This window comes from Arvicanthis niloticus, chromosome 14, assembly GCF_011762505.2.
Source record: "Arvicanthis niloticus isolate mArvNil1 chromosome 14, mArvNil1.pat.X, whole genome shotgun sequence".
In the NCBI taxonomy this organism is placed as follows: Eukaryota; Metazoa; Chordata; class Mammalia; order Rodentia; family Muridae; genus Arvicanthis; species Arvicanthis niloticus.
In genome coordinates, this window is record NC_047671.1 from 6599286 (window position 1) to 6671374 (window position 72089).

The 72089-nt window shown below is 43.1% G+C and overlaps 2 long non-coding RNA genes across 2 annotated transcripts in view; both read right to left on the minus strand.

The window, feature by feature from the left end:
- Positions 1-38481: 38481 nt before the first annotated feature.
- On the minus strand, positions 38482-50816 carry LOC143434384 (uncharacterized). Its single transcript, XR_013103855.1, has 4 exons — positions 50596-50816; positions 47994-48070; positions 42504-42692; positions 38482-39640 (listed from the first exon to the last, which is right to left on the minus strand). It is a non-coding gene; the product is annotated as an uncharacterized LOC143434384 (long non-coding RNA).
- Positions 50817-72072: 21256 nt separating this feature from the next.
- LOC143434385 (uncharacterized) overlaps positions 72073-72089 on the minus strand; it is a 21987-nt gene continuing 21970 nt past the window's right edge. The window contains exon 5 of the long non-coding RNA XR_013103856.1: positions 72073-72089. This exon is cut by the window's right edge and continues 265 nt beyond it. This is a non-coding gene — a long non-coding RNA (uncharacterized LOC143434385).

Sequence of the window (72089 nt, forward strand, 5' to 3'; positions counted from 1 at the left end):
ATGTAAAGAATTAAAGACTGCTGAGCTGCATATACTTCATACAGAAGCACAGCGGGGGCGGGGGGTGGTGTAAATCCAAAGGGCAAATCGAGTAAACACAGGTCTATTCCCTTTTCGTGGTTTTTATCGGAGAGAATGAGGAGGTTTGTGGTTAAAAATCTGAGGCTGGAGAGGTGAGGCTGGAGTGGGTGGGTAAGCTCCCTCTTAGAGGCAAAGGGGAAGAGGGAGGGGGTGGGGGAGTTTGTGGAGGGGAGACCAACCGGGAAGGGGAACAGAATTTGAAAGTTACATAAAGTAATTAATAAAATAATTAAAAACTAAATCTTAAAATTAAAAACAACAACAACAACAACAAAACCCACCTAAGACTGTTTTTTATGTCTCTGTGCTGGGAATGAAGACAGGGATGCGTAGGTAGTTTTAAAAAAAGAAAAAAGTATTTTCTTCAACAAGTTTCCAAGTTCAAAACTGCAGTGTGGGATTTTACTGTTTTACAAGGAGAAGCTATAAAAACGGATGAAAAGGCTGAAGGAGTTCTACAGTCGTAGTTAAAAAGGCAATAGGCTTTATTTCAAATGCAATACATTTGGAACTGATTAATTTTTGAGTTGAATTTCATGAATGCTTTCAAATAGCACATTTCTTCGGTAAATATAAAGTTGAGAGTTGTACCAGAATTCTGATACAAAGAGGCTAATGTACATTTTCTCTTTCTTTCTCTGTGTAATTGGATAAGGAGAAAGTTAGTTCAGAGTCCAGACTAATACATTATCAGAGAAGTTGGAGATCAATATAATTTTCATACTAAATAAGCCCTTGCTCCTGGTTTTATTTCTCTTGCCATTTACAAAACAAAGTGACTCCAGTGTTTTTGTTCACATCCGTAACACACAAACCCAAACAGGGTTGCTAACAGCACAGTGGCTACTTACATTTCTTCTGGGTGTTAGGATGCAAAAACAGCATTTCGTATTTATAATCTTAGCATCCTAAATAGGTATCTTGCCCCAGACAATTCAGAATTACTAGCATTATCAAAATTTACCAAATAGCTGAATATATGTGATATGCTAGAAACCATGTAAAATGGAAATTAAAACTAAATAAAACATAGTTCTTGTAATAGGGGAAGCCACAGGGTTTGGCTAAGGCTGAATTCAATTTATCTATGATTTCTGACAGAAGGAAACATTGGCCCGACTTCAAAACCTTTGTAATCCTGGGCTAGGGAAGACAAGGTTTTACTATTCCTAATTTTATTTTATTGTTTAATAGAATTCAGATTCCAAGTTTAACCTTGAGTCAGAGTTAAAACAAATTCAAAATTCTGAGGAATGAATGCTGTTAGGCAAAAGCCTTCTTCCCACAGCAGAAATGATCGCACAGCATTGAGAATAATCTTGCTTGTTGGATTTTTTTCCCCTTACAAAATTCTCCTCACAACTTGAAGATTGTATTTTCTCATCCTAGTGAGGAGAGCACGGGAGTGAGGAGTCCACCCCCCAGGGCTGTGTTTGACTTCTTCCCAGTTGAGTGACAGGAAGGAGATTGTTCCCCTGTGGGAAGAGACATTATTGTAAATGCTGAGTGTCCTGAGCAGGCTCTCCAATGACCAAAGGATGCAGACCTCGGAAGGCACTTGTTACATTCCAGGCTGTCACTCAGTAGCCATTGAAGACAGCTGAAATGCTGTCACTCAGCTTGGCTTTACAGGAACCAGAAGGCAACAGTGTTGAATAAGCTGTAGGAGTGGGTACCCCTTACACACCAGTGGATACTTTGTATTGCAAATGGGTTGTGTTTTCTCTTGACTTCATACTTCCCAGAGCTCACTGCTTACAGGTGACGTCACCCTTGGGTATCTCATCTCAGCGTAAACAGTTAAGGAGGCTGATGGCTTTCCGTTTTGAATTTCTTTCCAGTAAACTCCAGTAAACGGCAAAAGTTGGCTTTCAAGTTTGCCGAAAAAGAGTAACATGCATGCCTACCAGGAGGAGCTGGGGACTTGGGGATCTAGTCTTCCAGAGTTAACCCTTTGGATAAGGCAACCCTGTGGACACTAAGCATTCTCACTTAAAAACCTGTTATCTGTGAGGTCAGAAACATGACTCAGCAAAATCAGAGAGCTGGGGTAGATACATTGTATAATGCAATGGTTACAACGTCACAACATTGTTGTTGTTGACGTCCACAAGGTCAGTGAAGACCGTAGCATGGGGAACAAGTTATTTTCTAAATTTTAGAGCCTTGCTCTAAAAATCAGAGGCATTGATCTGTGAGTGTTTGGCTAGCTCTGTCAGCCAGAGATGGCTCAGTGGTTAAGAGCATTTGCTTTAAACGTATAAGAACCTGAGTTCAAGTCCCTAGTACTTGAATCAAAAAACAGGCATGGCCGTGCCTATAGCCCCAGCATCCGGGAGTAGAGATTAGCAGATACCTTAGAGCTCGCTGAATAGCCAGCCTAGCCTGCACCATGAGTTTCCAGTCAGTGAAAGAGCCTCTCTCAAGATAATGAAGTGGAAGACACAGAGGAAAAAACCTTGACTTCCTGCTTTGGTTTCTGCTTGTGTGCACACTTCCACACACACACACATACACACACACACACACACACACACACACACACACACATTCATATATACACATGCATACACACACACACACACGCATACACACACATATGCACACTACACCACACACACACAGAGAGAAAGAGCCAAAGAGAGAGAGAGGGAGAAAGAGAGAGAGAGAGAGAGAGAGAGAGAGAGAGAGAGAGAGAGAGAGAGAGAGAGAGAGAGATTTGAAATAAAACGTTCAATGTCTGTCAGCTTTGTAAAGGCATAAAACAGATGCAAACTCTGAGGAAGTTCAAGGCTGAAAATATGTATTTCAACACCCTTGCATATCCAGTAATTATAACCAGAAAGTTCCATCCAGGCAAGCTTTGGCCTTGTGAGCATCTGAGACCTGCTATTCTGATATAGGACATAGTCATAAGAAGCCACACTAAGTATTCAGTTCTTTGTTCGTAAGAAAAACAGGAGCTACTAAATTTGCAAAACAAAAATAAGCTGAGAAAGATGAAAAGTGACTTTGAGATTTACAATGTGATGCTGTAAAACACGCCCAACAAGAATGCTGTATCAATTAGTAAGGCACCATCCTGGGGTCAGGAATGAGAGGCAGGAAGCCACAACCACTGCCACTCCCTATTTAGTGGAAGTATTTTAAGCATAACTGGTACACGCACTGTCAACTTTCTCAAGCACATAAACACATAAAATAAAGCCCCGTGTTCATCAGTGCCTTTCTAACATAATAGAAGGCTTCTCTCCAAACATTTTTATACTTGAAATTATCTCTAATATTTCTAACTCTTGCAGATAAAGGTGTTTGAAGAACCTGAAGTAGATTGGATATAAACTGCTTAAAGAGACTGGAAGGTCTGTAAACCCTAAATCTTCTCTTATATTTCTGCCTCCCCCCTGCGTCACAATACACTGTCTTGTATAGAGTGCTCAGCTGGATCCATTTGCTGACTCATTATTTGAAAGCTGTTGAAACATTTGAGAATTGTTTAGCTAACCAGTCTCTTCGAATACAGACTCTCGGACCTTCCCACAGTGTGTCTCAACCAACATTCCTGCCTTTAATGGCTTCTGGTCTCTGAATTGTTCTAGAGTCATGTCTGATGTCTGATGGGACTTACTCCCTATGTTTCTGGTGTACCTGAATCTAGCTCCTAGGGGATGAGACACTGCACTGGAGATTTCTGATTGGCTGAGACTGACCTCCTGACCCTTTTTTTTCTCCCCAGACTTGATATCTGAGCATCCCCTTCAGTGAGGACAAGTACCCAAGTAACATGCTCTGTCCCCTGTCTAGTGTGTGTGTGGGGGGGGGGGGGAGTCAGTTGGGATATGTATTATTTTTGGACTCTCTGCAAAGACTCTAACCTCCCATCTCTCAAAATGCTGTCCATAGTGCTGCTGATACTGATGCTTTGTTTCTTGGCCATTATTCAGAAACATATCCCATTAAACCCTGTTTCCAAAATATCTACGCCTCCTTAGTTACTATAAAGCATTTTGGTAATTCTTAGCTTTTCAGTATCTTCTGCAATAAATGTGTGCTTTCCAAAGCATTGTGCTATTAAGTTATGAATTCCTATCAAGAAGAATCAGCCACCCAACTTTGGGCTACCGCAGTTCCCCAAAGAACCTGCTACACGGGGTAAAATTACAACTGAGTATCTGTTGAATGAATACATTAATATACAGGAGGGGCTGTATTCCTGTGGGTGTGTGTTGTGTTATGTACCTTCTTCTGCATAGAGCACTTAGCTCATGCCTATTTTAAGCCAAGGCTTGGCTTTTGTGTGAATTCTAGTAATATGTTGGTGCTCTTGCGGTCCAATGATGTAGTTTACAATTTCAATTAAGTTAATCACAGTTACAAGCTCTGCATAGTGAGTACTGTTTTATCTGCAAGCAAAACTAAGGCTGGAGGAGGCTGTGTGTTGGGATCTGTGGCCTTAGTGGACCCTGGGAAGGGCAGGCTTAGGACTAAAATGTGACTTCCATCCACCCTTTGTCTATTTTCCTTTGGTCATGGACCAAATTTTGAATGCCCCCTTTCTCATTTTGGTACGTGACCTTCCATGTTAAATTCCCACACCAGAAATTACACATAGGCTGAAGAAAAGAGAATGGCAGAATCCTAAGGTCGAGTGATTGCCATTCTCCGAAGAATAGCAATACAATACGAATACGCTGAATGTCTGAAGTGCAACCCAGAGAAGTAGCCAGGCGACTGCATTTCTTTTTCTCCCTGACTGGTTCTATCCCACCACAGTCACCCCCATTGAATCCAGTCCTGCTCACTAGTCTCATTCTCTTATAACAGACATCCATGGCAAAAGGATTTCAGCATGGCTTTCAAGCCTGTTTCCAGAAAGGCCACGGCCAGATAGGCAGGGATACTGCACTTCAGGCCTGGAGGCTTCCTCGCCTGCCACACACTCATTTGTTGTTACTAGTCTCTGCTGCAGACGACACTCGTCTGTCACAGTGTGGATGTAATAATGTGTTGCTTAGTGTTTCCTGCAGAATGAAGCTTCAGAATGACAATACTGGTCATCACTTTGTATAAAAACCCTGTGCTCATGTGGGGCGTCATGAATATTTAACTGCAGATATCTGTCTGTGGTGCGTGTCTATGAGCTGGTGTCTGCCTGACAACGAGGTCTGCAGTGAAATGACCCCTCACCAAAGCAAGCAAATAAACAACTATGCAAATTCCAGACACCGCAGGGTGTCGGTGTTGGCATTCTGGGATATGATTAGCTTCACACTTGTGAGACTGACTCTGTGAACCCAGAATCTGCCTCCGTGGAATTGAGCATGCCATGGGGGAAAAGCCAGAAATGGGGGAAAAAGAGTCAAAGAAAAAAAATAGTGAAAATAAATGTGAGACAGAATTTGCTAGTGTCAGTGACTTCTGACATTCCTCTCAGATGTGACCAAATATAAAAAATGAACTTGGGATTGAGTTTCTGAAAGACTTGACAGATAGAATCGGGTGATAGCAACACCCTGCTGGAAGGCCCCATTTGAGTTATTGGGACACACACTTTTCTGTTTCGGGTTTTCTATCACATCAAATTTGAGTAAGAGAATGAGGCAGACAGCAAGGCTGTCCCTACATGAGTCCTCTCTAGGCAGAAGTGTGAAGAACACAGCTCTTGTAAGGCCTGGAAAGGATCATGAAGAAAACAGCAGAGTCTCAAGGCCACCATTCAGGATGTGCACATTGCATTTGGCAGCCAGGAAAGGGGGTTGAAAGACCAGTGTGGATGCCCCAAAAGGCTGCCTTCACCTTCCACACTGTAGCACCCACAGCTAGAAGCCTCTGGGTCAAACTCCTTACTGTGTGATGCTGCGCAGACTGCTCACAGAGCCTCTGGGAGAATGTCAAAGATAAGAAGTCTAGCAAGTGAGTTGTTATTCAAACTATTTCTTTTAAAAGGGTATGGGGGGTGAGTGTGTGCGTCTCTGTGTGTGTTTGTGTATATGTGTGTATCTGGGTGAGTATATGTGTGTCTGTGTATATGTGTATATACATGTTTATGTATGTGCATATATGTCTGTGTGTGAGTGAGCATGTCTGTGTATATGTGTGTATGTGTGTGTAAATGTGTATGTATGTGTGTATGTAAGTGAGAGTGTGTGTATGTGTTTGTGTGAATGTGTGTGAATGTGTATGTATGTGTATATGTAGGTGAATGTGTATGGTATGGGTATATGTAGGTGAGTGTGTGTGTGTGTTTGTGTGTGTGTGTGCAGATATACTCTTGACAGAGCATGTATATGATGGTCAGAGACAGCCCTTAGATATTGGATTTCTTCTGCTACCTTGTGGACCAAGGACTTGAACTCAGAACCTCAGTTTCAGTGGACAACACCTCTACCTCCTGAGCCATTTCTCCAACGCTATTCCTACTTTTCACACTAGCAAAATGATTAGCTTGAAGCCAGTCATTCCAGTGTTGGTCTCCACAATCTTACCATGGCTGCTGGTTCAGCTTTGGTAGCATTTGAACCCAGTGACTTTTCCTCTAAAATTCCTTTTCTACCGTCTTTCCATCTGCAGCCTTTCCCAAGTGTCCACAGAGGTCCTGTCGCCTCCTCTCTCTAAATTCTCTCCCAGGGCACCCAGTCTAATGGACTATGGGCCTGTCCTGAAAGTAGTAGCCTAGGTTTCCTTCTGAAAACACACAAATAAACAATGAACCTTTATAATCGCACCTCTGTTCTTGAGCCTGAATTCACTCAGAGTTAGCTTTATGAAGTGGGGTTGAAGGATTCTCCTCACTATTGTAGTGGAAATCAACTGGCCTCTTTGTGTAGCAGATCAAGTCCATCCATCCCATCTGGGTGCTTCCCTTCCCCCTTCCTCCCTCCACACTGCTCTTCACCAGGCAGGGAGCCTTGGATGCAGCTCCTTGCCCTTCATTTTCAGTCTTGCTGACCATCCAAGCCATGTGGGTTCTGGGAATTGAACCCAGGTCATCTGGAAAAATAGTCAGTGCGCCAAACTGCCAAGCCATCTCTCCAGCCCCAAAAGTGATCTTTTAAAAACTTCTTTAATTTATAATATATAATAATAGCTTATTATATGTAAGTTATTATATTTTATAATATAATAATTTGATATATTATTATATTTATACTCTTTCCTTCCTCCCATTTCTTTACCCCCATCTCTGTGTATGGGGTGTGGTGTGTGTGTGTGTGTGTGTGTGTGTGTGTGTGCTATCACACATGTGAAGGTCAGAGAACAACTTGTAGGAGCCAATTTTCTCAGTTCTCTCCTTCCACGGTGTGGGTTCCAAGAACTGAATTCAGGTCAGTAAGACCTGGGAGAGTTGCTGGGTAAACATTTGTCAGTATGTCTTGCTGAAGTCTGGTGAGGGAGATGTCTAAAAGTTTCTGTTTTCCCATCCTTTAAATAGATATCGTAAACAAATATCATGGCTTGTTTGTTTTCGTAGGTGCCGAGAACTGGTTCTGAGTTACCGGCTTCTTCATATCCATCTGGGGCATTGGTAGGGCAAGCCCGGATATGTGCAGGCCATCCTCAGGCACCAAGGTCTACCACGGCCCTGCCTCGCTTGAGTTTTCAGAGTTCTCCCATTTGTTTCTCGCATGTGATTTCAGAAAGCTTTTGCTGTATTTAATGAGAGAAATAGAAAAGGTATGTCTATATATTTGGGGAAGAAGATCTAGGTGTCAATTTTGAAATATGTTTTTAGAGATTTAAAACATTCTCAAAATTATACCACCTTCTCTGGGGGTGAGACAATTTAAAACCTGATTTTAAAAGCTTTAACGATGGCCAAGTGTCTGGTTAACAAATAACGTCGACTCAGAAGCAACCAAATCACTTCAGGGTCTTTAAAATGAATGATAACGGAAAGTTTGTGCCAGGTTGTCAAAGGTGGAGTCAAAGGGAAATTTGTAGACATGGTACTTTAATTTTTAAACAAGAAAAGGTGAAAATAAATTATTTAAATGTTTAGCTCCATAGATTCTCAAGGGGAAGCCAGGAAGTCTAAAGAAAGAAAATGAAGATTAATCAGATTGATAAATCAAAAACTAAGGGGGGGGAAGATGCCTTTTTAAGGTATATTCAACTGTTAATTTTTAAAATCACAAAATGTGTAGACAAATTTTTGACAGTTATAATCAAGGTGTTAAGATAGTAGGCAATCAAAACCGTGACTTTAGAAAATGAATGTTGAAAGGAGTTCTCACTATAGAAAATATTTTGAATTATTAAAAATAAGTTTCATATTAACAATGAAGTTTTGCAAAGTGAATTATTTTCTAGCAGAAAAATTACCAAAGTTGACTGATAAATAATGAGATCATTTTTAAGAGTATAATTGAAATGATTACACCAGAAATAATCTCAAAACTGCTCATTCAGGCTTATTTTCTACTTGCCTTGGCATTGCTCTGTAGTATGTTGAAGCCGGTGAGGCTTCTAATCTAATTTCTTGTTTTTTTTTTCGGGAGAACCCAATGGGTGCCCCGCCCATACAAAACTAGCCTCCCAGAGGGAAGAGACCAGCCAGAGGCTAAGCAAAGGCAGATGCTGATCCAAAACCTACATCATGCCAATTCTGACTGTGTCTTTTCTTTTAGAAGCTTCTTTTCAAATCAAGACTGATAGACTTAACACTATCGATGAATGAACCCTCAGCAAATAAACAGTGTATGCTCTCAATGGACAAGCAGTCCATTTAAAACAGATGGAAGAATGCTTTGTTTTGGTTTAATGCAATGGAAAGGAGCTATAGGTTGTAGATTTTGAAACATAATTATTATAGTTTTAAAAATAAATATCAGTTTATTGAATGGCTGCTAGTGAATTTTTTTCAATAAATAAAACACATGATTTCAACCCTAAGGAACAGTTGAAAACTCTGAATGAGTCCAAAAAGGGTGACAAATTTTAAGACAATTAAAAAAAATTAAAAAAAACTTTATTTACAGCTATAAAATCACAGAAGAAAAAAAGTAACCAGAAAAACTTGTAACAGTTTCAGCCCACAATAAGCCATTAGAAAAAAAAATCAAAACTTTTAAAGATATTAAAAACCTTAAAATATATAAAATCTTTAATAAATGAAAATTCAAAGCTATATTTTCTATGGGATGAAGGAATATTTTTAAAGATGTCTTTATTCTTAAATTAAAATGTTAAGATGCTAAATGACCTAGAGAGGAATGAATATGTCACATGATAAAGACTAGTTTCAAAACAAGAGTAGATATGAAGCCAGCCCAGCCGAACAGACACAGCACTGGAGCAGAGAGAAAAGCCGTAAGCTGTCAAGTCCTCTGTATATTTGGCATTCAATAATCCACACATGTCTCATCATTAAAGAGACAACCAGTTAATTATAGAGAGAACAAAAGCACTCTGTTCCTTGTCCACCCATGCAGCACAGTGTCCAGAAATCTTAACCATCCCATCCTAAGTCATGAGAAGAAAGACATAAGAACTTAAAGGAGATTCCCGAGTCACTCTGGACTCTTTAGTTTAAGATCCAAGCATAAGATAATAACAGAGTGCAAACATTCGATTATGGGTTATTAAAATTAGCTCTCTAGTAAAAAGCAAACCCAAATCATGAACAAATGTAGAATGTAATGGCAAACAAAAAGTTTGCGGAACTTCTGACAAATTAATGATCTCTTTAGTGTATAAAAAGCAGAGGCCCCAGAAAATAACAATAGGTCCTAACTAACAGCTAATGATTACCAAACTGTGTTCTTCCAAAATGAATAATAAAAAAAAAACCCTGTGGTATTGAGAATTATCGTAATACATGAATTTTAACTCAAAATTAAATAAATGTACACATATGTATACATACATGCCATAGAAACTTGTGTATAAACATGTATCTATGTAATACAACACGTTTAAACTAACTGTAACAAAAGTTTACAGTTCACTAGTTCACAAGAGGGAGACATTACTGTAACTGGTAAAGAAAGTCCAGGAATGGTTAATCTCTGGGGAAAATACTGTATCTGTGTGGTGTTGTAATTGTTGGCTCCAAAGAACTACAGAACTGTGGGCTGGGTTTTCGGGTTTGATGAAGTCTGTCTCTGGTAGATTCACTTCCCAGGCATCTGGGAGAACAGCTACCCCAAGCTGCAAATGGCCATATACAGGCACTGGCAACAAAACGGGCAAGGATTGGCCAGGAAGTAAAATCTCTGGCACAGTGGGCCAGGCTGGGTTTTCGCCTGTTGCCCTCAACCCCTACCCTGGGTTCTCAGTTCATCTTTCTGGGCACTGGATGTCTAATGCAATCTCCAGAGTTTAGAAACATTCCCTTCAGTTATTTCCACCAATTCTGTTATTAAAAAACAATGTACTTTGACTATTTCCATTCTATAAATATGGACCAAAAAACAAAACAAAACAAACAAACAAAAAAAACCAACCAAACAAAAAGCCACCATCCTTGGTTCCCCAAAGCAAGGATTTTTTAATTTTAAAAAATTAATTAGAAGCTTAAGGGAAATAGAAAAACTAATTAACCTTCCTGTAGACACATAGGCATCTATGTTTTATTTTGCAACTGTGGACTAAAGCAAACAGCCTTACTAGTCCTGGTAATTGCCCCAACCAGACTGTCTCTGCTGATCTCCAGGCTTTGTTTCTACTGGGGCTCCCTCTTTGCACCTAGCCCGTCCCCCCTGCTCCTTGTTCCTTCCTCTCACCGTCCAGACCCTTCAGAGATGACATGGAGATGCCTGGCAGCCCAGCTCCTTGTGAGATGCCACGCAGGTGCCAGCTGAGCCTTCCGAGGAGCCTGCGAGCCGAGTAAACAGCAGCCGCAGAGTCTGCAGAGTAGTCTGTCTGTCAGTGCGCTCCTGACTACATGTCATCCTGGAGCCCTGGATCGGCTGTCTACCAGGCAGCCATTACCTGTAGTGGCTGGACTCAGCTCTCCAAGCTCACCCAGTCCTCCCTCTCTGCTGAGCTGCCTGGTCGCCCGTCAGCCCTGAGAGCTACAGGTGCGGGCTGGCATCCCAGGAGCCTTGGCGTGTGTCAGGAGAGGCGAAGTACATCCAGAGAGATCTGCCGGGGCTGTGGTGTTTCTGACACATGACACACAGACTCAGCCCCACCGGTCACAGTTGTAAAATGCTTCATTTTCCTCCTGGCTGTTCGTCCTCCCCTCTCTCTGCCAGGCTGGCCCAGCACTAACTTCACAAGCAGGAAGGGAGGGCACGACTCAGTTGTCAACCCAATGGTGCAGAAATTTGTGCACACCAGGAAAAAAAGAACGAAAGAATTGCAGTCTTGTGGCAGGGTGGCAAATGCTTGTTTCTTGGTGAACATCAGTGTCAGGACACATCAAAGTGGTTTCGTACAGTAAATTCACCCACAAAGTACCTTGCTCCCTGCCTCCCAACCCTTACCCCTGAATTATAACATACAAGAGAGACTGAGGCCAGTCCAGACTCTCCATTTAGGCCCTGTGCTCTTTTTAAGGAGTTCTTAGGCCCCTACAGGGGGCAACATTGGTAAAGTCAACCCAGAATATCTCCAGGTCCTCACATCTACGTTCCACACAACCTAGCCAGCAGCATAGAGTTGCAGAGAGGCCTGGGGCATTGTGGGAGTGCTTTTCCTTTTTTCCAACAGAGATACAGAGATGGAGAACAACTTGAAGAAGGAAGAAGAGGAGGAGGAGGAGGAAGAAGAGGATTAAGAGGAGGAGGAAGAAGAGAAGAAGGGAAAACCAGCAAAGAGGAGAGTCAAGTTACTGAAATGTAGCAGAGACAAGTGCCGATCAATTATCTTAGAAAGCGACTGTAAAATGAAGCCACACCAACATATAAGGTGTTCAAGTTGTATTAAAATAACACTGAAATTAAAGAGCTGTCATGCTCAGATCTGTGCCTCTCCCTTGGTGATGAGACCTGCACTTGTCCTGAGGGGATGCTAAGGTCGCTAATTCTCTGGTCCAAGTGGGACTTGGCTTCTCTTGAGCTCAGACATGGAGTGCCCAGAGAGGCACTTCCAGGGAATACCATGGTTACTTAAATACTTATATTGAATTAAGAACAAATTCAAGTAAGACCATAACTCAGTCATGAAGCATAAGAAAATTGGCTTTGTGGAGATTTCTGAAGAGGGGAAAGGAGCATTTGGGGAAGGCCAGAGGCTTTCCACAAACATACGAACATCAGGCCCTGGGGCGAAGGCTACACATAAAAGTCAAAGTTCGCCTCTTGACTGCACAAAGCAGGAGGGAGGAAAGTGCTCCAGATGTCCAGGGATGCCTCTCCTGTTTGCTTCATTCTTCATTCTTACTACCTTGGATGTGTTTGTGTGTGTGTGTGTGTGTGTGTGTGTGTGTGTGTGTGTGTGTATGGGTGTCTGTGTGTGTGTGTGCATGTGTGTCTCTCTGTGTCTGTGTGTGTGTGTGTGTGTGTGTGTGTATGTTTGTGTGTCTATATGTATGTCTAAACATCACCCTGTGGCAGTGCAGGTACCTGTATACTAAGGCATGCATGCAGAGGTCAAAGGATGGACAACTCTGAGTGTTGGCCCCCAGCCACCAGCTTGTTTGATACAGGTTCTCTGATTTACTGGTGATTGCCCCAAGACACCAGCACACAAGCATCCAGTGACCCTCCTGTCTTTATCCCCCGTCTAAACATAGGATCCCGGAGATTACAAAGACACTCAGACATGCCTGACTCTTTACAAGTATGTTGGAGATTCAAACTCGAGCTCTCATGCTTGCATGGCAAATCACTTCACAGACTAGCCATTTATTTCCCAAGTCTTAATCTTGTTAAAAAGAAATTATTAGCACATATTAATTACACATAATGGGTTTATTATGACATATATATGTCTGACATATATATGACATATATGTATATATTTAATTTCATATATGTGTATATATTTTATATGTGTATATTTAATATACATGTATAGATTTAATTTTGTCCTATTCACTTTCAATCTACTCTTGCTTGGTCTCTTTCTTTTCAACCAGTCTCCTTTCTACTTTTATAACTTCTTGGTTTTGTAAACAGCTCTGCTAGACCATTTTGAAGTGAATTATTTTATATCTCTTAATGTTTGAGAGGAAAATGTGAACAGTAGACTCTTTTAATATGTAAAATTTTTGCTGTCATTTTTGTTTTTAATTATTAAGACTAGAGAAATCCTTTCTCTCGCTAAGGAGTATCTTCTGTCCACGGCCAGCAGTGGCAGGGGCTCACTTGCCAGAGTGACATGCTAATTCCACAGCCTCAGAGCCCTGTCGCGGCTGACAGGTTCGCCCTGCTTTGTGCAGAGTGGGATGTCTCCAGGCCTGGTTGTGGCGTTATTGTTCAGCGCAGAGCTGGTTTGCAGATAAAGGCAGCCCTGTCAGGGATTCTGAATAGCTCCCAGCTAATTGCTGACCCGAAAAGGCCCAATTAGCTGTTCCATGCACAGCAAGGGGCCCCAGGGACCCACAGCTCCTTGCAGACACATTGTGCAGCTCACCATGTGCCTACCTGGACTGGGGGCTTTGTAGTACCTTTTGGCAGATCAAAGGCTTGCAGTCAGAATGATGCTGGAGCAACAGGCTGGTGCACTGGGAAGGATACACATCATAGACACCCAGAGGGCCACAGCTGAGACAGGGGCCCAGCATGGCTCTTCTGTGCAGGTTTCAACATGCCACCCTGGTGCTGTAATTTGATGAAATAATCTCAAGCATTTAGTTGTGATAAACTCCAGGATGATCAGCCACAGATACAGCCCGGAGGTTCCTCTGAGGCTCAGTCACAGTGAGAACCCCGAGATCAGGGATGTCCCCTCATTTCATGTGCTTTCTGAGAGGAGCACAGGCCCACACAGGTGCACCTGCAGGGTTCTTGCTCACCAATACAGTACCCCATTTCCTGAGTGTCCTCTGTTCTGTTTGTGTTGAAGGGAGAAAGCAGACAGTTCCATCCTACCCGACAGCAACACTTGGAATTCCATGGGTGAAACTTTCTACATGCCTCATGAGGACGGACAAGATCAGTCTATCATGCCCACAGGACTTTTCATTCATTAATGGTTCTGCACCCACCGAGAGTTCCCAATGTACTTTTCCACCAAGAGCCTGGTTACACACAAAGCTCTAGCACCACAGCTCCTGTGAGGAGGTCAGAGCACAGATTTCAGAGGCCAGTTCTCTCCCTCCATAATGTGTGTCCCAGGAATCGAAGTCAGGTTTGATCAGACTTTATCACCCACTGAGCTGTCACTTATCTATGCTTTCTGAGGTTTTCTAATTCATTGGATGATTTGTTTATACTAATAGATTTCTCTCTTTATGGTATTAAAGGTCCTGAGTTGTTTCACTGAATCCTGGGTTCTCTCAGGACATGGAGAACCCAGGGTTTTACACTATCAGCAAACGGAATTCACCCTTCCTCTTGCCCACATCAAAGCTCAGACACACATGGGACTGGACTTCCTCTCAGTGGCTCTTTAGCTTTATGGGGTTTTGTTTGTTTTTTGTTTTGACCTCTTACATGTAGCTAGATCAGACTGCTTTCCTTAGCTGCCTTGAGATTTTGCATGAACTGCCCTAACTCAGAATCTTGGTCTCTTACAACAGCTGTCATCTTACTCCACTACCACATCATTTTAATAATGGTTTCATAAATTTTAATATCAGATTAGCATGACTTCCTCATTACTCTTTTCAAGAAATTTTAAAAATATATTAATTTTAATTACTTAAGATGAATTTTTAGAATCATTTTGTCATATTTGAATAAAATTACTGTTTGGAATTTGACAAAATTAAACAAATGAATTGGTTGCAGGCAGGTGGCTCACACAGTGATGAATGACTTTCCTCACCATTTTCATACATCTCTTAAGAGGACTTTTTGCTATCCTCCTGCCCGGGGGTGGGGACTGCCTCGTCGGTCTGCCTCGTCGGTCTGCCTCGTCGGTCCTTGACTCTCAGCTTGCTTGTGACTTGAACTGACCCATTGCTTTGGGTGGATTGATGCTAGACCAGTCCGTAGCCTGGCCTTCTGCAAGTAGCCTTGAGAGTTACCACACAACTCTGTAGCTCTATCTAGACACCTCCAGTTGATACTTGAGCTAGACTGCTAGGAAGTGAGAGGCCCCAAACAGGCAATCTCTTCCATGGAAGTATCCTGGAGGATACTCGTGCTGGCCTGTGGTGGCAGGCATCACTCTCCCTGAGCCCAGCCCAAAAAGACAATGTGAAGGATTGTCAGTAAAAGAAATGGTTCTTTTAAAGCCACGTTGCAGTGGTTTCATTTTCAAAGCAATTGACACATATCTGAGTGTTCCATGTTTCTGTTCTGGATGAGGCCTCCCCCGGTTCATATGCTGATTTCCTAGTCCCCAGAGTAATCATATTTAGGACAGGGTCTTCAGAGAAGTGATTAAGGTTAAATAAGGATTTAAGGTGGAGTCATAACCCACCCTAACAACATCATTTCAACTTGACATATCTATAAAGACTTTGTTTATATACAGGGCCACATTCATGGACTCCAGAGGCTAGAGGGCCAGCTTGCCTTGCCTTGCCTTTTTCCTATCCCTTCATTCCCTTCCCTTCCCTTCCCTTCCCTTCCCTTCTCCTTCTCCTTCCTTCCTTCCTTCCTTCCTTCCTTCCTTCCTTCCTCCCTCCCTCCCTCCCTCCCTCCCTTCCCCTCCCCTCCCCTTCCTTTCCTTTCCTTTTCTGAATCCTGTTTGATCTTTGGCAGATGTTGAGGCTAACACCACTGTACATGCTAAGCTCATAGAAAGTATGTGTCCCTCTCAGGATGGGACTCTGCAGGGCAGGCTCTGAGCTTCTCCAGAGGGCTGGCAAGAGAGCAGCCTGAGTATGCATGCAAGCAAGCTGGTGCATAACAGAACTCCCAAGTGCTGAGACAGACTTTATGATGCCCTTGTCCAAGTGGGGTGACAGAAGAGACCTAGGAAGACACAGAAAACAGAGACATCTTTATGCTTCCCAAATCATTCCCATCTGAGAACCAGCCAATTACATATCCCTGTAGAATATCTGTGTGGCTACAGGAGTCAGTGCCAGAATAATTCACAGCAAGTCTCCTCAGCCCTCAAAGCAAGATGCAGCAAGGGGAACCAATGCCACCGAGTGTTGCAGCCGGCTCCGCTTTACCTGGCTTGAGACAAAAGACTTAAAAGCCTGGTTAGTTACTGGTTAGTTGCGGCCTGCTCTGCTCTGCCTGGCTTCAAACTGCCACTCTGGTCTTCGGGTCAGGGTCTAGAGGGAGAGAGAGTGAGGATGAGGAGAAAAGACGCAAGGAATGGCGACAAGACAGAGGTTCTGATCAAGTCTCTGGTCAAGTCTCTGATCAAATCTCTTTATTTTAAGGGAAATCTAGGGTATTTATACATTTTTGTCACGCCCCTTGTAGGCGCATAGATATGATGTAAGCCTTGGAGGCGTGGCTAGCATGTGGATAGCTGCTTTCTAGCCGCTTTCTGCTAAAGGTCGGCTCCCAACAACCAAGGTAAAGGCATGTAGGTAAAAATGGCTGGGGACACAGGGAGTTCCTCACTCCAGTCTGTGTGTAGTTGGCTGGGAACGTCCTGGGTTCCTCCAGCTGGCAGTTAGGCCCAGCTGGTGTCCATGGTTCCTCACGGTGTGGCCCTAACACACAAGAAAGTCCTTGGGTTTCCAAAACCAGTTTATTGACATGATAGATGGTGGATGGATCTGGATGTGTGCCCCCCAAAACTCAGGGCAGTCCTGAGTTAAATAGGGAGGGGAAGACAGGGGAGGGGCTGGGGAGGAATGCTTAATTGACTCCACCCTCTGGCCTTCAGGTACCTCATTAGTATGTAAATCCCTCCAGGGCCTGGGGCCTGTTCATGCCTTCTACCTGTGTACTGTGTACATGACTGAAGGGTGCAGGTTGAATGGAGATTAGATCTCAAGTCAGGCCTGACAAAGGCACACTATGTGTGCTGTAGATGAAGCACACTGAGAAATGCTTTGGCTAAGAAGCACCAGCTCCTCATGGGGACTTGGAGGCAAATAAGACCAAGGTGAAATCCTGGCATCTCTGCCTCCCTGTACATCTGTTCCCATTCTTTGTATGAAGGCACAAAGAGAGGGCATTGCTTGTAACCTTTCCTTTTGAGTCACTTTGGCTATCTGGAAGAACAAAAGCTCACAGGACAGACCACATCCAAAATGAAGGTAATTACCCATGATGCCAATTATGTACCCCTTGAGCAGAAGTGATGGGCCTCCTAGGATTCAGGTTGAACCCTTTACATCAGGGGATTTTGACCTGTGGATTGCCACCCCTTTGGGGGTCAAATGACCCTTTCTCAAGTGTCTCTTATCATATATCCCATACATCAGATGTGTACATTATAATTTATAACAATAGCAAAATTATAGTTATGAAGTAGCAATGAAATAATTTTATGGTTTGAGGGTGTCACCATAACATAAGGAACTGTACTAAAGGGTCTCACCACTGGGAAGGTTGAAAACCACTGCTTTATATGAAGACTGAACTCAGGACTTCTTTGAACCACTCTGTAGAACTGAGATGGTGACCATCCAGACTGCAGCTTGAACAGGAAGAACTGCTTAGTTGTGCATACCTCTTGCCCTTTACCCCTCGATCTTTGACTCTTGACCTTTACTCCAATTCCTTCTTCATTTAAACCTGAAGATAAAGGGTGGGATGGTGGACCGGGGATGGGAGGGCTCATGGCACTTTTTCCCACTGTGTTTACACACTATCAGTTTTCCGTCTGCTTGCACCATGGCTGAGCTCCGTAACTGGCATATCAGTGATGGGGGACTGAGCCTGGCCTCTTGGGATTCCCAGAAGCTGAATCTTTGCTCTGAAAACTCTGATCACATAGACACCAGCCCACTCATGGAGGCCTTTCCCGCCAAGGTACTTACATTCTTGAAGCTCTCGGAAGAAGAGCACTTACTCTGTGTGCTATAATGACTTAGCACACACTCAAGTTTGAGGTTTTCATCATTTGTGAAGTTTTTCTATCTGCTTATGTGAAGATCCTCAGTGTTACACATTTTTATTTTTCTAAGTAGTTTTCACTCAACAAGGCTCTCCACTTTTTTAAGTACTCATATCACCTTCTTGCAACATGCTTAAACCTACCACACAACGGATTTGTCTGTGTGAGCACACAGGCGAACATACTGATTTACAGCTCTCTTGCCACGTTTCATAACTTTATCATGCCTGCGTTGATGACGAGACTTGCCTCAGCTGGGCTTATCCATCCATCGATTGTCCTTCCCAAACCTCTTGGATGCTTCATTGTCATGGTCTTATTACTTTTATTCTCTTTTATTAGTTTCAGGTCATTTTTTTGGTAAATCTTTGAAATAAAATCATGGTTGATGTACAGTAATCTTTCTTTAAAAGAAAATGATAATGGGGCCATAGCTCAGTGGCAAACTGATTCTGTAGCAGGTAAGGGATGATGATGAGAGAAAGTGGGGACCAGAGAGATGCCTCAGAGCCTAAAAACTGCCTGCTTCTCCAGAGAGCCCAGGGCACAATTCCCAACACCTGCATGACTCTCGTGACCATCCGTAACTCCAGTCTGAAAGGTTCCTGTGACCTTTTCTGGCCTCTATAGGTACCAGGCATGCACCTGACACACAGACATGCAAGTAGGAAAAGCAATCATGGGCATAAAATAAAAATAAAATGTAATACAATCAAGGACAAACAGAGACCTTACTATCAGTATTATGTAAGTTGGTTTTTGGATCTGTGTGTGTGTGTGTGTGTGTGTGTGTGTGTGTGTGTGTGTGTTCGCATGTGTACACACATGCACATGTAACACCCCCACCCCCATATGAAAATTTATATGAGGGTGCCTTCATACCATGGTGTACTTGAGGAGGGCAGAGAACAACTCTTGGGTGTCCTCGGGATATCTTGTTCACTGCTGAATGCATATGTAGTCCAGGCTAGCTGGCCCAGGTTTCTGGGGTTTCTCCTTGTCTTCAACTCCCATCTCAGCACAGGATCACCTGAATGGCAGACATGTCTGCTGGACCCAGCAGTGCACCAGTTCTGGATAGTCAAATTCAGGTCCTCTGGCTTGAGCGTAGGCCCTGAGCCCACTGAGGCATCTCCCCAGCCTGTTAGTTGCTCTCTGGTTTTCTGGCTGCTCTGTTGTTGCTGTCATGCTGTCAGCCATCTGTGGCCTTCCTTGTCCCCTTTACTCTGTCTGTCACATCCTCATTCCTGCCACTTCTCTGAGATTGCAGACTTTCCTCGAAAACTTGCCAATTATTATAAGACTCCAGATTCTTGGTTGTAGACTCTCTTGGAACCATACTCCCAAGCAAGAATATATATTTCAAGTTTTTGTTAGGTGTTTTTTTTTTTTTTTGAATGTCATATTTTTATACAGCACAAGGTGACAACTTCACCTGTACTGCCTTCTACCAGGACCTGTTCCACGGACCTGGCTGCCTGTCCCTCATACTGAGGTTTTCAGCAGTGCAGCTGCCTTCAGGCACCAGTGTTCCTGTAAGCACCCTTTCACCTGACCTGTAAATCATTCAATAAACCACTGCTTCACTAGGCTAGACCTGGGCAGAATGACTCCAGCAGTCAGTTATAGATGCCTTATTTGTGGTGGCAGGACATTTGTCTCTGCCTTCTCATGGAAATTGGCACAGTAGCACCTGGTGTCTACCTTCCCACGTGATATTTTCCTCTGCAAAATTCTGTGCCTCAAGTTCCCCTTTTTAGAAGGACCCAAGTTTTATCAGATTAGAGTCAGTGATCCAGTCTGATTTCCCTTTAATGGAGCTGATTCTGAAAGGACCCTGTTTTCAAGAGTGCTGGGGGCAGGACTTTGACACACAGAGGCGTGTGCTCCAGCACAGATTCAAGTCATTTGTGGTGTGAATCTTTTGATCCTTTTGAGAGCTCCCAGCCCAAAGTATGAGGGCTGCATCTTTCTGAGGAAGATGGGCAGATGCTGAATTCATGATTGATTTGGGAAGCAGGCAACTGTTACTTCAGGCTAACTCATAAGGGTATTCTTCAAGTTCTTAAGAACACGACCCTTAAAGCCAACCCTTGACTAATTTACAGGAGTCGACAGTAGACAAACACTCCACCATGGAAAAGTCTTTTTGCTCATTTTAATGAAAGGACTTACGCACTTTTAATTATTTCTGTTCTTCTTTTGTTAATTTTTGCTGGGTTCTCAGTCTTATCTATCTTCTTTCACTCTTGCTTTAAAAAAATAAAATACGTAGAAATTCAATTAAAAAGATTGGCAGATGTAATAAATTTTAACCATACCCACAATAATTATTTTGACATTTAAACAGTATCTTGATTAATCCTTCTGTTAATTGAAATGTTGTTGAGATAATCATAGGTTCACATGCACGTTTTAAGAAATGCTACAGAGAAATTCTTTGTTGACTTTTCACAGTCTCTCCCATGGCAATGTGTTACAAAATCATAATGCAATATCATCTTCTGAGTAAGATAACAGATTAGAAGCCACTCGTGAGAAACATGATGAGACATGGGCAATAAAAAACGGTCATACTCCCGTGAGAGAGAAAGCTGAAGAAACAGAGGTGAGCACAAGAGGGCCATTCAGAAGCATCCAGGACAGCCCCAGGGCACAAAGCTGCTTGTGCCAAATCACAGTCCCCTCTTGGACATGGATGGGTTGAGGTAACCCCTCCCACTGCACCACACTGCACTTTACAAAACATATCACTAACCCATATACTTTCCTTCTCGTTTATAATTTCCTCTTTTCCCTTTACTATTCCCTCCTCCTCTTGCTACTTAATTACTGATAATTTTAGCTCTAAAAATCTATAAACTACCATATTACCAATACAAACTATGTTAGTGCCACTGTCTCCAAACCTTATGAGGGGCAAGAGAGAAATACACAAGTATTTTCTACACAGTTAACACTAGATCTGCTGTCAGGGCGCTGTGTCTGTCATGGTAGCTGGCCCCCACACAGTTAACACTAGATCTGCTGTTAGGGAGCTGTGTCTGTCATGGTAGCTGGCCCCCACACTCCATAGCAGTGGCCAAAGGAAGGCAAGCAGCTGGACAAAGCATGTACAATAAACAAACAGAAAGCAGGAAGCAGTGGAATAATTAAAACTGGAGGGTGCTCCCACACCCCCCCCAAATGTGCAAAACAAACCAAGAAACAAGACCAAGATGATAACATACCAAGATACTAACACACAAGATACCCTGACATGCTCCCAGCTCCTCAGGGTCAAAAAACCAAAGATAAAGAGGTATCTGAAATGCCAGAAAAATGTTGCACAATTTTTGAATTATCAATGACCACTCATGGGACTCAGAGGAAGAGAGAGGGAGGGAGTAAGGGTGCCATTCCAAGCACTGACAGGAAGGGTAGCAAAGAGGATGAGGCGATCTGTAACTTGGAAGAGAAATTTTTTTTAAAAAGTAGAGAGAATTTTTAGCAATTAAATTGTGACTCTAAAGAAAGAAGCAAAGAGACATGCTGGAAAAGTCAATTGATTACATTTAATCAAAAAGGAAACACTTCAAAGCATTGTCCACCCTGAGCAAATCAAAAATGGATCTTGATGCTGGGAAGCAAGGCAAAGACAGAACATCAGTGATGGAAGACAGAACAGAAAGAGCAACATTGAATGTAAGTAATGGGCATAGGGGTGAGCATGACCAAACCCCCCAGGAACTCGGAGATCCGTTCAAGAGACCAAACCTAAGAATACACAGGGCAGAAGAAGGAATGGAGATAGACCCTAAAGGCATAGACATGTGGTCAGTGACTTCAGGGCAGGAGAAAAATAAGAAATGGATATTCAAACACAAGAAGCACTCCAAACCCTAAACAGACAAGACGGGGCAGAGTGTCTAAATTAGCATTAGTTGTCAACTTGATACAGTCTGGAGCCATCTGAGAGGGAAACCTTGATCGAGTGGTTATGGAGATTCTGTTGGCCAGTGGGCTTGTCTGTGGGTAGTTGTCTTGATTACTGTTTGATGTAAGAGGACCCAGCCCACTATAGGTAGTAGTGTTTCTAGGTGGCAGGTGCTCTTGAGTTCTGTAAGAAAGTTTTGTAAGAAAGAGTGAGACTGTAAGCAGCAGTGGGTGAGCCAACAAGCAGTGTTCCTCCATGGTGCCTGTTGCAATTGCCCGGCTGTGAGTTCTCTGGGTTGAGGTCATGCTGTGTAGAACAGCAAGTGGTTCTTTCAAGTGTCTACCTTGAATTCCTGACCATCCTCAATGATTGGCTATGATGAGGAAGAATAAATAAAATAGAAGGTGATTTGGCCAGAGTGTTTGGCCATAGCACCAGAAAGGAAAATGAAACGATATTACTTGGAAATGCACCTAAAAATGGCAGCCAATGGATCATTTTGGCCTCTTTGTTTTTATTAGAGAAAGGGGGGAAAAGAACGACTCTGGTTACCTTCTTAGAAAATGATGACAGGAAAGCAGAGAGCAGCGGCTATGCCACCCGAGGTCCATCTCAGGGACCTGCATCCTACATCAAGACACAAGGAGAGAACTGACTCTGTTGTCCTCTGTAGGCACAGCATCACACACCACACACACACACACACACACACACACACACACACACACTGTGCACATGCATGCACACTGAATGAGATATGAAGTGATGAAAATGTTGAAGATCTATTAAATTTATTTTCAACTGCTTGGGAAGATGCTAGACCATTTACCCAACTGGGTAAAACCCAAAGAGCGGATAAGGCAAATGCTGTCAAAACATGGGCATGCTTGGTTCTTTCATTCTGTTTCTGGATTTGAGTTGCTTTGGATGGGATCCCTGTCTTCCAAGAGTTCCTTCCCTTCACACAGTCAAAAGAATCAGCATAACGTTCTTTTACTCCATTGACTTGAGAGGGGCTGCTTTATAGTTTTAACTTATTTACACATATACTTCTGAAGGAGTCCATTTATTTTGAGTTATATACAATTCATAAATGCATTTCCTATACAATTAAAACTCACTGCAGATGTTGCCCTTGATTATTCTAAAATTCTAAGTAACTGGTGACTGGAAAAGAAGCTTCCATGGACACCGCCTGAGACTCATAAAGAACTAAGCCGTAGTTCATAAGAGCCCACCCAAGTGATGCCCATTCATAATGCCTTCCATTCAGGCCAACTCAGCAGATGTTTATGGATGTCCACTGCTCCACATTCCTTCCAGACTTTCCTAGAGTCCTATCATGAAGTCATAACCATTCTCTTAGTCACTCTTGAAGCTTTGACAGGGCACTGCTGGGCCCATGCTCCCATCCACAGAGTTCACCTCCATCATACACCATCTGCTTGTCCTGGTGCTTTCTCAGGAGACAGTCATGGTCTCTACTTCCCATGATATCACTGCATCTGTAGATGCAGGAGCCCGTTAAGGAAATGCACCTCTACCTATAGAAAACAGATTTGAAACAAATGGTGCCTTTCACTTCTGTGAAAACAAGTCCTCATTTTCTAGACTAAAACAGTAGATAGCTCCCAGGATTCAAGACAATAGACAGCTCCCAGGATTCAAGACAATAGACAGCTCCCAAGATTCAAGACAAGTCTCTTTGCATTGCTGTCTTGTTTATGTGAGTCTCTCCGCACTGAACATCATATACATAATTGTAAACCACTTTCCTCCTCCTCCTCCTCTTCCTCCTCCTCCTCTCCTTCTTCCTCCTCCTTCTCCTCCTCTTCCTCCTCCTTCTCCTCCTCCTCCTTCTCCTCCTCTCCTCCTCCTCCTCCTCCTTCTTCTTCTTCCTCCTCCTCTTCTTCTTCCTCCTCCTCCTCTTCCTCCTCCTTCTCCTCCTCCTCCTTCTCCTCCTCTTCCTCCTTCTCCTCCTTCTCCTCCTCCTCCTTCTCCTCTTCCTCCTCCTCTTCCTCCTTCTTCTCCTTCTTCCTCCTCCTCCTCTTCTTCTTCCTCCTTTCCTCCTCCTCTTTTCTTTCCCCCTCCTCCTTGCCTTCTTGTCCTCCTCTTCCTTTTTTTCTTCTTCCTCCTCCTCCTCTTCTTCTTCCTCCTCCTCTTCCTCCTCTTTCTCCTCTCTCTCTCTCTCTCTCTCTCTCTCTCTCTCTCTCTCTCTTATAGTGTTTTAGGGAATGCTTTTTAGAGGCAGAGTCTTCCTATGTGATGCTGGCTAGCCTGAAACTCTCTATGTAGACTAAACTCCACGTGTAGACAGTTTGGCTTCAAGCTCTTGATGTTTCTCTTGCCTTGTCCTCCTGAGCGCTGGGATTCAGTCATGAGTCACCATAGTGACCCTTTTGTATCCCTGTGCCTGGACGTCTAAGAGAACAACAGCTTTCCTCCACTACAGGGATCAATTATGATATGGTATGAAATTATCTACAAGGCTATGGAGATGGTTCAGTAGGTAAAGTGCTTGCTGCCCAAGAGTGTAGGTCTGAGTTTTAACTCCAGCACCCATACTAAAATCATACAATCCCCTACTGCGGTGGTAAGAACAGGAGGATTCCTGGAACTTACTATAAGCCAGCTTAACTGAATCAGTGAGCTCCAGGTTCAGCGAGAGACAGTGACTGAGAAAGACACCTCATGTGGTGGTTTGAATGTGCCACCAGGGAGGTGTGGCATCATTGGACTAAAGGTGGCCTTGTTAGAGGAAGTGGGGTGAGCTTTGAGACCCTCCTAGCTGCCTGGAAGACAGCTTTCTCTGTTTGTCTTCAAATCAAGATATAGAACGCTTTGCTCTTCTAGCACTAAGCTGCAGCTCATAAGAGCCCACCCAAGTGATGCCCATTCATAATGCCTTCCATTCAGGTCAACTCAGCAGATGTTTATGGACGCCTGCATATTGTCATGCTCGCTGATCTGATGATAATGGACTAAACCTCCAAGACTGTAAGCCAGCCCCAATTAAATGTTTGCCTTTATAAGAGTTGCCTTGGTCATGGTGTCTCTTCACAGCAATGGAGACCCTGATTAAGACGGCCCACATCATTCTCACTTGTTTATACAAGTGAACGGATACACACACACACACACACACACACACACACAGAGAATATCTATAGCTATGAATCTAAAGTGCACCTCTTCATAAAATGGTAGTTTTAGGAAGAAGAACGTGGCTTAAGAAATCAAGCACATTAGATTCAAGTGCTGGCTCTGGAGCATCGGAGATAAACTCTTGACAAATAATTCACTTCAACCTGAGCCTTTCCCATTTGTACAATGGGAATGACTCACATTCTGCTCTAACCCCACCCCCATACACACACCCCACCTCCTCCAACCCCCTGAATCCCCTACCCCACCTACATTCCACTCCCACAGAAACACTACCAGAGGCCCCACCCCATCCCCAGATACATACACATGTATGTATCATCACACACACACCCCACACACCCACACAAACACATATCCCCCACACAAATAGCCAACAGCATACACATCCTACCTCCCCACCACATCCACACACCCTACAATACACACACACATGCACACATATCACACACACACACACACACACACACACACGTACCCCACAGCATCCACATAGCCCAGACCTTCACAGCTTCTTTGTTTCCAGACTCTATTAGAGAAGGAAGGGGAGAAGCAACTCTGGCATCATAGAAAATGGTGAAAGGGAACCAGAGAGATGGCTCAAAGAGTAAAGGCACTTGCTGCACAAACCTAAAGACCTGAGTTTCATCTCAAGTAGTCATATTAAGGTGGGGGAAAAACTGACCCAACCAAGCTGTTCTGGCCTTGACAGGAATACCATAGCGCACACACATCGTGCACACACATCGTGCACACACACACACACACACACACACACACACACACACACACATACACAGAGTAAACGGCTTTGAAGCAATGAAAACGCTGGAGTTCTATTAGATTTACCTTCAGCTGCTGGTAGATTTGATTATGTAAAGGGGAGATTGTTATATAAATCTCCCTATCAGTTGTTTTTTTCCCCCCAAATGCAAGAAGCTGCCCTGTGTGGGCTGACTTCCTGTTTCAAAATAGAAAGCTGAGTGTTGATGACTCTCATCTCAATCTCCTTTGAATTCTGTGGTTTCAAATGTGGAGCTCGGAACAAAAGCTAAACTGTTGACTGCGTTACACCGAGAAAATGAAGGAGTTCTTCAAATTTATAGGGACAAAATATATATTTATAAGGACAGAGTGTTTGTTACACCTAAAGCGTCCTTTCATTGGGCGAAAGCGTTTGCAAGGGAATGGCATTAGAGATAATTTTAAGACCAAAGGCATTTTTCAAAGACTGTGATTAAGCAGGGACAGAGAAGACGAGCCAACTTCAATAGTGCACAGGCAAACGCAAGCATGCGTATTCAACTAAAAACATTTTAACTGGATTTTCTTTTCTTCTTTTATTGAAAACAGATTGTTTTTTTTTTTTAATTTAATAGATCCTGGTTATGACTCCCCTCCTCTCTCCCATCCCCCAATGGCCCCTCTCATCCTGATCCACACTCTGTTCTGTCTCTCATTAGAAAACAAATGGGCTTTTAAGGGATAACAATAAAACACAATAGAATAAAATGAAAGCAAGCACATCAGAACAGGACAACAAACAAATTAAAGGGAACGAGCCAATGAGAAGCCACAAACAAACAAACAGGTATCCGTGCAGGGACCCACTCAGGAATCCCATAAAAATCACAAAGCCAGAAGCTGTATGCAAAGTACTCATAGGGTATAAAAAGAAGAGAAAGCAAATTTAAAAAATTAAATTAGAAAAAGTTAAAGGAAGGAAGGAAGGATGGAAGGAAGGGAAGCTCCTTATGAGATGGGGAACCTCCAAAGTTGCTGTTGAGGTTTTTTTCCTATTGGTCATCTATTGATACATTTGCAGCTTAGCCTTATGAATAATTTGTTTCCTGCACTGCCTGAAAAGCCAGGTACCAGAGGCAGCACAGCCCAAATACCCAATATAGAACCAAACACAACTGGAAAAAAAAAAAAGTCAGTGAAATGCTTCCTAATGATATTTTGCCATACTCAGAGGTGGCCCAACTGTCATCAGAGGGGCTTCATTTCCCAACTGCTGGGAGCAGACGCGGGAACACACAGCGGCAGAACACTAAGCAGGGGTCATGGAGGCTCACGGAGACTGAAATGCCAAACACAGGGTCTGTGTGGATTGGAGCTAGGCCCTTTGTATATATACCTAATGGTTGTGTAGCTTGGTGTTCTTGTGAGACTCCCAACAATGGAAGAAGAGGGGTCTCTGACTCTTTTGCCTGCACTTGAAACCCTTTTCCTGCTACTGGGTTGTCTCATCCAGCTACGATATGAGCGTTTGCACCCAATCTTATTGTATCTTGTTATGTCATGTTTAGTAGATATTCCTGGGAGATCTGCTTTCTCTCTCTCTCTTCGCTCTCTCTCTCTCTCTTCCCTTCTCTCTCTTTCTTTCTTTCTTTTTCTGTCTCTCTTTCTTCTTCTTTCCTCTCCTCCTTCTTCTAAAAAGAAACAGAGGACAAGTAGAAGTAGATCTGGGGAAGAAAAGAGGTGCAGAGAAATTGGGAGGAGTGAAGGGAGGGGAAATGTGGTCAGGATGTAATGTATGGAAGAAGAATAAAAGTTAAGACAGACAGACTGACAGACAGACAGAGTAGATCATTTCCCCAATGAGAATCCCATAGAGAGAACTAAACGTTCCTTTGAAAGATATTGGAGATGGCTTCTGGGTTAGAAATGGGGCATTTTTATTTCTCCTCTCAGCTCTAGGACCCCATCTGGTACAGACCCGTGCAAGCCCAGTGCACACTGCCTCAGTCCTAGTGAGATTATATGCGTATCAATCACATTGATTAGGAAGAGCCTTATTTTCTTTGCACTCTCCATCTGGTTCTTACACTTTTCTACCTCATCTTCTGAAAGGGTCCCTGAGTCCTAAGTGGGGGAGGGGGGATGTGGTGGAGACATCCTGTTTAGATCTGAGTGTCCCAAGGTCTCTCACTTTCTCCATTCTGTCTGGCTGTGTATCTTAGCATTTGTCTCCATGTGCTACAAGAGGAAGCTTCTCGGATGATGGTTGCACAGGAATCTGATCTGTGAGTATAGCAGAATGTCATTGGGAGTAGTTTTATTGGTACGTTCCTGTAGTAGAATGGTAATATTTGGCTTTAAGCTAGGTTCCTGGGATCCTGTATCTAGTCTGAGGTTCTTGGTCACCCAAGCAATATCTAGTACAGATTCCATCTCATGGAGTGAGCATTAAATCAAATCAGATATTGGTTGGTTGCACCCACAAGCTTTGTGCCACGACTGCACTAACGTATCTTGCAGGTAGGGCATCATTTGTGACTGGGTTGGTAGTGTACAAAGTACCTTCCAAAACAAGGAACACTAACCTTTAAGGGTGAAGGTTCTAGGTAGGCACCAGCTTAATGTCTACATGCTGATTGAATTATGTAGATGTTGTCTTTAGAATTTCTAAAGCCTTGCCATCTGTTTATGGGGAGCAACCTATATATTCTTGGCAACAGCCTGGGTTGTTTGGGGATTCCTATGGAAATCTGTAGCCAACAAGTCAATTAGATGTAACCCATTCCCGGGACTGGAAGCTTCAATTTGACAAGGGATATCTAGTTGTGGCTCTGTCTCCCCTTCTATTTGACAATTCCATTTATATAGATTTGTGTGTGTGTGTGTGTGTGTGTGTGTGTGTGTGTGTGTGTGTGTGTGTGTTAGACAGCTTCTACTGCATTGTGTTTCCATACTATCCTTAAATGGTCCTTTATTTAGCTGTTTTTCCTCCCTCATCCTTCTTCCTCTCTCTCTATCTGCTATATTCTCCTGTTTCAGGACACACACACACACACACACACACACACACACACACACACACACTACAGTCCCTTACTCTATACATAACCTCTGTGGTTCTATGGATGGTTTGTGTGTCAAGTTGACAGGGGGTCAATTGTACTGGCTAGTTTTGTGTGTCAAGTTGACACAAGCTGGAGTTATCACAGAGAAAGGAGCCTCCCTTGAGGAAATGCCTCCATGAGATCCAGCTGTAAGGCATTTTCTCAGTTAGTGATCGAGGGAGAGGGCCCAGTCCATTGTGGGTGGTGCCATCCCTGGGCTGATAGTCTTTGGTTCTATAAGAAAGCAAGCTGAGCAAGGCAGGGGAAGCAAGCCAGTAAACAGCACCCTCCATGGCCTCTGCATCAGCTCCTGCTTCCTGACCTGCTTGAGTTCCAGTCCTGACTTCCCTTGGTGATGAGCAGCAGTGTGGAAGTGTAAGCTGAATAAACCCTTTCCTCCCCAACTTGCTTCTTGGTCATGATGTTTGTGCAGGAATAGAAACCCTGACTAAGACACTCAGCATAATTTTGTCTAGACCATCCATTAACCCGTGAATTTCATTTTTTAATAGCTGAGTAATATTCCATTGTGTAAATGTACCACATTTTATTTATTCCATTCATCTCTTGTGGACAGCTAGGTTGCTTCAACTTTCTAGCTATCATGTATAGAGCAATAAACATAGTTAGTGTCTCTGTAGGAGGATGAAATGCCTACAAGTACTGTAACTGGATCATGAGGTAGATTGATTCTCATTTTCCTGAGAAAACACCACACCGATTTCGACAGTAGCTGTACAAGCTTGCACACCCCTCCCACCAGCAATGGATGAGTGTTCCCTTTATTCCACACCCTCACTAGCATGAGAGGTCATTTGTATTGATTTTAGCCATTCTGACAATTGTAAGATGGAACCTCAGAGTAGTTTTAATTTGCATTTCCCTGATTAACATTTCCCTGTTGAACATTTCTTTAAAATAGTTCTCAGCCATTTGAGTCTCCTCTTTTGAGAATTGTGTTTAGATCTGTACCCTATTTTTAATTAAGTTATTTGTTTTCTTGATATGTAGGGTTTTATTGAGTCTTTATATGTTTTGGATATTAGCCCTCTATCAGATGTGTAGTTAGTAAAAATATTTTCCCATTCTGTAGCTTCCTCTTTCCAAATGATAGTGTCCTTTACCATGCAGAAGCTTCTCAGTTTCGTGATATCCCATTTATTAATTGTTGATCTTAATTCCTGTGCTCACAGTGTTCTGTTGAGAAAGTCTTTTCCTGTGCCAATGAGTTCAAGGCTATTCTCCATTTTCTTGTCTGTCATATTCAGTGTGTCTGGTTTTATGTTGAGGTCTTTGGTCCATTTGGAGTTGAGTTTTGTGCAGGGTGGTGAGTTTGGATCTATTTGCATTCTTCTACATGAAGCTGCCCAGTTTGACCAACTGCATTTGTTGGAGATGCTTTTTATCCAGTGTGTTATTTCTGGCTTCTAAAAAAAAAAAAAAAAAAAAAGCTCAGGTGTTCATGTGTGTGCAAATTTATGTCTGGGTCTTGAGTTTGGTTCCATTGATCAACATGTCTTGTTTTGTGCCAATACAATGATATTCTTATTACTATAGCTCTGTAGTACAATTTGAGGTCAGGGATGGTGAGACCTCCTGCAATTATTTTGTTAGTAGGGATTGTTGTAGCTATTCTGGGTTGGTTTGTTTGTTTGGTTGGTTTTGTTTTCACAAAGTTGAAAAATGTCCTTTCAAACTCTGTGGTGAATTGTTTTGGGGTTTTAATGGGGATTGCATTGAACCTGTAGATTGTATTTGGTGAATTGATTATTTTTTGTATATTAATCTTATTGATCCATGAGCATGGGAGATCTTTTCATCTTCTGATATCTTCTTGAATTTATTTCTTTGGTGTCTTAAAGTTTTTATCACACAAGTCTTCTACTTCTTTGGTTAGCATTATCCCAATATAATTTATATTTTTGAGACGATTGTGAAGTATGTTGATTCTCCAATTTCTTAATACAATTGTCATTTGTATATAGGAGGGCTACAGAAGTTTGTAATTTTATATCCTGTTATTTTGCTGAAAGCGTTTATCAGCTGTTGCAATTTCCTGATGGAATTTGTAGGGATATTTATGTATACTATCATATCATCTGCAAATAAATATATTTTGACTTCTTTCTTTCAAATTTGTAACTCCTTAATATCCTTTAGCTGTCTTATGGCTCTACCTAATTTGCTCATGGTGAATAATTTTTTTCATCATACATCTGTATTTTGTTTCCAAGCATTTTATTGAGGATTTTTAAATCTGTCTTCATCAAGAATATTGACCGGTAATTTTGTTTGTTTGTTTGTTTGTTTGTACTTGTTACTGTGTTTTTGTTTGGGTTTCTGATTTGGGTAACAGAATAATACTGGCCTCACTACAGGCATTTTGGAGTTCTACTTCCTGTTTCTATTTTCTGAATAATTTAAGAAGTATTGGCTGTAGATCTTTGAAAGTCTGGTAGAATTCTGCTGGGAATCCATCTTGGCCTATACTTTTTGTTTTAAGATTTATTGGGGTTTTTTTTTTTTTTTTTTTGCTTGTTTGTTTGTTTGTTTGTTTATGTAAGCTGACACTGACACACCAGAAGAGGGCATTGCAGAAGAGGGCATAGGACCCCATTACAGATGGTTGTGAGCCACCATGTAGGTGCTGGGAACTGAACTCAGGACCTCTGAAAGAGCACCCAATGAGCCATCTCTGTAGCCCGTGGGCCCAGGTTTTAAAGTCCACTCTTTTTATTAATATTTCAATCCCCTCATTTTTATGGGTCAGTTTAGGTTGATTGTTTCTTGTTTCGCATTTGGTAGTTCAGATGAATCTACAAATTTGACCATTTCTTTTAGATTTTTTTCAGCTTTCTGGAATACAAATTTCTAATCCAGGTATGGTAGTTTACACCTTTAAATCCCAGCACTTGAGAGACAGAGGTAGGCAGATCTCTGTGACTCTGAAGCCAGCCACTATTAAATGAGTTTCAGGATAGCCAGGGCTCTTACACAGAAAAATCCTGTGTCAGAAAACAAAAACCAACCAACCAACCAACAAAAAAGCAAACAGTAAAAAGAATACAAGTTTTTGATATATTCCTTTATAATATTACGAGTTTCTCTAGTGTCCATGATACTGTTTCCTTCTTCATTTCTGGTTCATTCCTATCTTTCTATGGGTTAGTCGGGCCAAGGATCTGTCCATTTGGTTTATCTTCTCCAAGAAAGGGCTCTTAGATTCCTTGATTATCTGTATTCCCTTCTCTGTTTCTATTTCACTAATTCTGCTCTGGTTTTTATTATTTCCTGCCATCTGCTGAATTTGCGTTTGGTTTGTCCTATTTTCCCAAATTCTTGACTTGTGTCGTAATGTTGTTTATTTGTGCTCTTTTTGACTTTGTAATGTAGTCACTTAAAGCTATAACTTTTTCCCACAGGACTGCTTTTAATGTGTCCCAGAAGGCTTTGCTGCTGTTGGGTTTTCATTTTCATTTAGTTCCAGGAAGTTTTATTTCTTTTTTTTATTTCTTCTTTGACCCATCCATTACTCAGTAATGAGTTTTTTTTTTTTAAATCTCTACGAGTTTGCATACTTTCCAGATATTTGGTTTTTATCAATTTTAAGTTTTATTGCATTAAGGCCAAGTTGGTTACACCGAGTTATATCAGAAGTTCTGTTTTGTTTTTAAGACTTGTTTTATGTCAGAGAGCATTGTTTGTGCTAGAGAAGCTTCTGTGTGCTGCTGGGTAGAATATGCATTCTTTGGTGTTTGCAGAATATTTATAGGCATCTGTTAAATGCATCTGATGTATGTCATTTAATTCGGATGCTTCTCTGTTTATTTTTTTGTCCAGGTGGACTATCTATCGAAAAAAACTAGAATGTTGAAATCGCAGACTGTTAATGGGTTGATATAAATCTGATCCTTTAATTCCAATACTAGGCTTTTTTTTTTTTTGTGAAATTGGGTGAAACAGAGTTTAATGCATATATGTGTAAGGTTGTAACTTCTTGGTTAATTATTTCCCTGATTAGAATGAAGAGTCCTTTCTTATGGGGTTAATTTTAGTTTAAAGTCTATTTTGTCAGGTATTGGCATAGTGACACGAGCCTGCCTCCTGGTCTTGTTTGACTGTAGTACTTTTTGCCATATTTTCACTAAAGGGAAGCAGATCTGTCAAGTTAAAATGAGTTTTTTGTAGACTGCATAAAGGTAGATATTTTTTTTTCTTAATCCATTGATCCAGAAAGTTACTGCCAATAATATTTAAAGTTTTTATTGAAAGGTGTATGTTGATTACAGCCATTCTTTGTGGCAAGTGTATGCATGAGTGTGTGTGTGTTTCTGTTTGTGTTCTTAGTCTTGCTTTGGATTTCACTAATTATGCTTTATATGTTTCTTTCTCTACAGTCTCTTGGCCATGCTTATTCCTCTCTTTTGTTTCAATAAAATATTGCTTCCGTATCGTTTAGGGTTGTTCTGCTGGATGTGATTCCTATTTGGGTGTATAGAGTTTTAGCTTTTCCTTTAGCTACAACAGATTGTTGGCTGGTAGGATGACTGAGCTTGCATGGCTGTAATGTGAAGACTTCTATGCCTCTAATGTGAAGACAGTTCCTGCACTGTGCTTTCTTGTGCTTTGGGGAATTTTATATATTCTTTGCTTATTAGGTCTGATTCCTCTACTTTATCTTTGGATCCTGGTATTTTCTCTTCCAGCTGTAAAGCTCTCTCTTCAGTCTTCCCGTTGGACTACCGAGTTTTCCAATTTCATCTTCATTTCAGCTTCAGCCCCTTCAATATTTTTATTTATTGAATTTATTTCTCAACTCCTAGATTGTCTTAGTCATTTCCTTCAGCCTTCTGTTTGCGTTTTCTCCAGCACACAATCATGACCTTTCATGTTGTTTCTATGACGAGCCAGGCCTATGGATTGCTCATGTTGGTTGTGTGTCTGATATAGACACAACAGGCTGAACTGGTGTACAGGATGTGCCTCCGAGCCTGAGCCTAAATATTAGAGAAGGTACAGATAAGGCTCACTAGGCTGGGCCAAGCCCTGTTTGTAGAAATTGAGGTGAAGTCAAGTAGACTCACCAGCCTGCACCAGAGCACAGGATGAGTGGACCTGGCTGGGACTGGGCGTGTGGATCTAGCATAAGTATCTGTGGGGTAATTGGAGTTGAGAGTGGTTGTATTTTATATAGGAAATCTTAGACAAGTTACCTGCATCTCTGTATCACATGGATGAGCTAGAGGGGTCTCTGGCATGGTCTGATGAGTTTCAAAGGGAGGGAACGGGTCTGAGGTAAGATTATGATTGGGGTCTCTGGAAAACATCTATGTGCAGACTGGGTTTAGGAGAAGCAGTGCTGGGGACCACAGGTAAGTTGTAAAGTCAGTTCTCACTGTGCTACTTGACTCTGCTTTTCCATACTTTCCCAGACAAGCACTCCACTCTCTGGGCTGCATCTTAAGCTCTATACAGATTTATTTCTGTCATGGTTACCTTTTTCACTCTTCTCTGGGTTTTTGTTTGTTTTTATTTAACTCATATTGCTTGTTTTTCTCGCTCTTTATTTTGAAATACTTCTCCACTCTTTATTCTGAAATACTTCTTCATAAACTGTTGATGTTTATATGTTTATAATCTTGCCTTTCCTTAATTAGACTCTGTTAGAATGTCTTCCACCTTAATTTCATCTTCCTATCTCGTGTGCTCCCTTCACATCTCTAACATCATTGCAAGACCTTCTCGGCCTAGTGTCTCATCTTGTGCTTCTCACATAGGAGAAACCTTACTTACTGTGGCAGAAACCAACACTAGACCGATTCAAGCTAGAGGCATCTTTAGCTCCTGAAACAGGAGCCTATGGAAGGACATCAAGATCTCTGGATCCTGACAGGAGATCTGTTCAGTACCTGTCTGTTTTACTCACTGTCCTCTTCCTGTGAAGAGACACCATGATCAAGGAGACTCTTATGAAAGAAAACACTTAATCAGGGGCTTGCTTACAGTTCACAGGCAGCAGGCAGAGATGGAGAAACTGGGCCTGCTGTGGGCTTTTGAAATACCAAAGCCCACTTGCAGTGCTACACCTCCTCCTGTAAGGTTACACCTCATAACCCTCCCCAAACAGTTCATTACCTGGGAAATAAGCATTCAAATATGGGAGCCTACAGAGATCATTATCATTCAAAGGATCACATCATCCCATCCCTTCTCTTGGTTCGTCAATCCCAAGAAACCCTTCTCTCATGACACTCATCTCCTTTATCCAGAGAGGGAATGCTCTTGCAAACAGCAGCCTAGCACTGATCTGACTGGCCTTTGGTAGTTAGCTTTACAAACATGAGATATAGTTTTAGGAATGTCAAGGTCTGATGCCACATGCAGAAAACATGCCTACCTCTGAAGCAAGATGATGGGCTCAATGCCTTCTCTAAAATCACAAGGAAGAACATCCCAGGGGAAGACATTCTCCATGCTGGTATTCTTCACAGGAGAAGAACACATACTACAGAAGCTAAAAGTCAGATCTCAGTAGTGTTTATAGATATAAGCCATGTTCAGTTGATTGATGAGGATGGTTTGTCACTTACTCCATATCATTTGTACTGAAACCACCACAACACTTTATGGCACTTTCTGTTGACAGTGAAGTCCATTTTCAGACTTCTAGGGTCTACTCGCAGTGACTTGTTATGATGAGAAAAAGTAATGTGCCACTTGTGTACCTATCTCAAGAGTCACATGGCTTCTACCCTGGCTCCCATGAGCATTGCGTCACACAAACATGCTGGGACTAGCCCTGCTGGACATTGATGTGTAAGCACTAGCACTTTTCATCTTGCTGAAGATTAGCCATGTATATGAGACACATCAATGAAGCCCTTTGGATACCTCCTGCCTCTAGTTGACCCACTGATCCATTCTGTATGCAAGATCAAGCCCACCACACAGCTTAGGGCAGAACTGCTGAGTTCCTGAGCTAAGTATAGAATACTCGTTCTTATCAACTAAGCAGTGGGTAGCTTGTTACACAACTACGAGTAGCTCATACCCTCTCCAGTCTCTGCTCACTAGTCTCATGAGAGCTGAAACTGCCCAATTGCCATAGATATAATTAGTCTAAGAGAACTGAGACTTTAAATGGAATGTTTTCTCTCTACACTGCTATCCTGTTTACTTGAGCTGAGACATTCCCAAGATCCTTTAAAGTAACATCTGGCTGTGGGCAGCTGGGTTGCAAGTCTGCAGTGTTGTCTGTGACACTTATTATAGCCACCAAAGAGTACAGTCTTTAGTACTTTGTAGACTCTTCACATAATTCTTCCTGTGAACAGACCATCACACTCTGATATTTTCATATAATTTGAAGAAAATTTCTGCACTAAAAAAAGTTGATATAACTTAATTTTTAAGCCATCTTACCTTTAGAAATTCCTTGTCCAACTCATTACCTCTATGAAACACCATTCCCAACTCCTGCCAGACCTTTAGTATATGTTACTAAGAGGAATGAATTACTTGGGCTTAGTTTCTGGTGGTATTTGTTTCAGAAAACATGTGCATTGTCTCACAACCAATGTGAAGTTTAAGGGCAGATGTTTTGAGACTACATAGCATTGTCTTGAAGAGCTCTGATATGGACACTGAAGGATGTGTCTTGGTCCACACTGAAGCTCTGAGAGTGCTTCACTGATGAAAGTCAGCAAGATAAATAGTCTGTACTCTTAAAACGAGAAAGTTAGCAGCAAATATCTTTTGGGGTTACTATAATCAAATTATTTGAAATTATATGTGTATGTGTGTATGTGTGCATAAGTGTGGGCGCCCATGGAGATCAGAGGCATTCAATCCCCTGAGGAGTTATGGGTGTTTGTGAGCCGTAACTAAGGTATTCTACAAAAGCACCAAGTCCTTTAATTATGCAGACATCTCACCAGCCCTTGAAAGCAAATTCATGTCTACTCTGAACAGTGTCTCAGATGCCCTAATTCCTCCATCAGTATTATTTGCTTGTTACGACGCTTGACTGATTTGGTAATATTCACATTAACCTTTTCTTCCATAATTAAGAGGCTTGATGTATTGAAATCTTAGTTTGAGATATTCAAACATTCTAGATTTATTTCCCCAGATTATCAGCTAAAATTATGTGTATGCGCATTGCTCTTCTGCCCCTCATGATTCTACATCTGATAACTCAACCAATTATGACTCAAATATAAGGAGGGAGCATTATGTTTGTAGTGAGCATGTACAGACATTTTTATTTTGTTGTTACTCCCTAAGGGATACAGTGTAACAAATGTTTACATGTATTTACATTGGTCTAGGTATAATATTATAAAGATGATTTTAAATATGTGAGAGAATGATTTTAAATATGGGAGCTTCTATACAAACATCACACCATTTTATATCAGGGACCTAACTGTCTTCAGATTTGTGTATCTGGGGTAAAGGGTCCTGGAATGAATTCCCCATGAACAATGAGGAATATACACACAGTTGTGGATCATCTACACATCAACAATAAAATGAGGGGTAAAAAAAAAAAACCAGGTGCTCTAAGTTAGATGGAGCCAGGAAAGCCTGGTGTTCTTATTTCAGGAAAGAACTAAGTTTTTCTCATATTTGTGTAACATATATGTGATGTGAAATGTTGGCGATGTATTGTTATAGCAAAGGAAAAGGGTGTGTTCTGCTGTTCTCATTCCACTTTCTCCCAGCATCCAGCATCCTGTTCTCCTAAGCTTCTGCAATGAAGCCTCTTCAGGTTCAACAACTGAGTCCTTGAGGTATTAAAAGAAATACCACATACAGATTGTATGGACATGCAGAACACATTTAACAATGTTAATGTAGACAAATGGCATGTTCAGAAGTATACCTACCTACAAATTAATTGGAATAATTAGATCAATGTAATTAATATAACTAGTAATGTTATATTACTCTGCTTAAGTGTGTCCTTTCCAACAGACTGAAAAATTCCTCCCTCCCTCTCTCTCTCTCTCTCTTTCTCTCTCTCTCATACACACACACACACACACACACACACACACACGCTTGGTTAAAAAATGTTTTATAACTCTAAAACATTATAATAGCACGTGGAGTCCAGTGCAATAACACATCAATTTCACCATGAGCACACCATTAAGAGTAGGAGTTTGCAGGACACTCCAGAGACACATAAAATGCAATCCTACTAGGGAAAAATTCTGATAAAATAGACGGAAAATATCCCCACTGCCAAAAAAGTGCTTATTTCACATTAATCCCAAGTTTGAGTCTGGTCATGATTACACATACACACACACACAGGAGTGGAACAAACAGGTTCTGGAGTTTACTTAATGAATAAAACAGACTTAGTAAGGCTTGAGTTAATAATCCTGCAGAAGACCAGGTTCCCAACACCCAGTAAATCATGCATGCCCTTGATTCCTGGGTCATCACTGCACACCTCAGAGATGCCATGGCCCCAGAGCATCTCCCAGCTGAGGAACAACTGATGAAATAAATTCTCGGTCACTAAAAACTGACCTCCAGACTGGCTGGTTCTGGCCATTCTGTCCAGCCTCAATGATTTTCTCTTTGGGAATGACACCATTCAGCTGTCTTCACTTTGAAAAACAAATATATTGTCATGGTTATACTCAAGAAAACTAGAAAAAGCTAAGACTTATTAACAAGCTATTAAAAGTCTACCCATTAACAATAGCTAATGTGAGAATCTTCAACACTCAGGGAAAACAATTGACGTTACAGAGTGTGATGCCTAACGGTGATTGTCAACTTGATAGGCCTGGGTTCACCTAAAAGACAAACTTCTAAATGTGCCTGTAAGGAGGTTTCTAGAGTAGCTTAATTGAAGGGTAAAGTCCACTTTAACTGTGGACAGCAACATGCCACAGCCTGGGGCTTTGGCCTTGATGAAAAGGACAAGGCCAGTGCGTCTCTTTGCCTGGTGAAATATTCAGTGTGGTTAGCTGCCTCATGCTCTTGCACATGCCCTATCATGGCAGCCTGCATCCTCTCGAACTATGAGCCAAAATGAGCCTGCCCTTCTCTAAGTTGCTGTTGCCAGGTATTTTTGTCATACCAGGGAGAAAAGTAAGAAATACCAACTGTCTTTCAGAACTACCATTAAGGGGAATCCCCTGACAATTGGGAATCATAGAAGGGCAACAGTAAAGTTGACAGAAATTATAGGAAAGCAGTCCCATGTTCTTTACTTCAAAGACTCTGATTTCAAAACTGTAGTCAACACCTACGAGCCTTAAGAACGGGGAAGCACTAGCTCCTTTCACATCACCGTTACAAAACACTGCATAGAAGCAACTTAAAGGGTGAAACTTGCATGGGTTCATGGTGTGGGCCCATCATGATGGTGAAGGCACGAAAGGGGCAGCTTAGTTCTTGGTGATAGGAGTGTACGGCAGAGGCTGTGCACATCATGGCCAACAGGAAGCAGAGAGGGAAAGGAATAGGCAATAGCCAAGGATGATACACTCAGAAGATGTAGGACAAGCTCCTGATGTTCTCAGTGCCTCTTCAAAATGGAGCACCAGCTGCGGACCAAGTGTTCAAACATGAGCTGTGGAAACATTTCATATTTCAGTTTGCAGAAAGTAAGGAGGCTACACAGATTTCCAGAGGCTTGTGTTCACCTAACACCAAGGCCCAGGACAGCCCATTCCAGAAAGTTCAGAAGAGAAATGATTTCCTTTCTGGGTCTCATGCCTTCCTGGACTCTGATGACTCTCTGGGCTCCAGTGGCAACATCTAATCTTTATCACCAAGTTTGCACCTCAGTGAATACTGGTGCCTATCTCCAGGGGAATGCTAGGTTTTGTTATTCGGCTGGGCTTTGTTTTCATCTTGCCTTTCTGGAACATAAATTAAGATATGCCGTTAAATGCCCACTTCTGCAGTGTAATCACGGGGCAGATACTGCGGCTGATAATGTTTACACACTGCAAACTGCTTCACTCCAACTCTCAGGGTCGGAGAGATGTGTTTAAATGTTTTTCCGTGGCTCGTACTTGTAGATCTCTAAAATAGATTTGAATAATTATCCAGCATTACCGTCACGATGCTTTCTTGAGTTATAATTAAAATGCATCGTTTTATTATACTTTCAATTTTTTGCTCTAGAAAATGTTAAATTGTAACTACACATTCAAGTTTAAATTAATGTACTCCTTCAAGAAGTAATTCAAGCCATCTTTTACCTATAAATATTATAATTTTGTGGTGGTGTGTGTGGAACAGGATTCATATAAATATTTAAATGAGTGCATGGAAAACGTTAAACACTTCTCCTAAGTTTAAGATTTGGTACATACTCTTTCAGAAATGATGACAAACATATCAATTTATATTTATCCAAGCTGACAATACAGAATTTGAGCTTCCATATTCATTTGCTAACTTCTTCCTCTGCTGAGATGTCTGCTTTCATGAAATTGCATCCCTGGCAATCATTTGACTCCTTGGGCTGATCCACAAGACCAGGGGCTTTATGGGAAGGCACTGGGAAGGAGCTAGGAAGGATCAGAAGATGCTCCTGGTCACCAGTTTCAATGAGCGTAGGAACAATGGGGTTTATGGAACATTTCATTCTGGAGTACCAAGTAAACTACAGTAAGAACTAGGGATTTTCTTGTGGACAAAGATTATTAGCAGACTTAAGGCTCTTTGGCTTGGAAAGACAGATAATCCCACATGTACAAGCAATAATGTGAATTTATCTGGAAGGACTTGAAGCCGGGAGGTGAGTGCAAACATCAAGGGTTGAATGTGTTCAGTCAGAGACTCAAGTGCCAATCAAATGATGGTGCCTTTTATCCTACTTGCTTCTGTTGCTCCGCCTGGGCAGGAAATGTGAAAGCTGACAACCTGTAAGGCCACCAGGCTCTCAAGGCACTTCCTGAAGACGTGAGACCCACTCCCACTCCCCAGTGAAAATGTCCATGCAAATGGATCCTCACACTGAACTTGGCTGGTGTGGGGAAGGTGCCAGGGAAGGAAGTATGCCTTTGTGTAGAACACGGAGGAATGTTGAATAGTGGTCTGGCTCACTGCTGAGCCGAAGCACTGTCGGAGTGAAGGTGAATGTAGCGCCTAGCACAAATACAAACCCATCTATCACGTGTTCAAAAAAAACACTACCACTGCCTGGGTCCTGTAGTGGGTGGGTCTGATGCTTTGACGGGGAATCCAGGTGTGACTGCTGAAGGTCCTGTTCCCCAATTGGTTCTTAATTGATCAATAAGGATGTCAGTGGCCAATGGCTGGTGGAAAGAGGCAGGACTTCCCATAAGCAGGCTAGGACATACAAGACGAGGAACAGCCATGTGAGATCTCAGGTAGAGTGGCCATTGGCCGCTTCCCCAGGTGAAAGGATAGAAACCCAACTAAGATGAAGGCAGATATAGGGTGTTGAGCAAGAAGAAGGTAATTGAGCAAGTGCAGATTTAGAGTGTTGAGGAAGAAGGAAAGGAAAGTCACGCTAGTCACGGGAGGCTTAGGAAAGCCCAGCCACTGAGCCATTAAATTGAGCTCTCTCTCTCTCTCTCTCTCTCTCTCTCTCTCTCTCTCTCTCTCTCTCTCTCTCTCTCTGTGTGTGTGTGTGTGTGTGTGTGTGTGTGTGTGTGTGTGTGTGTATGTGTGTGTGTTTCATCTGTGGATCCAAAGGAACCAGGGCAGTCTGGTAGCACAGTCCACTCACAGCTTAAAACAGGGTAGTAGAAACTACATGCTACTGGGTTCATGTGCATCTATCAATTCCATGTTACAGCAGTGGCACACCCAAGATAGCTGACTTACAAACTAAGAGAGGCTTCTTTAGCTTATAACTTTGGAAGCTCAATATCCAAGGTCTTGCATAATGGTGGTGGTTGGCTTCTATATGGGTAGCATTTCGGCAATGGCAGGAATGCATGTCCCCTTGATCTGTTAAGTTCTCACAGTTTTCTTTGAGGAAAACCTCCACTGACCTAAAGACCATCTGTAAGACCCCCATCTCTTCAGGGACCACAGCACCTCCCAGTAACACCACCCTGGGAAACAAATCTCTTCTTCTGGACCTTGGCAGGCTAGCCACTCACTGTTCAATCCCTGAGCCATGATTGCATAATTGTTCAGTCAAGTAGCTTGGGTGAGGGCTGCTGAGGGGCCAGCTGCCCTCTTGTACCTTCCTCACCACTGTTGCTGGATGGAATGCAGGAGAGCTTTGATCTGGACGGAAACAAGCCTGCAAATTCTCAGAGCCATGCTAGCCCCTCCCTCTGTCTAAGCCTTGGCACTGCTGCAGAAGAATTCTTAGAAGGCAGTGTTAAAATCACAGTCTCTTGAATCAGAGGAGATAAGTGCCAATCCCACCCCTCCCTACAGAGCCCTGACTAGCCTGGGACATTCTGGGGGTGGGGGAGGGTCACTTTGCCTCCATAACTTACCTTTGTTGTCTGCAAAGGCATTCTCAAAAGAGCCTTTTTGGAAAGGTGCTGTGACCGTCAGCTGTCCTGAAAGGTTTACCTTGGCTCCCAGTTTCTTGACTGTCAGTCAGTGGTCACTTGGCCTGTCTCCGTAGGTCCCGCTGAGACAGAACATCATATCAGGATCATGTGGACTGAAAAACGGCTCACCTTGTATCAGAAAGAATGGATGAGGAGAGAGTGAAGAAGGGAAGAGAATTGGTGAAAAGGGACCCACTCCTGTCACTAGATTCCAACTTCTCAGTGTCTGTCACCCCCCTCAATAGCCCATCCAGTTATAAATCCATCCATGTCAGAGCCTCCACTTTACAGAGCCCTGAGCATTGCTGCCCTAGGGACCAGCAGGCAGGCAGAGCTCCCTGCCTTTACTGACTTTCATTCTAAGGGGCCTACAGTATCTCTCACTTCATTTTTTTTTGTGCCAACAAACAAGGTAATGCATCTAAACAACTTGCGCTATGCCGCCACTTTTAGATCACTAACAGTTGCTGTGGTTATTATTATCATGGTTGATATTATTTAGTACTAGCTTGGAAGCCCACAGAAAGCGCCTCACTCTGTGTCCCTTTCTTTGCCTGTGACATTGGATTTTGCACTATATTCCCTCAGCAGTACAATAAAGTAAGATGAAATGGGGTTCTAACACAAACAATGAGATGCACAAATAACCCGGTATTGACCAGACATCTGACCTATTTATCTGTATACTGCACTGTCCAATTTCAACCTCCCAGATAAAGACAGATATGTGAAAACTTCTTGATATGACTGTGTTCCAAATACCAGCAGTGGAATCAGCCAGAAAATTAATGTGTGTGGTAGGGTGGGGTTGTATTTGACATATAGTCATAATTAACAATGTTTATAGCCTTAATTTTAGCAACGAAATAGAACATTATAAACCGAAGGCAGGAATCTAGAAAGTTAAACTGTGGAGGATAAGGTGTTTCTATTTAAGGCATCTGAGTTTTTACAGCATGTAATCCTGAATACTATTAAATGTTAATATGTTTTATTTTGCTTTGCTTCTGTTCTTGTTTAAGTTTCTTAAAAATTCACCATTTATGTATAAAGTTGCTTTATATCCAAGTACATCTGTACACCAGAGGAGGGTATCAGATCCCATGGGACTACAGTTATTGGCATTTGTGAACTGCCATGTGGGTGGTAAGAATTGAACTCAGAACCTCTGGAAGAGCTGCCATCTCTGAGCTATCTGTCCAGTCTTGTTTAGTTTGTAACATGTGCTGTGATGCCAGGGACATCAGTGGGTTTTGTTTTGTCTGTCTGTCTGTCTGTCTGTCTGTTTTTTTTTTTTTTTTTAGAAAAACCCAACTGAATTTTTAAATGTTCTGAGGTACATACTGAGGCTTTGAATTCAGAAGCAGCTCGATGTTAAAGTGCTAGTCTCCATTTTAATCCATTTAGTCTTGCTAAACCTTTATCAAAATATGGAAAATTAAGCTCTGCCATTCCAACAATGGAAATAAGTATCAGTAACAAATGTGAAGCAGCTAAGCTCCCAAAAAGCAATTGCATAAAAACTCAGTCATGTGGCAGGGCAGGCTAGGGAGCCATTGCATTCAGACCAGGGAAAATAGAGGCAGTTAAGAAATTATTCCTCTTTCCCCATGATACTAATGAAGACTGAGGCATCATCTGAGGCTTAAGGTTGTGATCACATGGAAGATTCTAGACTCCTGAAAACTCTCACCAGCAATTGGCTGAACACAAAGGAATGCCTCTCGTGTTGAGAACGATGTAGAGAAGGAAGACAATTTAGACAAAGCTCTAGCTGCCATCGCATAGGGCCTCACCTTCGTCATCCATGCAAAACCTGGACTCTGTCACTTAAGAGAACGCATATTTCCAGTTGTGGAGACACAAGGCATTGGGTATTCTTCTTCAGACGTGTTTAAAGTACTTGTTTACAATTAGAGAATTTAAAATATACCTCTAAAAACTGTTTTAGGGGTTATTTTCATTTAAAACATCTGTAGTGATTATGAAACCCCAAAATGACCATCAACCTAAAATGAAGTACTTTACCCAAATGCCACTACGTATGCAGAATGAGTTCAGCACATGGGTTCGTCATGCAGATTCCAGACCATGTGGTCTCAGAAAGGATTTCAAACATAGCTTCTCAGAAATACAAAATACTGGGATAACCCAAGGAAAGATGAAACCAAGCCCAGGCAGGAAGATTGACTTTACTACATTGGGTAACCTTTGTCTAGAAAGATTTTTCTCAAGTAAAATTAAACAACTAATAAAACCCTAAACCAATCAGCTAACCAAACACTGGTGAGCCAAATAGTGAACAAATCAGCTAGCCTAACCAACAATCCAACCAACCAGTCAACCAAACAACCAACAAGTCAGTCAGCTAGACAACCAGACAACTAGACAACCAGACAACCAGACAGTCAACCACCCAGCCAGCCAGTCAACAAGTCAACCAGACAACCAACCAATCAGCCAACCAGTCAACCAGCCAAGCACTCAACCAAGCAGCCAGCCAACCAACCACTCAATCAAACAACCAGCAAGTCATCCAGCCAGCCAAACAACCAGTCAAATAGCCAACCAACTAACCAACCAACCAAGCAGCCAGCCAACCAACCAACTAGCCAACCAACTAACCAACCAACCAGCCAACCAACTCCCAGAAAACACCAGTCTCAGAGGCATTTCATCTTATTTCCTTTTGTTTCAGAACCTTCAGAGGTAACTATACTCAGTAGGAGACTGACAAATACTGTAGTAAATTAGATTAGCAACAGAAAGCTTCTGAAAATGAGGAGAGACACATTCAAACCACCCTTCTCATGGAGTTCCAAACAGATCTACCAAGTCGGGGCTGATGCTGGCGACCAGAGCAAAGATACCCTGGAAAACCCTAAGCAAATACCCAAGGCCAAAGAAAAGGAAGACAGATGAGTGGAAGGAACGACCTGTCTTACCAGGGATTTTCTTCTAAGTCCAACTAGGGTCTTTTCTGAGATCTGCTGTCACCTTACACTGAGGAAGCATTTGTCTTTTTTTGTTTGTTTGTTTGTTTTGTTTTGTTTTTTTTTGTTTTGTTTTGTTTTGTTTTTTGTTTTTCGAGACAGGGTTTCTCTGTGTAGCCCTGGCTGTCCTGGAACTTACTCTATAGACCAGGCTGGCCTTGAACTCAGAAATCTGCCTGCCTCTGCCTCCCAAGTGCTGGGATTAAAGGCGTGTGTCACCACTGCCTGGCCTAGCATTTGTCTTTTCATCTGTTGTGTTACCCATGACGAAGTCCCCTCTAATTCTTTCAAGTTCCATCCAGATAGCTGAGCCGGCCAGATCACTAGGATATGCTCTGCCCTGTTGGGATGCTCTACTGGGAAGGAGAGTGGGTTGTGTGGATGGGTTAGTGTTGGGTTGGGAGAGTGGCAGGTCCTGTGGTTGGAATGTAATAATGGTCTTGCTTCCCTGCTAGGAATGTTCTGTTGGACTGGGAAGGTTGAGGGTGCCATAGTGCCTCAAGATGGTGAATGTCAGGTGGCTTCATTGCTGGAGCCTAATTTCTGTGCTAAGAGACATTTTTCCCCTACATGTCCTTGGAGGCAGGGACATTTTCTGGAGCATTTGGAACAGAGGTAGTATAATTCACCATGTGAAAGAAAACCTTCACTAAGTTAAAATCTTTGCTGGGCTGGGGCATTGAAAGTATTTGGTAAATAATCTTCATTCCACAGTTTAGTAGCATCATTCTTTAAAACCACTAAGGCTATGAACATTTTTCCCTTATCTAGACGCTCGTTCCCCCACATGAAGGCCCATTTGCACGCTGTGAGGACATCTGTCTTGTTTATAATCCTCTTTGTCTGTCTTTATCAAATCTTTCAGCTGCGTGGATCACTTGCCATTCCCAGACATCCCATTTAATGAGTCTTCTCCAAAAGCTCCTCTACAAAGAACCTATATTCCTGGAAGAGTCGAGGAATGTTTTCACTTCAGCATGCTTTAAGAATTAATCAGTAATCACATAAAACTGACTGTGTTACAGACTCTGTCTCTAAGGATCTGGACACAAGAACCTCAAGGAACTTGTATTTTCCCTAGAGAATACATATCACCCACTGTGTCAGCCTGCAATCTAACTATGGAGCCCACTGCAATAAGACCAGACACTGATAACTGCCCCTTACTTGTGTGTTTTGTCTTTAGTGTTCAAACAAATATTTGTATATATTTGATTGCCAAGCTGTGGTGCAAATACCTACCAGTAACCTACCAGTCACCCTTACAGTATCCTCAGAAAAAATGACTTCTGTTTCAGAGGGGCGTGGCCACTCCAAGTTGCAGGGTCACATTGGCGGAATCAGCCCAGAACTCAGTCCTCACCCTGCTGTTGGCCACTAAATAGTCTGAACACATGCGCGGTCCTCACTGGGTTTAAAGTAAAGTAGGGAGAGTGAACCTTCCACGTATATCTTAACTAACCAATCTTGGAGTATTTTGACCTCCTCAAAGCCTCAGTTTCTAAGACATAGGCAAATACTAAAGAATTGTAGCAACACAATTACCCTCATGGAATGAATACCCACCACTAAATGCAGAAGATATAAAGAAACAACATAAGAGGTAGTTTTTAAGAACACCAAAGATGGAAAGGAAGAAAGGTCAGGAAAAATAACACAGGAAATTCCAAGGTTGATTATTTAATTTATAAGGTTGTGGAGTTTTTTTTAATTATTATTATTTTGAGTGCTTCATAGATGTACAATCCAGCTTGGGCTCTCGGAAGAGGAGAAGAAGCAATGCTATTGACCAATGGCATGCCCTGGATTGGGAGCCAACGTAACTAGGTGACCACAGCGTCCTCTGGGGTTCCAGGGCAGTGTACACCTCCTATTGAAGCTCTGAGCCTTCTGCCATGTCTTACATATTGGCCTGCCCTGCTTCCTTCCCACTGTGTGAATATCCAGGAGTAGGCCAACCCATTTCCCGTATGTACTGCTATGCTGCCTGCAGTGCTAGACTCATGGAACAGTTCAAGAGGCAGCTAGGACGTGAAGCACAAGGCACACTGTTAGGCATTGACATGCAGAGAATTTGGGACAAGGACGTGAAGATACCATGATGAGACAACAAGGTAAGTAGGGCTCAAAATGGCTCCCTGGAAGAAATGGTCAAAAAGTGAACTCAGGAGTCAGGATAAGACGACATCACAGCCAGGCAGTACCAGTGTTTTCAAGTACTACATAGAGACTAGGAACATGCATACCAGTTAAGTACACAAGGGCCTGCAGGTCCGACATACTCAGTTCTCAGTGGCAGAGCACTGACATGTGCTTGTCTGCCTATCAGCTCACTAGAGCACAAGCTCCGTGAGAGATGTGGCTGCATATTCTATTCCTTTCTGGGTTGAGAGTAGCAAGAACATAACGGGCTATATAACAATGACCCAACAAATACCTGAGGACCAGCGGTGTCATCATCAGCTGTCCTGGCCGCCGTGGCTGTTTTATTGTTTCCTTCCCCTTCTGATACTCCTGAGAGACAGAAAAAGTCAGTGAGGTCAGAGCTAAAAATATGGATGTTGTCTTTGCAAAAATCCTGAAGGCCCGAGGACAGAGGAATTACCATAGCATCAGGCACAGTGACTGCGCCCAACAGGGGATAATTTGGACACCTTTTTTCTCTCCTGTAATCTCTCTTTCCCATTTTTACACCTTAATCATGGTGCACATTCAAACTAAAGGTTGGCAAAGTTATTTTTATTTGTCTTTAAAACTATGTGTATTATGTGTGTATCTGGTCTGGGCATGTGCTTGTGAGTATAAATGCCTATGGAGTCCGACAGAAGATGCAGGATTCCCTGGCGCTAGGGAGACAGGCCGTTGTAAGCTGCCTGATGTAGGTGCTGGGAGCAGAACTCAGTTCCTCTGTGAGAGCAATATATGAGCCCTTAAGGAGGGAGCTATCTCACCAGCCCCAATGTTTTCTCTTAATAATTACAAAACTTCTAATTTGAAAGATCCAATGTATAGCCTTAATAGATTTTGTGTTACATTTTATAGGTTCCCACCACTTAAAAGAGACTTGACTACAGAAAAACAGTCAACCTAATGACCAAGAGGTATGCGAATAGGCAAACATTGCAGGGAGAGGGTGTCCAGCATTGCATGGCTCCTCCTCCATGTCCGAGGATGAGCCCAACATCAGTGGGCTGCTCAAATATTAGACACCGGCAACATGTCTGACTTCACTAACAGTGATAGTCAGCAAAGCCACCTCAGAGATTCATTATGTTCTCAGAAGACGGGCCACAACTAAAAATTATGGAAACCCTCAAATTCTAAGACATTGATTTTAACACCTAGAAAAACATGATGTCATTCTAGCATCATGACCTTGAAGCTCAAGGAGGTCATGGTCTGATTACAGATTCACTTGTCTCTTGTATGCTACACAGAGGTGAGCATGTGTCCTGTGAGCTAAATGGAGGTGTGTGTGTGTGTTACATGTGAGTATGCATGTCTCCGGTGTGATACATGGAGTTGTATGTGTGTATCCTGTGTGTTACAAGGATGTATGCATGATTCTTGCGTGCCACATGGTTGTATGGATGTCCCGTGTGCTACAAGGAGCTATGTATATCTCCCATGCAAGGAGGTGTGTGTGTTCTCTTACAGTGGAGAGGCACCTACCTACCTAGACAAAAATTACTCCACAAAGGTAAAGCAAGAAGCCTCAGTTCAGTCACATGAGTAGTTTTAAAATATGCATGTATTTAAATATATTTCTCAATTTCTGTGCTGCTTTTGAAAAAACCAGATGTGTAAAGGAAACTTTTTAAAAAGTGGGAGTTTTATTGTTTCATTCCATTTTAAACTATATTCTCCCCCCAAAGAACCTTCTGTGGGTGTGAGAACAGTGGCGAAGAATGACAGCATCGTTTTCCATTTTTAGCATTCAGTCAGCTTTCTTTCAGCCTCCGTCCCAGGTTTCAAGCTATCGACCAGTGACTATGGACTCTTTTAACAGAAAGATCGTATTAACAACACTGAGTTAAAACTGGAGTAGCCGCTGGGCTCTGCTGTGGATGCGGTGAGCAGCAGACGCTCAACATTGTGCTGAACCAGACTTTCAGATTGCATTTTATATGGAAAGGAATCCGCTAGCTTCCTGTGCAGCTTCTAAGAAACCCCATCAAAGACAGTCCCTCCTCAGGGACAGGTGCACTGAGGAACCTGCTACCTTGGGGGTTTTCCTTGGGACCGAAAATAAATAGACTTTTTATCCAAATGTACCACAGTTGAGAGAACAAAAAAGGGAGAGAGAGAGAGAGAGAGAAGAAGAAGAGAGAAAGGAAAAAACAAAATAGACATTTAAAGCACAACTAGTGGGTGGGTTTCCTTTTACCCACAGAGAGTTTCAAAATTCTCTTTCTTTAAAAAAAAAAAAAAGTATTGTTCAGGGGGAAAGGAGCACTCTTTGTATTACTGCAATTTCCTGAAAACATTAACTTCATAAAGCCTGGATCCAGCTTTTGGTATCCTTTGACAGTCTCAATAGGGGTGAAGATCAAGGATTTCCCTGCTGACAACTTGCAAATGCTGCTCTAAGCTTTTGCTTCCAAGAGAGGAGGAAACAGCAACTAAATTCACTCAGGGGGCAAACAATGGTCAACTGCCTAGAAGACAGGCCTGAGGTGGGCTGGCAAGGTGGCTGAATTATTGCAGCCTTGATTTCTGAGATTCCCTCCACCTCCTCCATCACACATCTGTGTTCTTCCTCCCCCACCACACACTTGTGTGCCCCCTCCCCCCACACACACCTGTGTCCCCCCCCACCACACACTTGTGTCCCCCCTCCCCACCACACACCTGTGTCCCCCTCCCCCACCACACACCTGTGTCCCCCCTCCCTCACCACACACCTGTGTCCCCCCTCCCTCACCACACACCTGTGTCCCCCCTCCCTCACCACACACCTGTGTCCCCCCTCCCTCACCACACACCTGTGTCCCCCCTCCCTCACCACACACCTGTGTTCCCCCTTCCCCATCACACACCTGTATTTATGGCAGCATCTGATTCTCCTTGCCTGTTCTCCCTGGTTCTATTGTGTGCCTCAGCTTCTTGAGCCAAGTCTAGTTTAGTTCCTTCTATGTAGTAATACCAAGATTTTGAGCCTGTTGAGGGAGATCATTTTATTATTATTAATTTGAAAAGCATCTCGTTCTGTACTGTTTCAAATTTAGAATTCCATTTAAACGGAAAATGAAAACAAAGAGAGAAAACGCAGTCTGAGTGCCTCAAATTCGGATGAGTCTCAGCCGCATTCCATAGATTATTTTGGTTTAGTTTTAACAAAATATAGCATTAAATCACTCTAATGAGCTGTCTCTGCCCACCTCTCAGCACAAGGTCATTTGGTACAAGACAATTCTTTTCTGAAATCTTCACTATCTCACATCAGAGATGTCAATGAAAGGTCCTGGTGGTTTTCCATAGCAGAAGACAGGACAGGACGATCCAGAGGAAAGCAAGAAGCCATTTGTCATTCATCTAGGGGATGGGCTCCAGAAACTGGTGGCTTTGGGACAATAGGTACAGATCTCAACCAAAAGTGGCATTCACCACCCCTTCCTTCTGCACTCATGGGGACCGCCTCTGTGTTTCCAGGGAAAGAAAGAAAACCCTGAAATTAGCATACACATTTAAAATGTGTCATTAAATAAATTGTGCTTTTTTTTAAAAGAGTAACAGCTGTTTTTTTAATTAATAAGAGATGCGCATACAGGACACTCACAAGATCTCACAGCAAACATCGCATTCCCTCATGGCAGACCGGCAGCTCTCTTCCAGTGTGTGATGAATACAGACAGCAAGGTGAAAGCAACCAGGTATCTGAACGTGACTGGCTTAGAGGTACAGTGTGATATGCTAATTATACAGGAACAGCTCCTGTTCAAGCTTCCAATTAGGGGTCTGAACACCTTCGTCAGTGCTTTACACCGTTGTTAGCATGGTTAATTATTTATCTTGGATATACTTTCTGTGAGAGCTGGTATTCGGAAATGGTAAGTAGGTAGACTCCAATCCAACACTGGGTGGACCAAAACAGGCTCCAGACAAGGCTCTAGGACAGAGTTTAAGCATCATGCAACATAGGTGTCTGCAGAGGAAAGTGGTGTTTGAAAGTCTTGGTGTGAGGACCATTAGACCACCCTGCCACCATGGAAGCACCTGCCAGCCTGTGTATCGAATTCCTAATGGTGTTGAATCTCTAGCACACCTCAGAAGGCCTTCTGAGACTCAGGGAGTGCTCAGAGAAACGTGTCCCCTAGACACAGTCATCAAATCTACCCAACATGAGCCCTCTTCTCCTTGAGCCTACCAAGGTCAGAACTTGTTCTTCTGGAGAATCTAGATTCCTAATCTGAGGTTTGCTCCGAATAAAGCTATTTACATGACCAAACTGGTGAGATAGAAGACTGTGCTGGTTGATGTTTTTGTGAAGTCTTATCTGTGGAATGCTTACTGGTATGCTTTTTACTTCATAGCTCCTGTCTCTTAACGGAATAACATCTGTACTCTGGAGTGTTCATGAGTGCACCCTGGTACAGCAGGGGAATGCATGTCTGCTCTCCATGGTCAAATCTTCACCACTGTCAAAGATGACAGAACGGAATGAGATTGAATGGGGAGCTTCACTAACACAGACAGTCTTGAGTAACTCCCTGGAAACGGGTTTATGGGTAAAGGTATTTTACAGCTGTCTTGGGTTCCACAGAGACAGTCTAAGCTGGGGAGGATCAACTCTGTATTAAGAAAACAAAAACAAAAACAAAATACAAAGCCAGACAAGACTCCCTTCTGCTGGCACAGACTTCACAGTTTTTCATTTCTGTCAGGGCCAAGGTGATGGGCAGCCACAGGGCGACCTCCGTTGTGCTGGAGATGAGGAAGTGTCCATGTTTGGAGCTGGGTATGGCCCAACAAAACCTTGTCACAGGATAATCTATCCTGTGTGACAGACCCAGCAAATGAACTACGGTGAAAAGAAACCTACTTGTATACATAGGAGTGATGTCATACCTTGGACACTACACAGAAGTTCGCTTCGAGAGCCTGGGTATCAGATCTTAAAGTCAACACAGTATGCTCAGGGCCCAACAAAGTGAAGCCCTGGCAAAGAGGAGGGTCACCTTGGACAAGGAGTGGGTCATAATGAACAGAAGTTCTGCCCTTGAGTCTTGTGGGAACGCATGGCACTGCCCTACAGAGGTGTTCTAAGTATTTCTGGGGAAGAAGGAAGAGAGACTGGCATGAGGAAAGATGGAAAGAAATGGAAGGAGGGGAAGACGTTTTTATGAGAGTGTGAGCAAGGACTACTGCAAAACTCATCTGAGCAGCGGTCCCAGGAAGGAGTCCCCTGTCACCTGGCCCTAGTGCCTGCTCTGTAGACCAGGTGTACCTCATTATGTAACCAGGCAGTAGCGCAATCAAGCTCAGGGCTCTTGTTCTGACCACCGGCCCCAGAGCATCCTTCTGACGGTTTCACTTCCCAAGCAGCTGGTCTACAGGGAGAGGACGTGTTGGTCAGGATGAAGCAAACATCTGGTGGGCTTGACACTTATATTACTCACTGTAAATTAATGAACTGGCACTCGGGTTTCCCGTGTCAGTCTCCTGTGAGATGTGTTAACACGAGTCAGTGCTCTGTAGCCAGAACTGCTCTGAGATTGAAAAATTCAACTCGGTCGATTGAAAGTCCCGACCTGAACCGGGCTGGAGGATCACTCAATAAAGCTTCTGAAAGCTTAAAGTTGAATGTCATCTGTAAAGATGAACTCATAAATGGTATCCTTTTCAAACATTGACAGTAAAATTTTGAGGAAATGTGTTGTGATCCAGGCATTGGGTTGGTTATTGGGATTTTTAGGGACTGTTCTCATCACTGACCCCATAGACAAATGAAGAAGCAGAATGGGACCACCAAGACTGTAGAGCCTTTGATCAGTCATGGTAAGGCAGGAAGCAGACTATGGCCTTTTCGCTAATGAGAAACTACCTGACAAGAACCGAGGAACTGAGACTCTGTGTACAGTACAGGTGGGTGTGGTAACAGAGGCAGGAGACTTGCCACAAGTTAAAGCCTACTCATGACATGTATAGAAATTATTTTTTTTAAGGGTCAAATGGGTAGGGAAAGGGATTATCACAGAAGAAACCAGAAACCTCCTGGCTGAGCTTTTGAAGGCACCACGGAACTGTTCCCCAGATGACATCTTCTTACTTGATGACGGTGACAATGTGTCAGATGTGAGACTGTTTCACTTAAATGAATTCACTAAGTAAGAAGAACAAAAACAGGGCCCAAATGAGAGAGCCAAGCTGTATGGCCTGGAACCTTCCATCCGGGCACCTGGTAGGCCTGTGTGTGGTGTGAGGTCGTACTATAGAAGGAACCCCGAACGTGGGGACACAGGCGCGTTGTATGTGCAGCACCAAATTATAGGAAGTGTGAAAGGAGGAGTTGCCAGAGCAGGAGGGCTTTTGCTCTATGGAGCAAGCCTGTGCTTGCAATGCAGAGTACATTCCCTAGGGGGTGCTGTTTCTGCATGTCAGTTGTAAATGGCAGCCCTGGGGCCCCGAGGGAGAGTGATCGGAAGAGCACCTTCCTGGGGACATTTTGAATTACAGAGTGAGGCCGACGGGCATGGAAATAAAGGAAATAACGCATTTCCCAGGCTAACGGCCCCGTTTCCCATTTTCACATCCATTACCTTCCTTGGATTGAGTCATTCCAATTCTGACAAATCTCACAAAAATTGCAAATGCTGTGGTCTCTGACTGCCAGGTGGATAGGTTCCCCGTGCTATTTAGTTTACCTCGATTGGGTTCTGGGTCCGAATTGCATACATTTTCTTTATTAGGGGTGACTGGTGAATGATGAGGGCCCTTCCACCCCAGGGAGTGTGACCACATTGGGTGCCTGCCACATCGCTGCATCACTCAGAGAGCTGTCTGTGGCGGGGAGCTGGAGGAAATCACATCCACAGATAATAACACAGTAGGGACTGTGCCCGGGGGAGGGGGGAAAGGATAATACCTGAGTCATTTGTGTGCTGTTTCCAGGAAAAACGAGTATTTGGGAAATACAAAGGCATTTGATAATTCTGAACAGCTCATTAAGTTACCCGGCCCATTCCCAAAGAGAAAAAGCTTCCAAATCTGCATTCATATTGCTGAAGGGGAGCATCAGGAATCACTCCTGCACAGATTTTTGGCCAGCATCAGGATGCTTTTTTTTTTTTCTTCCCGAAGACATTCCTTCTATTGCCTGCTGCTTGCTGCTTCATAACACTTGACAAATTCACGGTTCTTAAAAGCCCCCATAAATGTTTGGTAAATCGCTCCATTTTATCAGGGAGTTCTCCGAGCCTTGTCCCTGAGAGTCACCATGTTTTCGTTCTTCAGACCCTGTTTATCTTTATTTTTATGCATTTTCCAAGCTGAAAGCCTGTCATTATTAGGATCTGCATGCTTGCCTTTACCATGGCGTTACAGAAGATCCCCATCTGCAAGCTGGAAATTCCCACAGTCTGAAGATTCTTACTACTCCCAACAAACTAATAAAAAAAGGGAATCAACAAAGCCATCTCCGGAGAGATTTTAAGACACCCCAACCTTGTGTGTCGTGCCGGGAATATATACATGCATGTGTTCGCTTCTCGGAAGAGGAGTACGCTGAGGCAAGCGCCAAAACAGGCCTGGGTTAAAGGCAGAGAGAAGCCAGAGTTCCGTTTAAACGGGAGTAATTTCCGGGTCTTCTGTGGGTGTGGGAGAGGCAAAAGGAGAGGAGACCGGAGGAGAAGTGAACGGTGATGGAGGGTGGGGGAGGGGCCGGAAGGAAGCACAGTGAGTTAGTAAAATTGCACTAGAAAGCTGAAATTATAGACCTGTTTGGAATATTAATCCCCACAGCTGCAAAGAAGGAAGCCAGCCGATTGAAACTTGCTCGGAATACTTTCCTGGACAAGTTCTATTAAAAATGAGATAGTGTACTGTAAATACAGGCCCGTGTGTCCCGGCATTTTGTCAGCGCTCCGGTACCTGATTCATTTCCAATAGCACAATCCACTGGATATTATACCGGCTCTGTAAGGAGCAGCGGGCACATGCTTCCATCACTCAGAATGGCCACCTTTTTAAACATGGGCATGTAAATGAAATATCTCCTCCTGTCAAGCCCACCTCGGGCCTGGTACCCAGCAGACGCTGACACGTTGCAGTTTGCAGAGGGAATCAGAGTCTATGCTAACGATGTGTATCAATCCACGTGCTCTCACTCAACCTTAATACCGACAAGAAGCCAGGTCAGCTGCACGGCATCCACCTTTAAGAAAAAAAAAAAAAAGAAATCCAACTAGAAACCAATTTTCTTGAAGAGCTGCCGGCCTGTGTTTAATTTCTACCTCGAAATTCCACTTTTCAGAGATTATTTAATAATTGCAGCCAGGACAGGCTGGGTGATCACACCGAGGAAATACTTCTCCTTCTCCAATCTTGCAGCCAGGCTTCAAGATGGTCTCTAAAATATTTCACACTACTCAGAAAGTGTCTGGACTTTGGGGGCTGCTCATGGTTATTCAGAAGAGAATCCTCCCCAAGTGACATAGGGGGGCATCTACTTTCAGCCAATGTAGTTATCTCGGTGCCGCCCAGGGAAATCTCTGAGCTCCTCTCCGAAATCCTCATTCATTTCCAGGATGGCCACACCTGACACCAGTGGTGTCCGCATTAAATCACCGTGTGGGAGGGAGCAAGCCCTCCCCTCATAGCTGGATTGAAACAGTTTCAGCAGGCATTGCGGGTGCCTCAGCTCAGCAGAGGAGATGGTAGTTGCTCAATAGAGACAACCGGTGGTGGCTCAGCCTCCTCATGGGAGCTCCCAGGCCATTACAGAGCCTGAATTGAGAAGAGAAGCAGATTAGCATCCGGGAACCCCTAAACTACTAAGATGTACTCTGGGCCAAAACTTGCTTCATCCACTCCCCACTCCACCTAACTACTGTAGGACTCTTGAGACTCCACAGATAAAGCCCCAGAACATCACACCTTATCTAACCAGTGTGCTACTGCCTCTCTTTATGTGACAGTTCAGGGGGCTCTGTTAGAGATGGGGCAAGAGACGAGCATTTCCAGCCATGGGAGAAAGAAGCAGCCACAGCTAGAGAGCATGTGAGCTGGTCTTGTTAAAAATAGACTGTGACAAAGGAAATAAAAAGTAACTAGGAACATTGGGTGAAAGGTCACAAGCCACAAGCGTCTGCTCTGCAGAATGCTTTCAGGGGCTCTCGGTTCTTGTGCGCATGCCCAGTACATATGGGTAAGCGAGCAGTAATACCAGGTATGGGGAAAACGTAAGTTGTGTGTGGAGTCATCTTTAGTGTTGTCTGTCTCCTAGTAATAGTTCCTGCTCACAAACCCTGGTAACTCTCATCTCCAGCTATTAGAGAGCTCTCACCATCTACCACACGGCAAGGAGTATGTGATCACGTGGCCTTGCGGTTACGGGATGCGGGTCATATCCTGTGTAGTAAGTCCTTGGATACTTGGCAGAGTTATTACTGGGTTGTAAATCCAGGATTTTAACACTTACAAAGCCCAGTGAACTGCTAAAGCCCAAGTGTGGTTTTGGGAATGACAGCGATGAAGCTGTTTGGGAATCGCCTCCGGTCCTTGCAAGTCAGGGGTGGGTTTCTACAGCCTGCACTTCCACCAGGGGCTTTGGCCTCAGGGGCTGGACAGGGGCTGCCTGGAGCATGCCCTATCCATACTCAGTTACCAGCTGCAGGTGTTCAAATGATAGATCCCAAAGAGATGTGTCGATGTTCTGACCCCCAGAACTTACAAATGTAAAAGGAGCCCTTACGTAGGAAAGGAAATTTTCAGGTCAAAGTAAACAGAGTCACTGGGAAGGATCATCTGAGAGGCCCTAAATCCAGTGACAAAGATCCTTGAAAACAAAGACAAAATAGGATTTGAGTAGAGAAGAGATCACAGGATAACAGAAGCACAGAGTGCAGTATTGCTGCCCAAGCCCAGATGGCTTGGAGCTCCTGAAGCTGAACTAGAGAGGAAACTACTCCCCTGGACCGTTTGAGGAGCACAGCCTGCCCAAGGCTTCACTGTGGACTTCTGGTCTCAGAGTGGTATCTGTGATGTCTGCTGTTCCCAGCCTCACAGCCTGTGGGAAGGCGTGCTCACACCCTCCGGAGACCCACACCCTACGGGGCTGTTTCCGAAGCCTTACCTCACAGCAAGGATAACCCATGCCATAAAAACTCTAACTCAATAGACATTGGCCAACCTCAGCTACCCAAAAACACCCATCACAATGAAGAGTGACATATGACACACCTACAGTCCAGGAATCCCCATGGACCTCTGAGCTTGTGTTCTGGAAGATGCCTAGGTCTCGGGGCTGAGATCTGGATATCTCCCCAATTCATTCCTTGACCCCCTAGCCACATGTGATACTAGTGAGATATGCTTAGGGTGTGTGAGAGGATTTGGTATCCAAGAGAAAGAAGCCTCAGGCACTTCTGCCCCTTCCTGACACACACAGTGAACAATGCACATCCGTGAGCCGGGAACTGGCTCCTTTGGTGCACTGAAATCCTTCTCTCTCTCTCTCTCTCTCTCTCTCTCTCTCTCTCTCTCTCTCTCTCTCTCTCTCGTGTGTGTGTGTGCAGTATATGTGTAGGTAGTATATGTGTGTATATATGTATGTGTGTATGTGTGTGTGCTGTATATGTATAGTGTATGTGTGATATATTGGGTATGTGTGTGTAGTGTGTGTATAGTGTGTGTGTAGTGTGTGTAGTGTGTGTATGTGTATGAAGTGTGTGTATGTGTGTGTAGTGTATGTAGTTTATGTATGTGTGTGTGTATGTGTGCTGTATATGTATAGTGTGTATGTGGTATATTGGGTATGTGCGTGTAGTGTGTGTGTAGTGTGTGTATGTGTGTGTAGTATATGTAGTTTTGTATGTGTGTATGTGTGTGTGTGTTGTATATGTGTAGTGCGTGTGTATTATACTGGGTATGTGTGTGTAGTGTGTGTATAGTGCGTGTGTATTGTGTGTGTATTGTGTGTGTACTGTGTGTCTTGTATATGTTAGTGTGTGTGTTATATTAGGTATGTGTGTGTGTGATGTGTGTATAGTGTGTGTGTATAGTGTGTGTAGTGTGTGTGTGTTGTATATGTGTAGTGTATGTGTTATATTGGGTATGTGTGTGTGTGATGTGTGTATAGTGTGTGTGTGTAGTGTAGTGTGTGTGTGTGTATATGTGTGTGTAGTGTATGTATGTGTGTGTGTAGTGTATGTAGTTTATGTATGTGTTGTTTATGTGTAGTATGTGTGTGTTATATTGGGTATGTGTGTGTAGTGTGTGTGTAGGCGTGTGTAGTGTATGTAGTTTATGTATGTGTGTGTGTTGTATATGTGTAGTGTGTGTTATATTGGGTATGTGTGTGTAGTGTGTGTATAGTGTGTGTAGTGTGTGTGTTGTATATGTGAAGTGTATGTGTTATATTGGGTATGTGTGTGTATAATGTGTGTATAGTGTGTGTGTGTGGTGTATGTGTGTGTGTGTTTCAGTGTAGGCACACATTCCCACACTGTGTTTATAGAGGCCAGAAACAACCTCAAGTTAGCCCTTGCCTTCTGGGTTGTTTGATCCACAGCCTGCTATTCTGCCTCTGTTTGTGCCAGACTACATGTTCAAGATGTCTGTAAATCCCCTGTGTCCACCTACCCCTCTTCATATAAACATGGGGTGGTACCGTGAGCTACCACATGCACCTTTTCATGGGTTCTGGAATCCAAACTCAGGTCCCTGCACTTATACGACAAGTGCCTTAACCATTGAGCCATCCCCCTAGCCCTGTTTAGGATGTTTTCTTATTAAAACCCCCAAATAACTAAGATACTAATGCATACTTATTAGATCCCAGCCCCTCAAGGCCCAGACCAGCCATGCCACTGACAATGGCCAAATGATAGTGTAAGCCCAGCTCCGGAGAAACTCTCATAGGGTAAACAGAAGGACTGTGGGTAGATGACAAATGCTTCCACTCAGCATTCCTGGGCAAGCTCTAAGCTCTGTCAGAAGGACCTTTGCTTCCCTTTCCTCTCCCTGGGTCTGGCAAGTGAAGCATCTGGTTCCTCATTAGCAGGAACTTGTAACAGATTAAAAGCCCCCACACTAACTCCCAGGCTGCTCTAGCTTGCTCGATTCTTCCCACCCTAAAACTACCAGCTCTCTTTAAAAGGGGTAAGTCTGTTCTCCACTTTCTGCTATCTTCTCTGCTTCCCAAGAGGCCATGGCAGCTTTGGATGGACTTCTCTCTGGCCCCAAGAGTTAGCCATGGCAGCATTGAACCTTCCCATACACCTTCATCTTTCCACATGGAGTTATCTTGTTTGGTTGCTTCATTGTGGCCTCTCTTACAGTGCCTAATTTTTATTCCTAAATAAGAACATTACTTTCCCGGTCTGTGTTCCTGTTTTACAGTTATCCTATACAACTGTGGCTTAGTTGCTTTCTACTCCCTTAACCAAACACCATGACCAAGACATCCTGGATATAAGGACTTATTTCTCCAGTCCTAGGGGGTCATTTTCCTCCAAGCTGTCACATTCCATTCACTGACCCCTGTAGGTTTGTGGACATAGAAAAAGGAAAATGCACTTAGTCCAACTTCAAAAGTCCTCATAGCCTTTCAGGCTCAACACAGTTTAAAAGTCCAAAGTCTCTTCTGAGACTCAAGCAATTTCTGTTTGTTTGTTTGTTTGTTTGTTTGTTTGTTTGTTTGTTTTGAGGTTGTGTTTTAGTTACATTTCCCCCTTCCCTTCCCTCTCTCCAAAACCTTCCACATACCCCTCCTTCCTCTCCCTCAAACACATGGCTTCTCTTTTTTTATCAATTGTTATTACATGTACATATGTATTTTTGTAAACATATATGTGCCCAAATATAACCTGTTGAGTCCATAAAATATTACTTGTGCATATGTTTTCAAGGCTGACACTTTGGCACTAGACAATCAGCTGGCCTGCCCATCTCTGGGGAAGGCACTTTCCCTACTCCCTGCTTAATCTGTTGAAAGTTTTTGTTGATTTAGTTTTTGTTTGTCTGTTTCTGGTTTTGAGACAGGGTCTCTCTGCATAGCCCTGGCTGTCCTGTAACTCACTGTGTTGAACAGGACAACCTAGAGCTCACAGATACTCACCTGCCTCTGCCTTGAGGAGTAAAGGCACAAGACACGGCTCCCAGCACAAGGCAACCTCTTAATTGTAAATCCCTGTAACAGGAAACTCAAAAAGGAAATCGAATACTGCAACATGCAATGTATGGAATATGCAATTCTATCCCAAAGGGGGAAATGGGGGCATAGTGAGGACTTAAGCAAGACCAAAACCCACCAGGGTAAACTCTAAACCCATGTCTGATATCAAAGGCCTTAGATGGCTCCAACCTTCATGGTTTTCTGCCACAACAATCTGCAAACACAGATGATGTATCATTCCATATGTTAGTTCAAACAAAGGTGGGTCAGCAATGCTGATTGGTGGCTCTCCTAAGAAAAAAATGAAATAGCCACAGCCAGAGAGAAAACAACTGTTCTTGATGCTCTGATCCATAAAGACATAAAACAAATATGTGTACACAACCCCCACAGCGCCAAACATGTATTCTCACAAAGCAGGGCAGAGCCACACACCTTCTCCAGATCTGTGTCCTGTCCTCAGATGTATTCTTATCTTGCACACAAAGAAATGCTGAAAGGATCCAAGCACGAGCCCAGGGTTCTCACTGGTCTGCAAGCCCAGTAGCTCTGCTTGTCATCCTTGCCTATAACATAGGGGTCAAGGCAGCTTCCACTGCAGCACTGTCTGTAAAGATGAAACGGACAGCAGAAACAGACACTGTGAAGGCTCCTAAACAAAGCTGGGCTCCACGGGCGTTCTTGTGCTCTGACCTCTCATGGGACGCAGCGATTTGAGGACACTTTGCCACATGAGGCCAACAGTCTCAGAAACTCGTGACTGTGACTTAACTCTCTGGGGACTCAGGTCTTGATGTTACTGAAATTTTCACAATCTTTGAATTTCTAATATTTTGGTAGTTGGGGATTTTTATTTGTTTTGGATTGGTAATGTTTAGCACTTCTTGGAGTTTCTTATGGATTTCATGCAACTGTAACCTACTGTTTTGTTGTGAAGCTCCCACTCTCCACACTTTGGGGCTACTAATTTGCTGTCTACACTGCCCCATGCTTTGGGGCTAAGTGCTAAGGAAATCCTGGGTATTTATAAGCACAAGCAGGAGAACACAGGTTAAAACATTTTACCACGTGCACCATGCAGCTGGGGTCACTAAACAGCAAAACAAGCTATGTGGGATAAACAAGATATTTATCAGCGTGTGCTTCAGCTGTTGTAGACTACTGAAAAACAAGTCTCTCATCAGGGTATATGGCTCCAGATGGCTGCAGAGCTGATAGCTGCTTTCTACTTAAAGTCGGCTCCCAACAGGTCCCCCTTTTTAAATTTTTTTCAAAAGGGAAGGCTGGGAAAACTTACGGAAACCGTGCCTGTTCTAGGTTGGAACAAAGGACCCCAGCCTCCTTTTCCTGTCCTTAGATACTCAACAGCCATTGGTTGAGCTCCTGTCTTAGGATGGTGAGGCCTCCCTTTTTTAGGGGCAAGGGTCTTGATATGTTCTCATTGACTATCCGGCTTAGCGCGTAAGTTAGGGGTTAATCTTCATCAGTCTTGATGACAGAGGTTTCAGAGTCCCCTACTTCCAGCCTGTAATATCGGACCTGTATGGGTTTCATTTGAATAGCATCTATCTGTTGCCGTACAAAAGCCATCAGTTTGTTGAACAGCACGAACCCAAGAGACAAGAGACTTAATGCCTAAATAGTTGATATAAAAGCAACACTCTTTAAGGCAACACACAACTTCCCCTGTTCAAGAAGTAAAAGGTCTAAGCCTTGTACCCACAAATTTTCAATAGAAGAAATTATACCAATGAAATCCTAGAATTTGCATCAGCTTAGTAACAATTATACAGATTTCTACGTATAGATTATGGCTATGTAATCAATTTTAGCTCTTCTTTCTTGTTCCAATAAAACCATTACTTTTCCCTAGAAAGACAGCCTAATATTAACCACCTCAGTGCCCAAGTCCAGGGAATTGGGGCGCTGACTCTTCATTAACTTCTTCAAGCTGAACATGGGCGTTGAGATATTAGAAGAGGGATGAGGGGAAGGGTAAATTGATAAGCCTCTGACGTCTGTCTTAACTGCATCCAGCTGGAAATCCAGGGCATCAGTGACCATGCAGGTGATAAGATTCATTCACCAAAGCTGTGTATTCTGTAATATACAAATCTCAAAAACAAGTTTTAGTATCAAGATAATTATTTTGTTTGATTCTCTGGAATCTAGTGCTCTGGAGGCCTACCTCTGTCATGTCTGATCCATATAATTCTGGAAGACATAACTACTACCTTAATGACCTCATCAGAAAACTCATAGAAAAACCTTTTTTCCCAAATCTGTCTATCCTTTGGCCAGTAACCAGAAAAGCCTTTATATTGACCTTTTATCCAGAGGAAAAATATAACTACACAACTCAGAATCACACCCATTTTAAAAATTAAATCAATTAACATTATCATTCTGCTCAGCTCTCTGCCTAGAGCAACCTTCTATTTATCTATTTATCTGTTTGGCTCTCTTGACTCAGAGCAGCCTGAAATTTACTTTAAATTTTTTAAAACCTTTTTTTTTTTAATCTGTTTCTGCTTACTTATTTCTTGCCCTATTTTCATTACTATGACCTACTGGTCTCCCTGCAATCACCTTTGTTTCACCTCTGAATTCAGCCAGCTCCATCAGTCAACTGGTTCTCCAGTGCAGGAGCGAGGATGGCCGCTTCCAATTCCTGTGGTGTCCTTCACTGTATCCCACTTACTGGAGCTCCAGGCGCCAAAATGTTGTTGACCTCACTCTGCCTGGCTTGGCAGCTACTGTGTTGCAGATGGTTCTGCCCCATGCTTTGGGGCCAAAATGTCCTGGACTGCTCTGGTCAAGAGAGAGAGTGGGGATGGAGGGGCAAGAGACTCGAAGAATGGAGACAAGACTGGGTGTGTGGTCAAGTCTGGTTACTCCTTTATTTCCCCTATTGACTCATATTGGCCTCTCCTATTGACTTCTCCTATTGACTCTAGTACAAGGAAATCCTGGGTATTTATAAGCACAAGCAGGAGAACACAGGTGAAAACATTTTACCATGTGCACCATGCAGCTGGGGTCACTAAACAGCAAAACAAGCTATGTGGGATAAACAAGATGTTTGTCAGAGTGTGCTTCAGCTGTTGTAGGCTTTTGAAAAACAAGTCTCTCATCAGGGTATATGGTTCCAGATGGCTGCAAAGTTGATAGCTGCTTTCTGCTTAAAGTTGGCTCCCAACACTGTTTCTTTTAATTGAGGTGAAATTTACATAACATAAAGTGAGTCATTTCAATGTGAATAATTTAATGAAGTGTAGCTTCCACAATATCACACACCTCTTCTATCCAGTTCCAAAACATTTTCATCTCCCCAGAAGGAGATTCTATACCCATGAATCAGATACTCTGTGATCCCCATGACCACGATCCCCTTGGCAACCACAGATTTCTTGCCTGTCCTTGTGTCTCTAATAGTACATCCTGTACATGTCACTGCGTGGACTCATAGAATATGTAACTATTTTGTATCCAGTTTCTGGTAAACAGAATGCTGTTTTCAGGGTTCATCTGTGTTGTAACATGTGCCAGCCATGGATTTATTTGTTTTATGACTGAATACTATTTCATTATGTATATATTTCAGAATTTGTTCACTTAATACCAGCAGGCACTTGATAGACACCTTTGCCCGTGGTGAACAATGCAGTTTGAATACACGTCTGTGCTTTCAGTTTTCCAACCTCCAAGTGGAATTAACCAGTTCACACACTCAGTCTGTGTTGAGGATGACAGAATCACCACTCTGTGAATGCATTGAGGGTTTCTTGGTGGCTGCACTATTTCCAGTCCCTTCACATGTGGCCTGTGACCTTTAAGCCGGGTTGTTTGATGGTAGATCATCTCCCGGTGCTGGCTGACACGCAAATGAATCTCCTCTAGAGAAATACACATCCAAATCCTTTGCCTATTTCATCTGTTATGGACAGATAAATGAGTTTTGTTCATATATCGACAGAAAAATCAGCATTGTTCATATAGTCAACATGCAAATCCTTTGTCAAATACGTGGTTTACAAATGTTCCCCCTTGTCTCTTAGGGTCTTTAGATGTTTCCTATTTGATTAAAATCTCACATGTTAAGTAAGCATGACTCGCTGCTTCTTTGGTTACCCGGCATCAGGAGGAAAGGCACTCTTAGGACGTCTTGAGACTGCTTCCCACATCATATGGCAAACCTTGGATTCCTCACATTCACAGGAAGGTGGAGACTGGAATGAATGGGAAATGATTCAGAAGAAATGGCTTAGAAAGCCAGAATAGCTGTTAAAAGTTTCCTGGGATTAAACTCTACTTTGTCTTACTTAACAACTGTGTTGTCTTGGCTGACTTGAGGACCCTAATCATCGTGTGTGTGTGTGTGTGTGTGTGTGTGTGTGTGTGTGTGTATGTATGTATGCAGTTAATGGGATCAATCATAGTATACACCTCACAGGGGTGTCATGAGGGCCACAGAGATACTGCAGTTAACAGGTATACTGAGAACACAAGCTATCCATGATATGTTTGATTGTGAAATCTCTTTTAAAAATGCACACAGAATAGCATATGTACAGCCTCTTCCACAGTAGATTAAAGTTTGCAGAGTTGGAATAGCCAAGCGGCTATTGCTTCCTTCAAGGATATCTTCCTGTTCAGATTAGATCCTCAGAAGCCAGGGTTTCCTCCTCTCTCCATGCAGCAAGCATGCTGATCCGCTCATCTTGGAGCCACAGCTATAGCCAGATGGCTGGATGGTGAGACCGACAGTCTGACAGGTCTTCTCTGTGCTGAGAGACTTGAAAAGAAAAACTTGTTGCAGGATTTTTCCTGCCACATTGTACTTGTAGTAGAGCTCAGTGATTGGGCAGTTGAAAAGGAGGTGGAGCTGGGAGAAGGAAAGAGGGAGGGGAGAGAGGAAGCAACATGGAGGAAGAAGCATGGATCTCTAGCAGTCCCAGGTAGCAGTTTCTATCAAAAGGTTAGATATTGGGTAACAATTCTAATTGGCTGGGCAACTTGTGCATTGGACATTTCCAAATATATAAATCCATTGGATAATCTTTAAGCATTAAGAGTCTTTAGTCTATCGGGAACCGGGAGCATGGTAGGTATCGTCTGGGGCTTAGCAGACAACCATGAGGGTAATGGGGTTGACCCAAGATCCATGCTTTGGGGCATGGTCTCTATAGAGCTGATCGGAGGAACCAGCCGCCACGGTAACCTCTCGTGGGGTGCTCTTGGCCTCTGGCTGCTTTTAGTGCGGGAACATGGAGAGCAGCCCAGATAGCTAACGGAGCGGGACTGTGCCACAGCGTTTCTAAATATAGACGTTACAAAAGCTGGCAATAATAATACATTAGCCCCAAACCTCAATAAACTATTAATTCAGTATTTCCTGGGTAGCCCTGGTGCCTTTATAATTTTCCTGAGGAGAGAAAATAGAAGAAAGACGTCCAGCTCAGCCCAGCTCAGCCCAGCTCAGCCCAGCTCAGCCCAGCTCAGCCCAGCTCAGCCCAGCTCATGCCATGCAAGGAACTCCTCTGGCATTGCCAAGTGCAAAGTCTCCCTTGATGCTGGGATGAAAAGACCTGGCAGAACAGGATCCTACACGATGTAGTGAAATCCATAAGGCATCAGCAAGTAACTCAGAGGAGGAAGGTGAGGTTAGAGAATGCTCTCCTATGAAACAGTGTCCTGTCTAGCATGGCTCAGGGGCAGAGTGATCATCCTCACCCCGGATGGGACATTTCCCACACTCAGATGAGTGTGGTCCTCCTCATGACTGCTGAAGGAGCAGCACACAGTTTCAGGGTCAGGGGTGATGTGGACCCTCCTCACAATGACTGCTGAAGTCAATTCTGATGTGGCCCTGGGGTGAGTGGCCCTCACAGTCCTCCATGAGGTTGTTTCACTGCTGAGGGGTGTAATATCGTCCCATTACATTTGTATAAAGCTCAGCGATTGGGCTGTATGAGAGTGAGGCTGAGTGCGGAGTCAGAAGGAGAGGATGGAGAAGGAAGAGGAGGGAGAGAGATGTAGGAGCCATGGAGAACCACACATGTATTGAGAGCAGTCCTGGGTAACAACTTATATCTAGGTTAGTTAATTGGGTAACACTTCTAATTGTGTGGGCATCTTGTTAATTGAGCATCACCAAATATATAAAGCCTTTGGATAATCTTTAAGCATTAGAGTCTCATTTCTACCGGGTACCACGTGGATGGCGGGTATTATCTGGGGTTCAGCCAAGCTTTATGGAGACAGCATGGGAGATTGGCAGAGCCATCTCCCACGTTGGCTTCTCGTGGGTGGCAGGGTGCTTTTGGCAGGCATGAGCCGCGGGCAGGTCTTCTCTAGGCGAGGACATTGCAGCCTCATAACTACAAGCCAGACTGGGCCACGCCGGTTTAAATATTATCTTTAACAGAGGGAGTTTCAGGAGTGTGGCTCAGCAGCAGTGTGGCCATCTCGACTTTTCATTCCCCACGCAACATTCACCGACAATCAAACCAAGTGACGCAAATGAAGAACCCATGTGTGCCCGTTGGTGAACTTATCTGCTACTTGAGCAAATGGGGATCAGACACATGAATACATCTGGAGATTCCCAGCAGTCCCTCCTCATGCTTTTGATGGTGAACTGTGATATGGAACTGTGAAAGAAATAAATCTTTTCCTCTCCAAGTTGCTTTTGGTCATGCTGTTTTAACCTTGCAATGGTAACCCTAACTAAGACAAGCTCTTAGCCATTGAACCATCTCTCCAGTACCTGTTTTTATTATTGATTACTGCCTATAGGCTCTTGTCTCAGTCACTGTTCTATTTCTGTGAGGAAACACCGTGACCAGGGAGCATGGTAGTAAGCATGGGACTGGTAGAGCAGCTGAGAACTTACTATTCACAAGCAAGGGATGATTTGCTTTTAGGCCTGGTATGTGCTTTTGAAACCTCAAAGCTCACCCCCAGTGATACACCTCTTCCAACAAGGTCACACCTCTATTATAGTTCTAATCCTTTCTAGGAAGGTCACTCTCTGGTGACTAAGCATCAAATATATGAGCCTATGGGAGCCATTCCTATTCAAAGCACTTAACATGATCTTTATCGATGCGTAGTTTTTAGTCTGGTTTGTTATATAAATGAGGGAACAGTGCCTGTAGCTATGTGCAGATATGCCACCAGTAAAGTATTTATAGGATGATTTCTATGCTTTGAGCAGTGACAATGACAATAACAAGCCCTCCGTGGATGTTCACCAGATGAGTGAAAATGTGACCAATAAGCAAAACTTCACATGCTGTCAAACTCCAAAAACAAATCTGACACATAGAGAAAAACAACATTTCAATTCAGTGTCAGAAACTCTATACATAAGAACACATCAGTCTAGGTCTGCCTTGAAAAAACAAAATCTGGGGCAGATGTGCAACTTGGTTTACATCAGTGGCTTTCAACCCTCCCAATGCTGTGACTCGTTAATACAGTCCCCATGGGAGCTGGAGAGATGGCTCAGCAGTTAAGAGCACTGACTGCTCTTCTAGAGGTGCTGAGTTCAATTCCCAGCAACCACATGGTGGCTCACAACCATTTGTAATGGGACCTGATAATCTTTTCTGGTGTGTCTGAAGACAGCTGCAGTGTACTCACATAAAATAAATAAATAAATCTTTAAAAAAAAAAAAACCCACAGTCCTTCATGTTGTGGTGACCTCCAACCATAAAATAATTTAGTTGCTACTTTTCAACTGTAATTGCTATGATTTGTGAACTGGAATGTTATGAATTGTAATGCAAATATCTGACATCTAGGATATCTGATAATGTGACCCCTGTAAAAGGGCCCTTTGACTCCCCAAAGGGGTCGAGACCCACACGGTGAGAACCACTGGTTTAAAATATTTGCTTGAGATTTACCCAAACATGGGAGTGGAAAGGAACTCAGTTGTAATTTTTGTTTAAAATAATAACTGTAAGGTGGCAAAAACAATCCCCAGGGACCACCATTCAGCTGCTAAATGTCAGCTACTTCCAGAACAATGTCTGTTTAGTCTCCATTCCATTCAGAAGGGAAACATGACCATTCGTGTCCCATCTTCCAGGTTAGCTTTCTGGAGACTTTTCCTGCCTCCTCTGTAACCCACTCTCCTCCTCTCCCAGGCATCAGCAAGGGAAAGCCCTTCTGCTGCCTTCATGAGCAAACTCAGTTCTGTCCATGGAGTCTGTCTGTGTCCAATCACCGTGCTGCCTGGTGCCCACCACTTCCCATTTCCACTTCACAGAAGGCAGTGTTCACTCACTCCTCTCATCCGAACTATTCCACACCGTTGCATTCCACATTGATTCCCACTTGCTAACTTCACGTGTGTTAGAAAAGACGGAGAGTCTTCTAGACAATGCCATACAACTTCCTTTCTGCAGATGTGTGGTAGACGTGTGCAGACAGCTCTATGGTAAACATTTCATCTCTCCCTTTCTTTTAACTGTCTCTATAAGATAGAAAATTATTGCAATCAAACTGTCTTCTTCTTAAATTAAAATTATGATAACCAGCAGCCCAATATGAGCCAGGCATCATCCCAGCAACTAGACCACAAAGGTGTTCTAAAGTCATCAGAGCCTTCCTTCCTGACCTTTGCTTTGTGTATCACAAACACACAAAATAAATTCCATATGTGTATGTGTGCATATATATGTGTGTGTGTGTGTGTGTGTGTGTGTGTGTGTGTCGCGGCCCGTACTGCCCTGCTTTGTGGGCCAAAATGTTGCGGCCTGCTCCACTCTATGCTTGGCGGACACTGTGTCCTGGCCTAGCGAGGGTCAGGGTCTAGGGAGAGAGAGAGTGGGGATAAAGGGGAAGAGACTTGAAGAATGGAGACAAGACAGAAAGTCTGATCAAGTCTCTTACCAAGTCTCAAGTCTCAAGTCTCTTTTCAAGTCTCCTTTCTCAAGTCTCTTGTCTCAAGTCTCCTTTTATTGAAGGGAATTCTGGGGTATTTATACGCTTTTGCCATGTGCCTTGCAGGTGTGGATATGACGTAAGCCTTACAGGTGTGGATACCACGTGCACCTTACAGGCATGTATGGCATGGATAGCACGTGGACAGCATGTGAACCGCATGCCTTGCAGGCGTGGCTACCACGTGCGCCTTGCAGCTGGGGGCAGTAAACAGTAACACAAAATATGTGAGATATCAGAGTGTGCTTCAGCTGTTGTAGGCCATTGAAAACCAAATCTCTTATCAGGGTATATGGTTCCAGATGGCTGCAAAGATAATCTAGCCGCTTTCTGCTAAAAGTCGGCTCCCAACATGTGTGTATATGTGTGTATATATGTACACACACACACACACACACATATGCATTTGTATATGATGGATTCTGCAAGGCACTCTTTAGTACTGCTTTAGAAATTTAGGAAGCTTGCTTTTCATCTTGTCCAGTGCATCTATTTGGTCTACTAAGTAAAACTTCTATAATTTCTCACAGAGGGTAATATATGTAACTTGGTTTTGCTGAATTATTTGCTTCATCTAGGTATTTGAAATATTATTTCTTTAGCTGCAATACTTTTTTATGTTTTTTAAAAGATTTTTAATTTTTCACTTCCTTTAGTGGTTATATATGCTTGGTCCAGGGAGTGGCACTATTAGGAGGTATGGTTTTGTTGCAGTAGGTGTGTCACTGTGGGTGTGGGCTTTAGACCCTCATCCTAGCTGCCTAGAAGCCAGTCTTTTTCTAGCAGCCTTCAAATGAAGATGTAGAAGTCTCAGTTCTGCCTGCACCATGCTTGCCTAGATGCTGCCATGCTTCTGCCTTGGTGATTATGGATTGAACCTAAGAACCTGTAAGTCAGCCCCAATTAAATGTTGTCATTTATAAGAGTTGCCCTGGCCACGGTGTCTGTTCACAGCAGGAACATGCTAAGACAGTTAGGTTTTCTAGTATGCTGCAATCTGCATGTGGGGGTGAGAGAGTCAATTTGGAAGTCAGGTCTCTTCTTCCATCATGTGGGTCCCAGGGATTGAACTCAGATCATCAGCCTTGACAGCAAGTGTCCTTAAATACTGAGCAACCTTGCCAGTCCTTAAGTTCAATTTTTTCCCCATTCTTCTTCTTCTAATTCACTAGAACTGTTTTCTACTGAGTTTAAAATAGCCTGTTAAACAATCAAACTCTCCACTTCACCATGGCCTTAAACAGCGATTGGATTATTCTGCATATCCCCAGTCCACTCTTACATTTAAGAAACGGTATTCAGTTGTAGAGTGCGTCCTTATTTCTCAGGCATGGACCCTGGACACTTGCCTGGACTCTTCCTTCTATTACTAATCAACCAAGAGTTATTTGGGTAAACTCAAAGTAGAAATCATAAAGGGGCAGAAAGCATGATGGGAAGGAGATTTCTCCAAGACTCATATGTTAGAATTGGTCTTTGCAAGCCCCAGGGAGACACGAAAGGTGGATATTTTAATGGCTTTCCAAGAAAGCAAAGGGTGTTGCTCACAGGCACATCTTTACACAGTTGGCACTTGCAGGCCACACCAGAGCTTCTGCTCTCTGTACTGCACCAGGTTTACATTAGACATAGACTCTAATGTAATGTTTTCTAGGCTGACCAGCCCAGGCACTGTACATGCAGGGAGGCCAGGTTTACAGGAAAGCAAAGAGGAGGAAGCAGCAGCTCTCAAGCCTCATCACTGGAGAGAACGTTTTACAAAGAAACTGCAGAGGCCTGGTGAGGAAATCTGGGAGCTCCCCATGCTACACCCCCAGGCCAGGGTAGACCCCATCTCTTACCCTGCTCTATGAAAAGGTTGACTTCCTGTCATTTCTTCTGCCTGATGCTCTTGTTCCTGCTGATCTTTGTAGAATCACCACAGACTGGCGCATCCTTGGAGGTAAACAGCCTACAAGGGTTGGAATGTTTTATCTCCTTCTTTGTGTCCTTTCTGCTTTCATGTCCTAGGAACCCTTAGGAACCTTGGATCTAACTCTTTTTACAGACAGTGTACTTGCTATTGTTTTCTTGGGTTAGTCTCCTCATGTATCTTTCTTAGGTGAACACAGACCTGGCTGTGTATACATTTCCTCTTTAGAAGTCTGTGGCCCGGCCCTTCATGGCTTGAAATTGTATCCAACAGCCAGTTACACAATTTATGTAGCTTTTATTCCTTTTGCCCCTCCTGAAACCTTGCTTCA